Here is a 57,873-nt window from a genome sequence, read left to right as displayed (position 1 = left end):
ATTGGTTACTCACAATTCCCCTCTACACTACTATAAAGTTGATACTATTATAGTCGGTAGATACTACTAAATAGTCAGTACTGTAGAGTCGGTAGATGCTACTGTAGAGTCGGTAGATACAACTACAGTCAGTACATACTACTGTAGACTCAGTGATACTACTGTAGTGGGTACAAATGGAGAGAGAGAGGCTTCTCTGGAGGCTACACGTTTATTATAAGAACATCAACACCCTAACACAGTGGTTCTTTACCTGGGTTCGATTGTACCCCAGGGGTTCGGTGAGTCAGTCTCAGGGGTTCGGCGGAGGTTAAGACACACACCCGACTCATATTATTCGTGATGACACGTCCGGCTTGGCCATCATTGGCTGCAAGTGATCACGCTACATCGCTTGGCCTATCTGTGCTGCAGGGAATTTGGTGCCCTCGGTAGCTTGTGACTGTCGTGATGATACGTCGTGTGATTTTTTTCTTAATATTTTAATCCCTTCATACTATGTCGAGCAAAAAAAGAAAGTGGTCGGACGAATATGTACAATATGGATTCACATGTATAAGGGAACGTGATGGGAGTCAGCGTTTTAACTGCATGATTTGCAATGCCAAGTTGAGCAATTCTAGTCTAGCACCGGCAAAACTAAGGGAACACTTCCTTAAGCTGCATGGAGATGGGGAATACAAGAACACAACGCTCGCTGAATTCAAGTTGAAGAGAGCCAGATTCGATGAAAAGGCTACTCTGCCTGTTCTCGGCTTTGTACCCATCAATAAACCGATCCTCACAGCATCGTACGAAGTTGCTTACCTGATTGCAAAGCAGGGCAAACCACACACCATTGGTGAAACACTCATAAAACCAGCTGTGTTGAAGATGGTGAATATCATGGTAGGAAAAAAAACGGCTGAAGTTAAGTTATCCCAAATTCCTCTTTCAAATGATACCATCAGCGACAGAATAGAGGACATGAGCAAAGACATCTTGGCGCAAGTAGTTGCAGATCTGATTTCAAGCCCGGCAAAATTCAGCCTGCAACTCGACGAGACCACAGACGTTTCCAATCTAAGCCAGCTTGCTGTATTCGTGCGCTATGTGAAAGACGACGTGATAAAGGAATATTTTTTTTTTATTTTGTAAGCCTCTTACAACAACAACTAAGGTAGCCGATGTGAAAAAAACTTGTGGATGACTTCTTCAAAGACAACAATCTTTAGTGGGATATGGTTTCTGCAGTTAGTTCGGACGGATCTCCAGTCATGCTGGGAAGAAAGTCTGGTTTTGGTGCGCTAGTGAAAGCCAATGCACCACACATCATTGTTATGCATTGTATTCTGCACAGGCATGCGTCGCAACAAAAACCTTGCCTCCAAAACTGACAGAAGTATTAAAAATTGTAGTGGAATGCGTGAACTATGTGCGAAATAGTGCTCTGAGGCACCGCATCTTCAGTGAGCTGTGTAAAGAAATGGGCTCTGAATTCGAGGTACTTCTGTACCATTCTAACGTGTGGTGGTTATCCCGGGGACAGGTGCTGAATCGTGTTTTTGCCATGCGTGTGGAATTAGCCCTGTTTTTGCAAGAGCACCAACATTGTCATGCAGATTGCTTCAAAAATTCTGAGCTCATTCTCATTTTAGCGTACATGACTGATATCTTCGCAGCTTTCAATCAACTCAATCAGCAGATGCAGGGCGGTGGAGTCAACATCATTGAAGCGGAAGAAAACCTGAAGGCTTTTCAAAAAAGCGACCGTTATGGAAATGACGAACAGAGAACGATAACTTCGCAAACTTTCCCCTGCTGGACGACTATGTAAGTAAGATCGAAGATGTATCTGGAATCGGAGACATTTATGTACCCAATCTTAATTTAGGAGCTTTCGTGACTGCAGGAATTATTCTTTGGTTCTTTTCGGTTAAGTCACGTATAAAAATAAAATAATAAATTAAAATAACATATTACGACGTTTCGATTGCAACACAAGCAATCATCATCAGGCATAAAAGAAATAGCAACAAAAATCTAACTAGAAAACTATAGACAGACATACAAGCAGACAGACATCACAACGGCACACAGAGAGAGGACATAAATCGGCACAGAGAGAGGGGTCGTTTCTGTGACGGTCCCTTAAATATAGAGAGGGGGGGGCGGAGAGAGGGAGGGGGCAGAGAAAATTAGCATATCAATGAGTGTACGGCAACGTACTGCTGTTGCAAGTAAGATGACAATGTGGAACGGGCACGCAAGCTTGAAAATTAGGAGACACGCACACGAAAATTAAATAACCTAGAAAAATATCGAAATGTGATGTAATACAACACAGAGAGTCGGTTAACACACATTTAACGCATAGCCTGGTTGATTACGTGTTTCAAAATTTGCTTAAAATTCTAACTTAGCAAATTTTGAACAATATAATAAACGTACACCACTTGGTCAAGCCACTGCTAGATGAAGGCCTAACCACGCCATGTCAGTCATTGAGCTTGTTTTGACCATATTTCACTCCGGTCATTGTGGGTGTGCTGAAGATTGGTAATGCTTTTTTTAAATAGGCTTTTGTGCATGCAATTATCGCAACACCCTTAAAAATTCAATGAACATCCCTAACTGGACATGTGTGCATGGTGGCAATGGCTGCCTGTGACCATGTTTACGATTCAACTGGAGTCCCCCCCCCACTCCCAGCACACTTTCCAGTTTTTCAATTAATTGTGATAGATTTACAGTCATTATTTCATTATCTTTATTTCATTTTGACCATCTCTATTTTAATTCATACAGTTATTTTTTGGCTACTTTACTTTCTCCTCAATGCAACATTGCAAAAATGCAAGTAGAGTTTTAATTAGGCTTGGCCAAGACACATCGTGGCTAAAAGGGATAATAGCAAGTGGACATAACTTGGGATGGAATGTCAACCGATGGAGAAAACACGTGTGAGAAAATAACCACCACAGAGATGAAGCAATGAGATCATCTCATGCGCATGAGCTGGGTGGATCACAAGATCATGAGGGATGGTGACAATATCGGGGAAAATATTGGGGAACCTTTTCTCCCAGCAGTAGATTGAGCATGGCTGATGATGATGATGAACATTAGCATGTAATGTACATGCATTGTAAATAATCTAATCTCACGTGACTTGTTTATTTCTCAGGAGCATAATCAATTTCAGTTGATGAATTTATTTTACGTGCCTACTCAACGCTTTGGGTAGTTGCTACATTTGTGGGTAAGACACGAGGTTGCCATTTCTTAATTTGAAAAAAATAGGTTTGGCATTTCTTATTTATAAATTATTCTGACATGATACATACATCGTGAGTGTGAAAAAGGATAATTGGCAGTATTTTATTATTATACAGCTATTATTGACAGTATTTGAATCTTATACAGGGAGGAACAACAGGTTCCACACTGCCCACCAAGGATTATTTGGCTGTCTGTCGTGCATATTTGTCTGTCGTGCACTCTGCGCAGTTCAGTGACTGTGACTGTCTTGGCATATTGAAGTTTGCTTGACTGCAAAAGTTTTCTGGCGCGATCGCCGACGTTCAGTGCAACCATCGGCGGTGTGGAGAAAGTGGGGATGTTCGCAACCATCGGCGACGTCTGGCCACAGTACGGCGGCGGGCGCACAATAAAGGACGAGATGCCCGAAGAGCGTGCTGCCCGACTGGAGCGCGCGTGCGTCTCGATGGCTGCCCGACGTGCCGCGCCCCAGACGCCCGAAGAGCGTGCTGCCCGACTGGAGCGCGCGCGCGTCTCGAAGGCCGAGAAGCGACGCGTCAGCGTCGATACTGAGGATGCCATGCTGGCGTCTCTGGCCGAGACCGCTCTCGCTGAGCAGGACCCTAGTGAGGAGACCGTCAGGTTCCTGGCGAAGTCGCAAAATTTCGCAAAGGATCCGCGTCTGGCGCTGCTGTATTTCCACCTGTGCACAAACCATCCCGACGCCTTTGTTTTCAATGATGAGAGCCTGCATGGGCCTAACGGACCCGCGGTCTGCGAGCGGATCCTGCGAGCCATTGGCGGCGCGGTAGGCCACGACGACGCTGTGCACTGTCAGCGCAGTGCGGCTGCCCGTGACCCCGGCACGGGGCGCATCGCGGCGTGCGCGTCATGCAATGAGTTTCTCTTTGAGGCCAATAAGACCATCGTCGACGCCGGCCCCGTCGAACAGCTTCCCAATGTGTTCCGCCTCACCAATGAGCAAGTCGCCGAGCAGTGCACCCTGCTAGAGCATCTCGTTGAACGGGACGTCTCCGTGCTGCGCGTGAACGACGTCCGGTACCATCTCAATCCGGATCTCGTGCCCGACATCAACAACGTCGTCCTGTGCTCGACCTGTGCGAAAAATCCGGCCGATCACGACTCCAGCCTCTACAACGGGCACGACTGTGGTCGGCGGGGGTCATTGCCCAAAGTGAACAGCACGACGCTCAACGCGATTTTACCCGCCCGAGCCTTCAATATTGACATCTTGATAAGGGCCAGCCACTCAACGGGGAACGCCATTTGTTTCATGCAAGACGGTCCTGTCGAGGTGGCCAACGTGCTGCCCCGGGTTTCCCCGGTGCAACGCCCGCAGGTGACCTTTCTCGGGCCGCGCGACGCCTGGCGGAAGGCGCAGGCTCGTCTCCGCGACATGTACAACATCGACATCACCGGAGCGTACCAGTGGCTCGAGTTCTGGACCGGGGTCAAACATCCGCGATTCGACGGCATTACCATTGACAATTCCTCCGAAATGCGCCGACGCCTGGACGAGGAGGGTGCCGCCATCGAGAACGATGCCATCTGCAATGACGATGTTGACGTCGCTGCAATGAATGCGCACGTGGACGATGACGACGTCAACAACGACGTGCCAGAGTCGCCGGCCAGCAACGCGGGCTGTGACCTTGTTCACGCGGCGGTCTTGCCCAAACAATCTCTCCTCAGTGGCGGCGTCAACCTGGCACTGCAGGCGCTGAACTACATCATTCACCCCGACGACAAGAATGCCGGAGATCATGTTCCCCCTCCTATCACGGTGGTTTCACGCGGCGAAGACCCAATCGTCGAGTGGGACGAGAACAACGTTCTCATGTCGGCGGTTTTCGCGTCTTTGTTCCTTCTGGGCAAGGGATTGTCCAAGGGCACGTTGCGGCCAAATATACATTCGACGAAATGGCGAATGGACATTGGCAAAAACGGCATGTGGCAACCACGCGTGGGACCACAGGCTCGCAAGCCACTCGTTCCACGCGGGAAACGGTCGCGGCCGGAGGAGCCAGCTCCGACGCCGCAAGAGTCTGCTGTGGCGGTGAAGCGGCGACCAAGCCCACCTCCGCTCGGCGTCACTCCACATTGTCCGCCCCCTGTCTCGGTCGAACACGTTGTCTTCGTTCCGGGGTACGGAAGGCTGTTCCCGAACGACTTCCGCTGCTTACAACCTGGCCAGTGGTTGAACGACAACATCATCAACCTGTTCGGGCAGTTCTACTGCCTGCCATGAGCGGCATATGTCCACCTGTTTAACACGTTCCTGTACACAAAGTTCTTGGCGGGCCATCTCGACGACTTGAATTGCGTCTTCGATGGCGTGTCTTCCAGGCCGGTGTGGATCATACCGATCCACGACCAGTCGCACTGGCAGATCTTGGTCATCGTCAACGCCACGTGCCCACCAAGGTCGACTGCCATGCTGTTAGACTCAATGGCTGCGTGCGGGCAGTCGCGCAACGCCAAAAACATCGCGGCCTTTGCCAGCATGGTGGTGGACCGGGTCGTGCGCGCCGAATCGGTGAGCACGCCGGTGGCGATCACCACCGTGGCAATCACCACGGTGCTTGTGCCGCAGCAATCGAATGGCTACGACTGCGGCGTCTACGCCCTGCTCAACATCATGCACCTGGTGCGCCATTACGACAACATTGTGGCCGTTCAAGGACCAGGTCAGGTGGATTGGCGCGCGTGGTACACGCAGGAGGCGGCGTCACAGCACAGGCGCGACCTGCTGCACCAGCTGCATGAACTTAAAGACCTACAGCAATAAATCAACAATCATCATCTGATGCAATAGTAACAGCTACAACTTCCAACACGACTACGGTATCCAACACGGATCGCACGAATGCGCTGTCCAACCAAGTTTCTACCTGCTCACTCCGAAGGAACGTGTTTGGTGTGGGGATATAAGCCAGAACGCAACGCAGAGAAGGGAGTCCTGTACGAGTTGGCGTCGTGGATGGAGCTGCAGCAACGGTGCCCAGGGAGTCACAGAGCAAGGGATAGTAGAGTAAAGCGTGGAGAGACAGTGTGAGTAAAGCGTAGAGAGAGTGTCAGTAGAGTAAAGCATGGAGAGACAGTGGTAGCGAGAACGCAGTGAGCAACCAGAGTAGCCATGCATCGGAAGTATGCAGAGTAGGAGAAACCGTAGAGACGACAAGCGTAGCGATAGTGACGTAGAGAGACGCAGAGCGACGCAGAGCGGAGTGAGGGCACGGAGAGACGCGGAGCGGACCGAGGTCACGCTGAGACGCAGAGCGGTGGCGCGGCGAAGGTGGACTCTAAGAGAAAAATAAAGAGAGAGAAAAACAACCTTTTGTACGAGTCCTACACACGGTTCATTTTGTGCACCAGTAAAACATATACCTATGTTTTGAATTTGAAAAAATCATATTCTATTTTTCCAATTAAGAGGAGTTCGGTGAATGCGCATATGAAACTGGTGGGGTTCAGTACCTCCTACAAGGTTAAGAACCACTGCCCTAACACAAAGGGGTAGCTTGCCCCTTCCACCACGTACCCTAAGGAGGTAGTCCCTCCGGGCTAACTAGCCCTAACACAACTGGAAGAGGCTGTCAAGACTGGACCCCAACTTGGGTCCGGGTCTTGTCTTCGGGGCTTCTCTTCAGGGTGACGGCTTCAGGTCTTCAAGTTAACAACAGCAACCGTACCCCTTCAAAAGTCCGGCTTATATAGTCAGTCCCGGGGCTTCCTCTCGACCCGAGCCACGCCTCCCTTCTCGATCCTTCGAGAAGCACCTGGAACTGGTCCTGGGGTCCCCCAGCCCCCTCTTTTGGGGCCCCTCCCCCGGTACCTCCGGCCACTAGCCCTCTGGGTTCATCTGGAGTGCCATGGCCCCCTGTCACCCCTGCGCCGCTCCAGGTGCTCTCGCCCCCTATCCGGGGCTGACAGTGCACACGGAGTGCCATGCCCGACAGCTGCCGAAGCGGCGTGTCTCATACTTCACACACAGGCCGACTTCACATGACATGCAGTGGCATCCCCCAATGCCACTACACTACTTTAGAGTCAATAGATAATACTGCAGAGTTGGTAGACACTACTGTAGAGTCGGTAGATATTAATGTAGAGTCAGTAGTGTAGTCAGTCGTTACTACTATAGAGTCTCCTGTACACCAGGCGAGGTAGTTAACATCTGATATCCACACTGCCCATAGACTCCATGTAGCAGGGATCGAACCCAGGACCTCCTGTACACCAGGAGAGGTAGTTAACATCTCATAGCCACACTGCCCATAGACTCCACGTAGCAGGGATTGGACCCACGACCTCCTGTACGCCAGGAGAGGTAGTTAACATCTCATAGCCACACTGCCCATAGACTCCACGTAGCAGGGATTGGACCCACGACCTCCTGTACACCAGGAGAGGTAGTTAACATCTCATAGCCACACTGCCCATAGACTCCACGTAGCAGGGATCGAACCCAGGACCTCCTGTACACCAGGAGAGGTAGTTAACATCTCATAGCCACACTGCCCATAGACTCCACGTAGCAGGGATCGAACCCAGGACCTCCTGTACACCAGGAGAGGTAGTTAACATCTCATAGCCACACTGCCCGTAGACTCCACGTAGCAGGGATTGGACCCACGACCTCCTGTACACCAGGAGAGGTAGTTAACATCTGATATCCACACTGCCCATAGACTCCACGTAGCAGGGATCGAATCCAGGACCTCCTGTACACCAGGAGAGGGAGACTATTCTTATCTTCACATCGTCCGGAATAATGATGTCACCCATTGTTTTAATATGGGGTGGTGGAGTGGCGGGTGAGATGGGAAGACTCTTCATCTCTCCCCATCTTCTGGAAGATCTCCCCATCCTACGGAAGATAAGAAGATAGTAATAATTTTATTGTTTACTTTAATTATTTTATTATTTCCCTTCTACGTGACTTTACCGAATGAACCAAGAATATGAATCCCTGCAGTCACGAAAGCTTTAAATCGAAAGATAGGAATAGTTTTCCGATCTTCCTATCTTCCTTTCTTCCGGAAGACCTTTCCATCTTACGGAATATAGGAAGAGTCTTCCGGAAGATTGGGAAGATGGGAAGACTCTTCTATCTTCCGGAAGAATGACGTCACCCATTGTGTTTACATGGCGGGAGGGGGGGGGGTGCCCCGGCCCCCCGCCAAATAAAAAAACACCAAAATCTTCCGGAAAGAAGCCGTCGACCAATGAGGAAGGCGTCCCTGGGCTGTCGGTGACGTCACGCTGCGACAGAGCTGCCCCCCGGGGGGGGGGAGAGGCGGCGGCTCCCTCCATTGCCGCACAGCGCAGCAGCAGCAGGAGGACGCTGTGAGGAGGCAGCGAGAATTTTCCACAATCCGCCGCCATCCTCCTTGCAGGAGCGCTCGCATCGCCACCCGGCACCCACCCGGCAGACACCGTCGACGCGTTGTCACGGCGCATCCGATGGCGGCGCAGATGGGGCGGCTGGCGAGCGCCGTGCTGGGCATCCTCCTCACGGTACGAGGAGGCTGAGGGGAGGCTCCGTTAGATCCATGATGGCCGCCCGTTCTGTATTGGGCTCCTTGACATGTCATCGTCCGCGGGAGGGGGGCGGTTGCGACTGTTAATTCGCTTATCTCGGGATCGCTTCGCGATGCGGTGCGTGCATTCGAAGCCGTCTTTTTTCCCCTTTTGAATGTTTTTTTGTTCGCTTCCCCCGCCGCCTACGTTGCAATGAACAATAAAATGAAAATGTGTGAGCAAAATATTAACATTGCTATTGCCATTGTAGTAATTGTTGCGAATGGTTGGTTGGCCGTGCATTCGGCTCGACAGGGGTAAATGCCACCTTTGTTGCGGTGTTAATAATGAAATCCGCAAAGACAGAATTTAATTGCTATTATAAATGCGCATTAAAGTCACTTGATACGCGTATCGATATCAAGATAAATATTTCTGCAAAATCAGAACAAAATCGAATAACATCACCGTTAAAGATCACGTTGCATATGAAATGCGTTGTGTTAATGTGTCGCGATTTAAATCTTATCGCAAGATGCGAATTAATATTTGTATTTATCATTGATTTAAAATAACCCATTACTATATTAAATATAATAACACGTTAATAATATATCACGCGTTCTGTTTAACGTTACATGTTGATATAGCTTTGTATTCGATAAGCGAATCAATAATATATGAATGCATGCAATATATTTAACAATGTATCACTTAATACCTCATTGTTTCATATCACGCTATATATGAATATATCACAATATACGTATTCATCTATAAATATGTCGCCATAGGTATCTATATATCACTGGTAATATAGTACTAAAATATGACGGTATGTATTGATATATTATTCAGAAAGCTATCAATATATCCCAATAAGATGTATCAATGCATCGTTGTCAAGATATCGCCGTTAAATACATGAAGTTATATATTAATATATCATTGTTAATCTACCATACTTAATCGATATATGTATCACTATTGATGCATGTCAGTATGTATTGCTGTTAAAATAATGTGTGCATTTTTACGCATTAATACATTGCACTAAGTATAACATTACTTACCTTTGTTGATGTATCACTGCATACACATGGGTATCTATTGATACGTGTCGTATGCACCAATATGTATCAGCAATACGTATGCATCGATATCAATATTTATCGATGTCTATGAATACAAAGACCAAAGATCCCCCGTGTAGCCTGTAGCAGGCTGTCGGGGCAAGTGCTGTTAGTAGCACTGTGGCACACACAGGGTGTGGGGGGCCAGGACCACGCCCGGCCGCCTTTGTCTCCCCAGTGGCGATGTTTACTACGCCACTTCCGCTACACCAGCTACTAGACACACACCAACAACAACCGCCATTCGCCACTAAGTGGCGGTGACGTCACCACGACGCTTGTGCCAGGCCATGTGCACCTTGAGGCCACGTGAAGTGTCAATCGCTCGCTGGCAGGAGCTCACTGGGCAGACCCAGGTGCCACAGGCCGACTGACTGAGATGACTGGCTGATGCACCACCTGTGCCCCCTACTGTGCCAACTTGCTGTGCTTTAGCGACCTGGTGCTCCGCTCGTTGTTGTGAGCCCCGCTCCTCCGCCCTCCGTTGTTGCTGGAGGGCGACTGCCTCCAACTGCCCAGTAGCGTCCTTCACGAGCCTCCTCCACAGAGGCCGATCTTGACACCGCTGGTACCAGTCATCGGCAAGTCCACTCGGCTCCACGTCCTCCTGTACCACATCACTCCATCTCTTCTCTAGCCCGTGCCGCGCCCGTTTAGCCTCCTTGATCTGGTCGAACAATAGCTGTTTAGGCATGCGGTGGCTGAGCATGCGGGCTACATGACCCAGCCAACGCAGCCTTGCCTGCCGGAGGAACTCACCGATGGGATTTTGCCCAGATCTTTCAAGGATTTGTGAGCTCCTCACACAATCCAGCCTGGGTAAACCCAGGATGGATCATAGGCAGGCCAGCCTGGATGTTTCTAACCGGCAAAGATGTTCCATTAGAGAAGTCTATGTTTCACAAGCGTAGAGAAGGGAGGGCACGACTGTGCCCGAGAAGACCTGAAGCTTCGTGTGGAGCGACAGACCCGGTAGCTTCCACACAGCATTACACAGCCGATGAAAATATATTTCTGCTCGACTGATTCGGAGTGAGACCTCTGCTGTTAAACCGGAGCCGGTCATGAGCACACTGCCCAGGTATGGGAAACTCTCTACTCTCCACAACTGCCCCATCACCGATTGGGAGTTGTGGGGGTGGAGTGTCTAATGATACTAAGTACCCAGGCAGGTGCTTAGTTTTGGTGGGGCTGATGGAAAGACCCCACCTCTTAGTGGCAAGCTGCAGGTTCAGCAGCAGCGCCTCCAACGCCTCTTCTGAGTGAGCAGCAATTACCAGATCATCGGCATACATAACGTGGTTGAGCAATGGAGAGCCATCCCTCGACCGCACCCAGGCATCGATCAGCATCACATTGTATCTATACCAGATGAAAATTCCTCCGGTACAGCCATGGAAGACTTGATGAACTACGTGGTCAAAATAGATGTTAAATAACGTGGGAGCCAGACGATATCCTTGTCACACCCGAAGGTTAACAGGGAATGGCTCCTGACTCCTAGCTTTACTATTATTAAGGTTCTTAATGATTGTGAGCAGAGAGTCAGAGACTCAAAAAAGCACGAAGAACAATCCAGAGCCCAGGCCTACTGATGGTATCATAGGCCTTGACCAGGTCAATAAAGCAGAGCTGTAGGTCTTGTTGGGATTCCCTACACCTCTGCTGTAGCAGACGGACAAAAAAAATGGCATCTGTGTAGGGGACCGCCCTTTCCCGAAACCACATTGGGGCTCCGCAAGCTTCTCCTCAGCGTGCCTGGCAAGGCGATGTTGAATAATCCTTGCCAGGATCTTTCCCGGCCTCACACTGAGGACGGAGATGCCCCTGTAGTTGCCACAGTTTGTGCGGTTCCCCGTTCTTGAAGAGGGGACCATCAGGGAATCATTCCAATCCTGCCACCCACACACAGACAGACACGCAAGACAAAGACATGCACACAGATCTCTCCATCTCTCTTGCCAGGTGCAGGATTAGGATTCCACCGTCTAAGCTCCATGACCCCCCAGGCATCAGGGATTAGGGACACAGCGGAAATGATGGATTAAGTGTGTGAGTGAGTGGCTGTGAGAGTCTGACAGTGTTTGAGGGTGTGAGTGTCTGTGTGTGAGGGTGAGAGTGTGAGTCTGGCTCCCTGTGATGAGTCTACGGGTCTCTGTGATGAGCCTGCATGGCGAGTATGGGTCTGTCTGGTGAGTATGGGTCTCTGTGTTGTGAGTCTATGGGTCTCTGCATGATGGGTTTATGAGTCACTGTGTGTTGAGTCTATGGGTGTCTGTGATGAGTCTATGGGTCTCTGTGTGGTGAGTCGATGGTTCTCAAGTGAGTCTATGGGTCTGTGTAGTGAGCCTATGGGTCTATGTATGATGAGTCTATGGGTCTATGTGTGATGAGTCTATTGGTAGCTGCGTGGTGGGTCTATTGGTCTCTGTGTGATGAATCTATGAGTCTCTGTGTGATGAGTCTATGGGTCTCTGTGTAGTGCGTCTACGGGGTATTTGTGTATAAATTTCCACAGTGACCTTGCTTGTGTGCATTGTCCTTGTATTGGTTGCATTTTGGCATTGCCCTCTGGTCCACCACAATCGTGATGCACGGATTTTTTTTACTCTGGGTCCTCCGGCTTTTCCCCCGCCCACATTTAGAATCGACAAGCAGTTGATAGATTATTTTGCGCGTGCTACAAGTGTCCGCGTTATGACCATCGATAATGATAAGCCACTTCTGTTTAGCGGCCATCACAGGCGCGATGGCCAGGTGCGCTTCTGAAAATGTTATTTTTCTTAGTCGTCAACCTCCGTGGGCTTTGCCTTGGTCAGGGTTGGTGATCATTTGGTTTTCAGAGTAGATGTTCGATTATCCCGGCTAATGACAGGGTTAAAATCGCGGATCTCCACGCCACAAAACCGCTATTGCCGGGGTATAAAAACACGTTTAAGTTTCCCTGTCGAACGCACAGAGTCGGTAAATTAAAACTCGCGAATGAATGATCGCGTAAGTCGCTCGAAGTGATGGCGCACGCTTGTGGTGATCATTACTCTGTCGATTCAGAACTAATAACTTGACGATTGAGCGATGGAAGATGCTCCTGCTCGGTGATAATAATACAAATAAAACCTTCCTGGCTCATGCCCCGCAGAAGACTTGGCCCACTGAGTGGATAATAGCTGAGCCACAGCCAATCAGACATCAATCAAACTCCGCCACCCACTTTTGTAAAGCTATGGTAACTCCTGTACTGTAGAGGCTATCGCTTGGACATCAGATTAACTGGAGCAATACATTGGTTCGTTTTAAGCACTGGGTGTGACTTGTAGTAACACATTGACAAGGGATGACAATGTTGTCTAACTGTTTTTAGATTACTAATGTGGCCTTTTAAGGTTAAAAACACCACTAGTTATTCATTTCATGTAAAAATCTCAGGCGCCGCGGTTAATCTGTAAGTCGGCTCAATGGCACGCGAATTATCGAGAACACCAAATAAATATTGAATACTCGCAGATACAACTGTCATCAGTAGCAGAATAAACGTGCCAACAAGGACACTCAAAAAAATTACAATTTGTTATTTTCTTTGATCCTATCTACGTGACTTTACCGAAAGATCCAAGAATGTGAATTCCTGCGGTCACGAAATCTTTTAGTCAAGATTTTACAGTCAATTTTGATAATGTTGAAGTTCTGTGCAAAACTAGTTACTACTGGCCAAGACTAATTAGAGAATCTATCGAAATTGAAAGGAATAAAAATGTTTTAACCGTTCGGATAGCTACCGACTTACTGCTGCGTGGAAGCGAATCATCAAATAATACGTTGTTTAAATGCATGCCTATACAAGCCACCATGCTTCAATAGGGATTACCGTTGGTACGGCTATTTTAATACACACAATGGACAGGAAGGACAAGATCAATGGCCCTGCATAATGCGCATGCATCATGTATGTTGGCTCAAGAGTGCAGAATTGTGGTCACCACATTTACGCCTCTATATCAGAAATGAAACAGTAAGGCATCTCCACATAAAAGGAGCCGAGAGTGGGGGGGAGCTCAGGGCTCCATCGTCACTAAACGTCTCCGCTCGATAATGCGCTGTGAAGGGCAGCAGTTGGCTGTCTGAGTCGGCGCCGTCGGTGTTGTTACAGCCAGTGTCGTGTGTACAGGCCGAGGCTGTGAGCTACTGTGGAGAGAGCGTGTGCTAATGTAGCGTCAACGATTCAGAGCCAGAGTTTATAAGAGGCACAGGCACTTTCTTTATTACCAACTTCCACTGTCTCGTTAGTATGACTATACTAATGTCTCTGTATACGCATGCATAGCTCTCTCTCTGCATTAACGGCTCCGATTCGCTTGGTTGGCTACGTGCAGTTTGTATCTATGTACGGTTAACTTCTTTGACACCATACGTAGCCAACCGTGCTGTATGTACGTTGAACTTCTTTCGCACCGTAATGTAGCCAACCGTGCTAATGTGTGTGTGTGTTGAACTTCTTCCGCACAGTACGTAGCTGACCATGCTAAATATCCAAGCATATTTGCATTCGATATACCCATATACAACTTTCTTTGTATCTTTGCATTACTATATCTCAATAAACACAGCGCTCTCGACTGTCTATGTATCTGTATCCCCATCTCTTTTATCTGTGTACGAATTTGACTTTATACCTCAGTGCATATCTCTCCCCCCTCCCTCCCCACCTCTCTTTCCCCTTCCTACCCCCTCCCTCCCCCCTCTCCCCCCTCCCTACCCCCTCCTTCCCCCCTCCCTCCCTCTCCCCGTGTAGGCTACTGCCTGCCACTCGGCCACGCTGAGCTTGGCCGAGCCCCAGGTGGCGATGTTCTGCGGCAAGCTGAACATGCACCTGGGCCTGGACACTGGGCGCTGGCAGCCTGACCCCAGCGGGGTCACCAGCTGCCTGGCTACCAGACAGGACATACTCGCTTACTGCCAGCAGGTGAGACACTCACCTACTCACCCAGCCACTCACCCAGCCACTCGCCCACTCACTTACTCACCCGGCCACTCGCCTAGCCGCTCACCTAGCCACTCACCCACTCACCTACTCACCCAGCCACTCAGCCACTCACCTAGCCACTCGCTCACCTAGCCGCTCACCTAGCCACTCACCTAGCCACTCACCTAGCCACTCACCTAGCCGCTCACCTAGCCACTCACCTAGCCGCTCGCTCACCTAGCCACTCACCTAGCCACTCACCTAGCCACTCACCTAGCCACTCACCTAGCCACTCACCTAGCCACTCACCTAGCCATGCTCACCTAGCCACTCACTAGCACTCCACTAGCCACTTCAGCTACTAGCCTCACCTAGCACTCACCTAGCCACTCATCTAGCCACTCACCTAGCAAATCACCTAGGCCCACTCACCTAGCCACTCACCTAGCCACTCACCTACGCCTCACCTAGCCACTCACCTAGCCACTCAGCTACTCGCTCACCTAGCCACTCACCTACCACTATCGCTCACCTAGCCGCTCACCTAGCCGCTCACCTAGCCGCTCACCTAGCCGCTCACCTAGCCACTCACCTAGCGCACTCACTTAGCCACTCACCTAGCCACTCACCTACCGCTCACCTAGCCGCTGCACCTAGCCACTCACCTAGCCAGCTCACGCCTAGCCGCTCACCTAGCCGCTCACCTAGCCGCTCACCTAGCCGCTCACCTAGCCGCTCACCTAGCCGCTCACCTAGCCGCTCACCTAGCCGCTCACCTAGCCGCTCACCTAGCCGCTCACCTAGCCGCTCACCTAGCCGCTCACCTAGCCGCTCACCTAGCCGCTCACCTAGCCGCTCACCTAGCCGCTCAGCTACTCGCTCACCTAGCCGCTCACCTAGCCGCTCACCGAGCCGCTCACCTAGCCGCTCACCTAGCCGCTCACCTAGCCGCTCACCTAGCCGCTCACCTAGCCGCTCACCTAGCCACTCACCTAGCCACTCAGCTACTCGCTCACCCAGCCACTCACCTAACCACTCACTCACCCACTCACCCGGCCACTCGCCTAGCCGCTCACCTAGCCACTCACCCACTCACCTACTCACCCAGCCACTCAGCCACTCACCTAGCCACTCACCTAGCCACTCGCTCACCTAGCCGCTCACCTAGCCACTCACCTAGCCACTCACCTAGCCACTCACCTAGCCACTCACCTAGCCGCTCACCTAGCCACTCACCTAGCCGCTCACCTAGCCACTCACCTAGCCACTCACCTAGCCACTCACCTAGCCACTCACCTAGCCACTCGCTCACCTAGCCACTCACCTAGCCACTCACCTAGCCACTCATCTAGCCACTCACCTAGCCACTCAGCTACTCGCTCACCTAGCCACTCACCTAGCCACTCACCTAGCCACTCACCTAGCCACTCACCTAGCCACTCACCTAGCCACTCACCTAGCCACTCAGCTACTCGCTCACCTAGCCACTCACCTAGCCACTCGCTCACCTAGCCACTCACCTAGCCGCTCACCTAGCCGCTCACCTAGCCGCTCACCTAGCCACTCACCTAGCCACTCACCTAGCCACTCACCTAGCCGCTCACCTAGCCGCTCACCTAGCCGCTCACCTAGCCGCTCACCTAGCCGCTCACCTAGCCGCTCACCTAGCCGCTCAGCTACTCGCTCACCTAGCCGCTCACCTAGCCGCTCACCGAGCCGCTCACCTAGCCGCTCACCTAGCCGCTCACCTAGCCGCTCACCTAGCCGCTCACCTAGCCGCTCACCTAGCCGCTCACCTACCGCCACTCACCTAGCCACTCAGCTACTCGCTCACCCAGCCACTCACCTAACCACTCACTCACCCACTCACCCGGCCACTCGCCTAGCCGCTCACCTAGCCACTCACCCACTCACCTACTCACCCAGCCACTCAGCCACTCACCTAGCCACTCACCTAGCCACTCGCTCACCTAGCCGCTCACCTAGCCACTCACCTAGCCACTCACCTAGCCACTCACCTAGCCACTCACCTAGCCGCTCACCTAGCCACTCACCTAGCCGCTCGCTCACCTAGCCACTCACCTAGCCACTCACCTAGCCACTCACCTAGCCACTCACCTAGCCACTCGCTCACCTAGCCACTCACCTAGCCACTCACCTAGCCACTCATCTAGCCACTCACCTAGCCACTCAGCTACTCGCTCACCTAGCCACTCACCTAGCCACTCACCTAGCCACTCACCTAGCCACTCACCTAGCCACTCACCTAGCCACTCACCTAGCCACTCACCTAGCCACTCAGCTACTCGCTCACCTAGCCACTCACCTAGCCACTCGCTCACCTAGCCACTCACCTAGCCGCTCACCTAGCCGCTCACCTAGCCGCTCACCTAGCCACTCACCTAGCCACTCACATAGCCACTCACCTAGCCACTCACCTAGCCGCTCACCTAGCCGCTCACCTAGCCGCTCACCTAGCCACTCACCTAGCCGCTCACCTAGCCGCTCACCTAGCCGCTCACCTAGCCGCTCACCTAGCCGCTCACCTAGCCGCTCACCTAGCCACTCACCTAGCCGCTCACCTAGCCGCTCACCTAGCCGCTCACCGAGCCGCTCACCTAGCCGCTCACCTAGCCGCTCACCTAGCCGCTCACCTAGCCGCTCACCTAGCCGCTCACCTAGCCACTCACCTAGCCACTCAGCTACTCGCTCACCCAGCCACTCACCCAGCCACTCACTCACCCACTCACCCGGCCACTCGCCTAGCCGCTCACCTAGCCATTCACCCACTCACCTACTCACCTGGCCACTCGCCTAGCCGCTCACCTAGCCACTCACCCACTCACCTACTCACCCAGCCACTCACCTAGCCACTCACCTAGCCACTCACCTAGCCACTCGCTCACCTAGCCACTCACCCAGCCACTCACCTAGCCACTCACCCAGCCACTCACCTAGCCACTCACCTAGCCGCTCACCTAGCCACTCACCTAGCCACTCACCTAGCCACTCGCTCACCTAGCCACTCACCCAGCCACTCACCTAGCCACTCACCTAGCCACTCACCTAGCCACTCACCTAGCCGCTCACCTAGCCACTCACCCAGCCACTCACCTAGCCACTCACCCAGCCACTCACCCAGCCACTCACCTAGCCACTCGCCTAGCCGCTCACCTAGCCACTCACCCACTCACCTACTCACCCAGCCACTCAGCCACTCACCTAGCCACTCGCTCACCTAGCCGCTCACCTAGCCACTCACCTAGCCACTCACCTAGCCACTCACCTAGCCGCTCACCTAGCCACTCACCTAGCCGCTCGCTCACCTAGCCACTCACCTAGCCACTCACCTAGCCACTCACCTAGCCACTCACCTAGCCACTCACCTAGCCACTCACCTAGCCACTCACCTAGCCACTCACCTAGCCACTCGCTCACCTAGCCACTCACCTAGCCACTCACCTAGCCACTCACCTTGCCACTCAGCTACTCGCTCACCTAGCCACTCACCTAGCCACTCGCTCACCTAGCCACTCACCTAGCCACTCACCTAGCCACTCACCTAGCCACTCACCTAGCCACTCACCTAGCCACTCAGCTACTCGCTCACCTAGCCACTCACCTAGCCACTCGCTCACCTAGCCGCTCACCTAGCCGCTCACCTAGCCGCTCACCTAGCCGCTCACCTAGCCGCTCACCTAGCCACTCACCTAGCCACTCACTTAGCCACTCACCTAGCCACTCACCTAGCCGCTCACCTAGCCGCTCACCTAGCCACTCACCTAGCCACTCACTAGCCACTCACCTAGCCACTCACCTAGCCAGCTCACCTAGCCGCTCACCTAGCCGCTCACCTAGCCGCTCACCTAGCCGCTCACCTAGCCGCTCACCTAGCCGCTCACCTAGCCGCTCACCTAGCCGCTCACCTAGCCGCTCACCTAGCCGCTCACCTAGCCGCTCACCTAGCCGCTCACCTAGCCGCTCACCTAGCCGCTCACCTAGCCGCTCACCTAGCCGCTCACCTAGCCGCTCAGCTACTCGCTCACCTAGCCGCTCACCTAGCCGCTCACCGAGCCGCTCACCTAGCCGCTCACCTAGCCGCTCACCTAGCCGCTCACCTAGCCGCTCACCTAGCCGCTCACCTAGCCACTCAGCTACTCGCTCACCCAGCCACTCACCTAGCCACTCACTCACCCGCTCACACCGGCCACTCGCCTAGCCGCTCACCTAGCCACTCACCCACTCACCTACTCACCCAGCCACTCAGCCACTCACCTAGCCACTCACCTAGCCACTCGCTCACCTAGCCGCTCACCTAGCCACTCACCTAGCCACTCACCTAGCCACTCACCTAGCCACTCACCTAGCCACTCACCTAGCCGCTCACCTAGCCACTCACCTAGCCGCTCGCTCACCTAGCCACTCACCTAGCCACTCACCTAGCCACTCACCTAGCCACTCACCTAGCCACTCGCTCACCTAGCCACTCACCTAGCCACTCACCTAGCCACTCATCTAGCCACTCACCTAGCCACTCAGCTACTCGCTCACCTAGCCACTCACCTAGCCACTCACCTAGCCACTCACCTAGCCACTCACCTAGCCACTCACCTAGCCACTCACCTAGCCAATCACCTAGCCACTCAGCTACTCGCTCACCTAGCCACTCACCTAGCCACTCGCTCACCTAGCCACTCACCTAGCCGCTCACCTAGCCGCTCACCTAGCCGCTCACCTAGCCACTCACCTAGCCACTCACCTAGCCACTCACCTAGCCACTCACCTAGCCACTCACCTAGCCGCTCACCTAGCCGCTCACCTAGCCGCTCACCTAGCCGCTCACCTAGCCGCTCACCTAGCCACTCACCTAGCCACTCACCTAGCCGCTCACCTAGCCGCTCACCGAGCCGCTCACCGAGCCGCTCACCTAGCCGCTCACCTAGCCGCTCACCTAGCCGCTCACCTAGCCGCTCACCTAGCCACTCACCTAGCCACTCAGCTACTCGCTCACCCAGCCACTACCCAGCCACTCACTCACCCACTCACCCGGCCACTCGCCTAGCCGCTCACCTAGCCATTCACCCACTCACCTACTCACCTGGCCACTCGCCTAGCCGCTCACCTAGCCACTCACCCACTCACCCACTCACCTACTCACCCAGCCACTCACCTAGCCACTCACCTAGCCACTCACCTAGCCACTCGCTCACCTAGCCACTCACCCAGCCACTCACCTAGCCACTCACCCAGCCACTCACCTAGCCACTCACCTAGCCGCTCACCTCGCCACTCACCTAGCCACTCACCTAGCCACTCGCTCACCTAGCCACTCACCCAGCCACTCACCTAGCCACTCACCTAGCCACTCACCTAGCCACTCACCTAGCCGCTCACCTAGCCACTCACCCAGCCACTCACCTAGCCACTCACCCAGCCACTCACCCAGCCGCTCACCTAGCCGCTCACCTAGCCGCTCACCTAGCCGCTCACCTAGCCGCTCACCTAGCCGCTCACCTAGCCGCTCACCTAGCCACTCACCTAGCCACTCAGCTAGCCACTCGCTCACCTAGCCGCTCACCTAGCCGCTCACCTAGCCGCTCACCTAGCCACTCACCTAGCCACTCACCTAGCCACTCACCTAGCCACTCGCTCACCTAGCCACTCACCTAGCCACTCACCTAGCCACTCACCTAGCCACTCGCTCACCTAGCTGCTCACCTAGCCGCTCACCTAGCCACTCACCTAGCCACTCACTCACCCAGCCACTCACCTAGCCACTCACCCAGCCACTCACCTAGCCGCTCGCCTAGCCGCTCACCTAGCCGCTCACCTAGCCACTCACCTAGCCGCTCACCTAGCCACTCACCTAGCCACTCACCTAGCCGCTCACCTAGCCACTCACCTAGCCACTCACCTAGCCGCTCGCTCACCTAGCTGCTCACCTAGCCGCTCACCTAGCCACTCACCTAGCCGCTCACCTAGCCACTCACCTAGCCACTCGCTCACCTAGCCACTCACCTAGCCACTCACCTAGCCACTCGCTCACCTAGCCACTCACCTAGCCACTCACCTAGCCACTCACCTAGCCACTCATCTAGCCACTCGCTCACCTAGCCGCTCACCTAGCCACTCACCTAGTCACTCACCTAGCCACTCACCTAGCCACTTGCTCACCTAGCCGCTCACCTAGCCGCTCACCTAGCCGCTCACCTAGCCGCTCACCTAGCCGCTCACCTAGCCGCTCACCTAGCCACTCACCTAGCCACTCACCTAGCCACTCACCTAGCCACTCACCTAGCCACTCACCTAGCCACTCACCTAGCCATTCACCTAGCCACTCACCTAGCCACTCACCTAGCCACTCACCTAGCCACTCACCTAGCCACTCACCTAGCCGCTCACCTAGCCGCTCACCTAGCCGCTCACCTAGCCGCTCACCTAGCCGCTCACCTAGCCGCTCACCTAGCCACTCGCCTAGCCACTCGCCTAGCCACTCGCCTAGCCGCTCGCCTAGCCGCTCGCCTAGCCGCTCACCTAGCCACTCACCTAGCCACTCACCTAGCCACTCACCTAGCCACTCATCTAGCCACTCACCTAGCCACTCACCTAGCCACTCACCTAGCCACTCACCTAGCTGCTCACCTAGCCGCTCACCTAGCCACTCACCTAGCCACTCACCTAGCCACTCGCTCACCTAGCCACTCACCTAGCCACTCACCTAGCCACTCACCTAGCCACTCACCTAGCCACTCGCCTAGCCGCTCACCTAGCCACTCACCTAGCCACTCACCTAGCCACTCACCTAGCCACTCACCTAGCCACTCACCTAGCCGCTCACCTAGCTGCTCACCTAGCCGCTCACCTAGCCACTCACCTAGCCGCTCACCTAGCCACTCACCTAGCCACTCGCTTACCTAGCCACTCACCTAGCCACTCACCTAGCCACTCGCTCACCTAGCCACTCACCTAGCCACTCACCTAGCCACTCACCTAGCCGCTCACCTAGCCGCTCACCTAGCCGCTCACCTAGCCGCTCACCTAGCCGCTCACCTAGCCGCTCACCTAGCCGCTCACCTAGCCACTCGCCTAGCCACTCGCCTAGCCACTCACCTAGCCACTCACCTAGCCACTCACCTAGCCGCTCACCTAGCCACTCACCTAGCCACTCACCTAGCCACTCACCTAGCCACTCACCTAGCCACTCGCTCACCTAGCCGCTCACCTAGCCGCTCACCTAGCCACTCACCTAGCCACTCACCTAGCCGCTCACCTAGCCACTCACCTAGCCGCTCACCTAGCCACTCACCTAGCCGCTCACCTAGCCACTCACCTAGCCACTCACCTAGCCCCTCACCTAGCCGCTCACCTAGCCACTCACCTAGCCACTCACCTAGCCGCTCACCTAGCCGCTCACCTAGCCACTCACCTAGCCACTCACCTAGCCACTCACCTAGCCACTCACCTAGCCACTCGCCTAGCCGCTCACCTAGCCACTCACCTAGCCACTCACCTAGCCACTCACCTAGCCACTCACCTAGCCACTCACCTAGCCACTCACCTAGCCACTCATCTAGCCACTCACCTAGCCACTCACCTAGCCACTCACTTAGCCACTCACCTAGCCACTCACCTAGCCACTCACCTAGCCACTCGCTCACCTAGCCACTCACCTAGCCACTCGCCTAGCCACTCGCCTAGCCACTCGCCTAGCTACTCGCTCACCTAGCCACTCACCTAGCCACTCACCTAGCCGCTCGCCTAGCCGCTCACCTAGCCACTCACCTAGCCACTCACCTAGCCGCTCACCTAGCCGCTCACCTAGCCGCTCACCTAGCCGCTCACCTAGCCGCTCACCTAGCCGCTCACCTAGCCGCTCACCTAGCCGCTCACCTAGCCGCTCACCTAGCCACTCACCTAGCCACTCACCTAGCCGCTCACCTAGCCGCTCACCTAGCCGCTCACCTAGCCGCTCACCTAGCCGCTCACCTAGCCGCTCACCTAGCCGCTCACCTAGCCGCTCACCTAGCCGCTCACCTAGCCACTCACCTAGCCACTCACCTAGCCACTCGCTCACCTAGCCGCTCACCTAGCCGCTCACCTAGCCGCTCACCTAGCCACTCACCTAGCCACTCACCTAGCCACTCACCTAGCCACTCACCTAGCCACTCACCTAGCCACTCACCTAGCCACTCACCTAGCCACTCACCTAGCCACTCACCCACTCACCTAGCCACTCACCTAGCTGCTCACCTAGCCCCTCACCCAATCATCCACCCACTTTCCCTCCCAGGTGTATCCGGAGCTCCAGGTGCGAAATGTGGTGGAGGGGAACTCCCCGGTGACTATCGGAGGCTGGTGCCGGAGAGACAGAGCCCACGGGAAGAGGAGCGGAGCAGGAGAGAGGGGAGGAGAGAGGGGAGACTCTGCCAGCACGGGGCAGTGCAGGGGTCACCCTCACGTCGTGGTGCCGTACCGCTGCCTAGGTAAGAGACACTAGGAGGGAGAGAGGGACACATACAGGGAGAGAGACACGGGGAGAGACACGAGGAAAGAGAGAGAAAGGGACACATACACGGGGAGAGACACGGGAAGAGAGAGAGAAAGGGACACATACAGAGAGAGAGACACGGGGAGAGAGACACGGGGAGAGCGAGAGAAAGGGACACATACAGGGAGAGAGACGCGGGGGGAGTGACGCACCTAGCCTGACACAAGCGCCGTGGTGACATCATGCCGGTTGTTGTGTGACTGTGGCACTGTGTCACTTTGTGTGACTCACTGTGTGTCACTTTGTGTGACTGTGTAACTTTTTCACTGCGTGTCACTGTGTCACCGTGTGTGTGTGTGACTGTGTCACTGTGTGTGTGTGTGACTGTGTCACTGTGTGTGTCACCGTGTGTGTGTGACTATGTCACTGTGTGTGTCACCGTGTGTGTGACTGTATCACCGTGTGTCACCGTGTGTCACCGTGTGTGTGTGACTGTGTCACCCTGTGTGTGACTGTCACTGTGTTACCGTGTGTGACTCACTGTGTGTGTCACCCTGTGTGTAACTGTGTCACTGTGTGTGTGACTGTCACTGTGTGTCACCCTGTGTGTGACTGTGTCACCGTGTGTGTAACTGTGTCACTGTGTGTGTCACCCTGTGTGTGACTGTGTCACTGTGTGTCACCGTGTGTGTGACTGTATCACCATGTGTCACCGTGTGTGTGACTGTCACTGTGTGTGTCACTGTGTGTGTGACTGTCACTGTGTGTCACCGTGTGTGTGACTGTCACTGTGCGTGTCACCGTGTGTGTGACTGTCACTGTGCGTGTCACCGTGTGTGTGACTGTCACTGTGCGTGTCACCGTGTGTGTGACTGTCACCGTGTGTGTGACTGTCACTGTGCGTGTCACCGTGTGTGTGACTGTCACTGTGCGTGTCACCGTGTGTGTGACTGTCACTGTGCGTGTCACTGTGTGTGTGACTGTCACCGTGTGTGTGACTGTCACTGTGCGTGTCACCGTGTGTGTGACTGTCACTGTGCGTGTCACCGTGTGTGTGACTGTCACCGTGTGTGTGACTGTATCACCGTGTGTCACTGTGTATCACCCTGTGCGTGACTGTGTCACCGTGTGTGTGTGACTGTGGCACCCTGTGTGTGACTATCACTGTGTGTCACCGTGTGTGACTGTCACTGTGTGTGTCACCCTGTGTGTGACTGTGTCACTGTTTGTGTCACCCTGTGTGTGACTGTGTCATTGTTTGTGTCACCCTGTGTGTGACTGTGTCACTGTTTGTGTCACCCTGTGTGTGACTGTGTCACTGTTTGTGTCACCCTGTGTGTGACTGTGTCACTGTTTGTGTCACCCTGTGTGTGACTGTGTCACTGTTTGTGTCACCGTGTGTGTGACTGTGTCACTGTGTGTCACCGTGTGTGACTGTGTCACTGTGTGTCACCGTGTGTGTGACTGTATCACCGTGTGTCACCGTGCGTGTGACTGTCACTGTGTGTGTCACCGTGTGTGTGACTGTGTCACTGTGTGTGTCACTGTGTGTGTGACTGTCACTGTGTCTCACCGTGTGTGTGACTGTCACTGTGTCACCGTGTGTGTGACTGTCACTATGCGCGTCACCGTGTGTGTGACTGTCACCGTGCGTGTCACCGTGTGTGTGACTGTCACCGTGTGTGTGACTATCACTGTGTGTCACTGTGTGTCACCCTGTGCGTGACTGTGTCACCGTGTGTGTGTGACTGTGTCACCCTGTGTGTGACTGTCACTGTGTGTCACCGTGTGTGACTGTCACTGTGTGTGTCACCCTGTGTGTGTGTGTCACCCTGTGTGACTGTGTCACTGTTTGTGTCACCCTGTGTGTGACTGTGTCACTGTTTGTGTCACCGTGTGTGTGTGACTGTCACCCTGTGTGACTGTGTCACTGTGTGTGTGTGACTGTGTCACTGTGTGTCACCCTGTGTGTGACTGTGTCACCATGTGTGTGACTGTGTCACTGTGTGTCACCCTGTGTGTGACTGTGTCACTGTGTCACCGTGTGTGTGACTGTGTCACTGTGTGACCGTGTGTGTGACTGTATCACCGTGTGTCAGCGTGTGTGTGACTGTCACTGTGTGTGTCACCGTGTGTGTGACTGTGTCACCGTGTGTGTGATTCTCACTGTGTGTGTCACCGTGTGTGGGACTGTATCACCGTGTGTGTGATTCTCACTGTGTGTGTCACCGTGTGTGTGACTGTGTCACTGTGTGCGTGACTGTCACTGTGTCACCGTGTGTGTGACTGTCACTCTGTGTCACCGTGTGTGTGACTGTCACTGTGTGTGTCACCGTGTGTGTGACTGTCACTGTGTGTGTCATCGTGTGTGTGACTGTCACTGTGTGTGTCATCATGTGTGTGACTGTCACTGTGTGTGACTGTGTCACTGTGTGTCACTGCATGTGTCACTGTGTGTGTCACTGTGTGTGTCACTGTGTGTGTCACTGTGGGGAGCGGTAGTGCAGCGGTTAGCGCGCTGCGCTATGAACCTGGCGACCCGGGTTCGATTCCCGCTCACGGCCAACACCGCCAGTGACGATTATCTGAACCGGTCCTGGGCCTCCCCTAGGTCGACTCAGCCTGAAATGAGTACCCGGTGCGGTGTGTAAACATCGCCACTGGGGAGACAAAGGCGGTCGGGCGTGGTGCTGGCCACCCACCCCCTCGTGTACCGTTCCAGCCTTCATAGGTGCTCGCTAACAGCACTTGCCTGTTAAGGCTATACGGGGGATCTTTGTCACTGTGTGTAACTGTGTGTGACTGTGTGTCACTGCACAGTCGGAGAGTTCAAGAGTGACGCCCTCCTCGTACCAGAGAAGTGCCACTTCCTGCACAAGGAGAAGATGGAGGAGTGTGAGACTCATCTGCACTGGCACAGCACTGCCAAGGAGGTGTGTGTCAGTGCTTGTGTTACTCTGTGTGCCACTGGGAGTGAGTGGCTCAACACTGCCCATAGACTCAACACTGCACCATAGACTTAACACTGCCCATAGACTTAACACTGCCCATAGACTCAACACTGCAACATAGTCTCAACACTGCACCATAGACTCAGCACTAGACCATAGACTCAACACTGCCCCAATGGACTCAACACTGCACCATAGACTCAACACTGCCCATAGACTCAACACTGCACCATAGACTCAACACTGCCCATAGACTCAACACTGCCCATAGACTCAACACTGCCCATAGACTCAACACTGCACCATAGACTCAACACTGCACCATAGACTCAGCACTGCACCATAGACTCAGCACTAGACCATAGACTCAACACTACCCCAATGGACTCAACACTGCCCATAGACTCAACACTGCCCATAGACTCAACACTGCACAATAGATTCAACACTGCACCATAGACTCAACACTGCACCATAGACTCAACACTGCACCATAGACTCAACACTGCCCCAATGGACTCAACACTGCACCATAGACTCAACACTGCCCATAGACTCAACACTGCCCATAGACTCAACACTGCACCATAGACTCAACACTGCACCATAGACTCAGCACTGCACCATAGACTCAACACTGCCCATAGACTCAACACTGCACCAATGGACTCAACACTGCACCATAGACTCAGCACTGCACCATAGACTCAGCACTAGACCATAGACTTAACACTGCCCCATAGACTCAACACTGCACCATGGACTCAACACTGCACCATAGACTCAACACTGCACCATAGACTCAACACTGCCCCAATGGACTCAACACTGCACCATAGACTCAACACTGCACCATAGACTCAACACTGCCCATAGACTCAACACTGCACCATAGACTCAACACTGCACCATAGACTCAACACTGCACCATAGACTCAACACTGCCCATAGACTCAACACTGCACCAATGGACTCAACACTGCACCATAGACTCAACACTGCCCATAGACTCAACACTGCACAATAGATTCAACACTGCACAATAGATTCAACACTGCACCATAGACTCAACACTGCACCGTAGACTCAACACTGCACCATAGACTCAACACTGCCCCAATGGACTCAACACTGCCCATAGACTCAACACTGCCCATAGACTCAACACTACCCATAGACTCAACACTGCACCATAGACTCAACACTGCACCATAGACTCAACACTGCACCATAGACTCAACACTGCACCATAGCGTTAGCACTGCCCATATCTTTCTGTATATCTCTGTTTCTGTCTATCTCTGTATATCTCTGTTTCTGTCTCTCTCTGTGTCTCTCCGTCTCTCTGTCTCTCTCTGTATATCGCTCTGTCTCTCTCTGTAAGTCTCTGTCTCTCTCTGTATATCGCTCTGTCTGTCTCTGTCTCTCTCTGTATGTCTCCACCTCTCTCCGTGTCACCCCCATGTAGGCGTGCGAGGCTCAGCACTCCAGTCTGCTCAACTTCGGCATGCTGCTGCCCTGCGCCATCGACCGTTTCCGTGGTGTGGAGTTCGTCTGCTGCCCTCTGGATCCCCAGCGAGCTGCCCATGAGGGGCAGCAGCAGCAGCCAGAAGGGCAGCAGCAGGAGGAAGAGGAGCAGGAGGATAGGAATCTCAACGTCGGATTCACCTCTCAGGAGCTACGGCCCATCGATCCGGTGTACGACTGGTGGGAGGGCGGCCATGGCACGGACAGCAACTACCAGGCTGGGTGAGTGAGAGACATAGCAACTACCAGGCTGGGTGAGTGAGAGACATAGCAACTACCAGGCTGGGTGAGTGAGAGACATAGACATCAACTACCAGGCTGGGTGGGTGTGAGTTGTGTGGCACAGACAGCAACTACCAGGCTGGGTGGGTGTGAGTTGTGACACACAGATAACAACTACCAGGCGGGGTGGGTGTGAGTTGTGTGGCACAGACAGCAACTACCAGGTGGGGTGGGTGTGAGTTGTGACACACAGATAACAACTATCAGGCTGGGTGGGTGTGAGTTGTGTGGCACAGATAACAACTATCAGGCTTGGTGGGTGTGAGTTGTGACACACAGATAACAACTATCAGGCGGGGTGGGTGTGAGTTGTGAGGCACAGATAACAACTATCAGGCTGGGTGGGTGTGAGTTGTGTGGCACAGATAACAACTATCAGGCTAGGTGGGTGTGAGTTGTGTGGCACAGATAACAACTACCAGGCTAAGTGGGTGTGAGTTGTGACACACAGATAACAACTACCAGGCTAAGTGGGTGTGAGTTGTGTGGCACAGATAACAACTATCAGGCTGGGTGGGTGTGAGTTGTGACACAGATAACAACTATCAGGCGGGGTGGGTGTGAGTTGTGAGGCACAGATAACAACTATCAGGCGGGGTGGGTGTGAGTTGTGACACACAGATAACAACTACCAGGCTAAGTGGGTGTGAGTTGTGAGGTGACATAGATAACAACTATCAGGCTGGGCGGGTGAGTGTGGGTGTATGCCCGGCTCTCTTGCTCACTTCTCCTCACCCGTCGTAGTGAGGAGCTCGCCGTGGACGACTCTCCACCTCCTCCTGCCCTCGCCAATGGCGACGGCGACGCTGGCGACGATGATGGCGACGAAGATGCCGGTGACGGTGATGATGATGAGGAGGAGGGGGGCGATGATGGCGACAATGACGATGGCGACGATGGTGACGACGATGGCAATGATGGCGACGACGATGGCGACGACGATGGCGGCGACGATGGCGGCAACGATGGCGACGACGATGGCAACGATGGCGACGATGATGATGAGGTGGAGGATGGAGTCACCGTCACCACGACCACTGAGTGGGGTGAGAGGGAGGGAGGGAGGGGAGGGAGGGGAGGGAGGGAGGGAGGGAGGGAGGGAGGGGAGGGAGGGAGGGAGGGGGAGGAGGGAGGGGAGGGAGGGGAGGGAGGGGAGGGAGGGAGGGAGGGGAGGAGGGGAGGAGGGAGGGAGGGAGGGAGGGGGAGGGAGGGAGGGGAGGGAGGGAGGGGAGGGAGGGAGGGGAGGGAGGGAGGGAGGGAGGGAGGGGAGGGAGGGAGGGGAGGGAGGGAGGGAGGGAGGGGAGGGAGGGAGGGAGGGGAGGGAGGAGGGAGGGAGGGAGGGAGGGAGGGGAGGGAGGGGAGGGAGGGAGACCTCCACAGCCGTGCTCACTCCACTGCTGGATGGACACAGATAATAAAACAGAGACACCTCTACTCAGTGTAGCCTTCTGCATTCTAGAGGCTATACGGGGGAGCTTCGTGTGTGTTGTGTCTCTCTCTGGCTGTGTCAGTGTGTGTGTCTGTATGGCTGTGTGTCTATATGGCTGTGTGGCTGTGTGTGTCTGTGTATGTCTGTGTATGTTTGTGTGTGGCTGTGTGTGGCTGTGTGTCTGTGTGGTTGTGTGACTGTGTTTGTTTGTATGGCTGTGTGTCTGTGTGTTTATATGGCTGTGTATGTCTGTGTGGCTGTGTGTGTCTCTATGTGTGTGTCTGTGTGGCTGTGTGTGTGTGGCTGTGTGTCTGTGTGTGTCTGTATGGCTGTGTGTCTGTGTGTGTCTGTGTGTGTCTGGGGAGAGGCCTCTCCCCTTATGGCGTCTGCGACCACCACAGTGGCTAAACGGGGGCTCTGGACGGGTGCGAGGGGCTGGTAACCCCTCCACTCTCAATTCATTACCACTAAACTACGAATGAAACATAAATTTGTAACATATAAGCTTGTGCCAGAGGCCCCGGGGTGACAGGCTTCTATGACGTCTCCTGGCCAAACCCCAATTGGTTGAATGTTCGAACGCTCACTGCGGAGGAGAGGCTGCCACATGAGGGGTGTACAGTCCTCCACTCGGAGCAGGAGACTGCCAAACAACAGGGTGTGGCTCTTCTTCTGAACAAAAGAATGAAGGGGGCGTGGGAGCGTGGCGGTGAGGTGTGGGAAGTTGTAAGCCCCAGGATACTTTGGGTTCGCCTTCCCATCAACCGGAGGCGAGGAGTGGTGGTCGTGGGTTACTTATGCCCCCACCGAAGACGAACATCCGTGGAGGGATGCAGGCAAAGCCGATGAGTCGGATGCCTTCTATGACCTCCTGTCACAGGTGCTGGCTAAAGTGGCCACTCGGGACAGAGTCATCTTGTTGGGTGACTTCAATGCCCGAGTTGGTCATGATGCTGGCACCTGGTCTGGAGTGATTGGAAGGCATGGGCCAGATCAGCTCAATAACAACGGTAGGAGGCTGCTAGATTTGTGTGCAACCCATGGGCTTGTAATTACCAACACACTCTTCCGGCATTGGCGCATCCACACAACATCATGGATGCATGCCGGGATGCCGGGTCCAAGCAAGAACATCTGCTGGACTACATAGTGAAGGACCAGCGGATGCGAGCCCATGTCCTTGACACCAGGACCTACTGTGGAGCTGATCTGCCCTCTGACCATCGACTAGTCATCTGTAAGATGCGCCTGCCATTCTTCCACTCCGGTGGTGGGTGTACACCCAGGACCCAATTCCAACCAAAAGTGGCCTGGTCTCAGTTAGCTGATGAAAGTTGCAAGCGAGAATTTCATCATCGCTTGCAGCTGGGGTTGGCATCGTCCCCCACTCCACCTGATGTCGAGGGTAAATGGGCGAGGTTTAAGACTGTGACTCAGCTGCAATGGCTGCTTTGGGTACGCGGTCCAGACCTCCCCAGAAACCCTGGCTGACAGAGGAGGTGTTCAGGTTAATTGATAAAAAGCGACAGGCCCACTCTCATCGCCTACAGCATCCCACGTCAGAGAATGAGGAGGTTTACCGCAGCCTTCGCTCGGAGGTTCGGAGAGCCGTAAGGCGCTGCAAGGATGGGTGGTGGTCGGGGGTTGCTGAAGAGATGGAGTCTGCCTCAGTGGCCCGCTATCACAAATCACTATTTAACTCCATCAAAAAAGTAACCTGCAGCGCCACACCTATTACCATCATTAGGGGAAAAAAACGGTTATCCAATCTCCGACCCCCAGGAACAGGTTTTCAGATTTGCTGAGCATTTCTGTGAAGTCCTGGGGGAGGGAAAATCTCTCAGCCAGGAAAACATAATGGCACAAAGTGGGGATAACCCTGCTGAGGCTGCGGTGCCTCAAATATTGGAAGATGTCACCCCCTGTGAGTGGCTGGCTGAGGTGCCAGCTGTTGAGGAAGTACTGAAGGCGATCCGGAGTCTGAGACCAGGAAAGGCACCGGGCAAAGATGATCTCCCAAGCGAAATGCTGAGGGAGGGTAGCGTTTGTGCACAGACTGCCCTATATGACATCATAACAACAGTCTGGACCGCTGGACGGGTACCGCAGGATTGGAAGGATGCCCTGGTGGTCCCCCTCTTTAAGAAGGGGGACCGCACAGACTGTAACAACTACAGGGGCATCTCACTCCTCAGTGTGCCAGGAAAGGTCCTGGCAAGGATTATTCAACATCGCCTTGCTAGGCACGCTGAGGAGAGGCTTGCGGAGCCCCAATGCGGTTTCAGGAAAGGGCGGTCCTGCACAGATGCCATATTTTCTGTCCATCTGCTACAGCAGAGGTGTAGGGAATTCCAAAAAGATCTACATCTCTGCTTTATTGACCTGGTCAAGGCCTATGATACCATCAGTAGGCCTGGGCTCTGGGTTGTTCTTCGTGCTTTCGGAGTCCCTGACCCTCTGCTCACGATCATTAAGGACCTTCATGATGGTGAGCGGGCCCGGGTAAAACTACGTGGCCGGGAGTCGGAGCCTGTCCCTGTACACCTTGGGGTGCGACAGGGATGTCCTCTGGCTCCCACATTATTTAACATCTATTTCGACTGCGTAGTTCGTGAAGCCTTCAATAGCTGTACCGGGGGAATTTCCATTTGGTACAGATATAATGGGAGGCTGATGGACGCCCGGGTGCGATCAAGGGATGGCTCCCTATTGGTCAACCACGTTATGTATGCCAATGATTTGGTAATAGCTGCTCATTCAGAAGAGGAGTTGGAGACGCTGCTGCTGAGACTGGAGCGTGCCACTAAGAGGTGGGGCCTTACCATCAGCCCCACCAAAACTAAGCACCTGCCTGGGTATTTTGTACCATTGGACACTCCAACCCCACAACTCCCAATCGGTGATGGGGCAGTTGTGGAGAGAGTGGAAAGTTTCCCATACCTGGGCAGTGTGCTTATGACCGGCTCCAGTTTATCAGCAGAGGTCTCACTCCGAATCAGTCGAGCGGCAATATCTTTTCATCGGTTACGTAACGCTGTGTGGAAGCTACCTGGTCTGTCGCTCCGCACGAAGCTTCAGGTCTTCTCGGCCACGGTCATTCCCTCCCTTCTCTACGCTTGCGAAACGTGGACCCCCCTAATGGAGCATCTTCGCCGGTTGGAAACATTTAGGCTGGCCTGCCTACGATCCATCCTGGGTTTAACCAGGCTGGATTGTATGAGGAGCTCACAAATCCTTGAAAGATCTGGGCAAAGTCCCATCGGTGAGTTCCTCCGGCAGGCAAGGCTGCGTTGGCTGGGTCATGTAGCCCGCATGCCCAGCCACCGCATGCCTAAACAGCGTTTGCTCGGCCGAATCGAGGGGGTTAAATGGGCGCAGCACGGGCTGGAGAAGAGATGGAGTGATGTGGTACAGGAGGACGTGGAGCTGAGTGGACTTGCCGATGACCGGTACCAGCGGTGTCAAGATCGGCTTCCGTGGAGGAGGAAGCTCGTGAAGGACGCTGCTGCTACTGGGCAGTGCCAGGCTAAGTGCACTGTGAGGCTACTGACATCCACCGCCACTTAATGGCGAATGGCGGTTGTTGTTGTTGTGGATACTTGAAGAGAAAAAATATAAATATTGGGGCAGGAGGCACGGGGGTGTAGAGTAGTGCCCCGGTTGTGCATCATTTGGAATATTGGAAAATTCGGCAAGGCCAGAGCCCCGCCTGTGTCGTATAAATAAGGTTACTGTTTGTAGAAATTGTTCAAGCGGCTTCCAAATATTATCACACAAACCATGAACCTCCCCCTCTCCCCCTCCCTCTCTCCCCCTCTCCCCCTCTCTCCCTCCTTCCCTCTCCCCCTCCCTCTCTATCTCCCCCTCTCTCCTTCTCAACCCCCTCTTTCTCCTCCCTCCCTCTCGCTCTCTCCCCGCAGCTGCCAGTTCCATCTCCCCATCTCCCACGACCACCTCCTCCGCCCCCCGCTCCTCCTCTCCTCCGGCCGTGGAGGGGGGGGAGCAGGGAGAGATATTGGGGGGGGGCGAGGAAAAAGAGGAGGAGGAGGTGAAGGAGGAGGAGGTGAAGGAGGAGGAGGAGGAGGAGGTGGAGGAGGTGGCCGGGGGGGAGCATCGTAGATTCCTCGCCGCCAAGGAAGCTCTTGAGCGGAGTCACAGGGAGGAGATGGGGCTGGCGATGAGAGCGTGGGAGCAGCGTGGGAGCAGCCCCGGGGAGAGAGGGGGCCTCATCCAGGTGGGGGGGAGCGTGGGGGGGGGGAGCGTGGGGGGAGAGAGGGGGACTCATCGAGCGTGGGGGAGTGTGTGGGGGGAGCATGTGGGGGGGGGGGCGAGTGTGTGGGGGGATGCATGTGGGGGGGGGCGAGTGTGGGGGGGGAGTGTGGGGGGGGGTTCTCTGCTGTGGAGTGAATGGTGTTGACACATTAACCAGTTGACCCATTGACCCGTCTACCTGTTGACACATTGAATCTTTGATCTATTAATCTTTGATCCGTTGCCCGACTGACACATTGACCCGTCTACCTGACCCATCAGGGGTGTTGAGTCGGCTCCGCGGCGACCGCACTGGCATGTTGGGCGCGTTGAGTCGCCTAGCCAGCTGTGCCGGGTTGCTACAGGTCAAGTCAACAGTGGCACCTTGACAGGGCAATGGGGTCACATCCAGTCGATCCGTCAAGCCGTTGCCTGGTGACTGGTTGACTGGTTGAGTGGTTGGTTGAGTGGTTGACTGGTTGAGTGGTTGACTGGTTGTTGTTGTTGCCGTTGTTAAGCGGTTCCAGCTGGAGGTGTCCCGCATGGACCGTGCGTACGCCCAGCGCAGGCAGCTGCTGCTGCAGGGCCATGCGCGGCGCGCCCAGCAGGCGCTGAGCGACCGCCGCAGGGCGGCACTGGAGGAGCTGCTGGGCACGGTGCAGGGGGATCACGAGACGCGGGTAGCCACCACCACCTACTAGTAGTACTACTAGTATTACTACCACACAGATCCCCATAGACTCACCACACAGAGACCCATAGACTCACCACACGGAGACCCATAATTTCACCACACAGATACCTATCGACTCACCACACAGAGACCCATAGACTCACCACACAGAGACCTATAGACTCATCACACAGAGACCCATAGACTCACCACACAGATACCCATAGACTCACCACACAGAGACCTATAGACTCACCACACAGATACCCATAGACTCACCACACAGAGACCTATAGACTCATCACACAGAGACCCATAGACTCATTACACAGAGACCCATAGACTCGCACACAGAGACCCATAGACTCACCACACAGAGATCCACAGACTCACCACACAGAGATCTACAGACTCATCACACAGAGACCTATAGACTCATCGCACAGAGACCCACAGACTCACCACACAGAGATCCACAGACTCATCACACAGAGACCTATAGACTCCTCACACAGAGACCACAGACTCACCACACAGATATCCATGGACTCACCACACAGAGACCCATAGACGTTGTCCGTGTGTCTCAACGTGTATTTGTGTGTGTGTGTGTCTCACCATGTGTCTCTGTGTGTGTGTGTCACCGTGTGTGTGTGTGTCACGTGTGTGTGTGTGTCACGTGTGTGTGTGTCACCGTGTGTGTCACGGTGTGTGTCACTGTGTGTGTGTGTCACCGTGTGTGTGTGTCACCGTGTGTGTTTGTCACTGTGTGTGTCACCGTGTGTGTGTGTCACCGTGTGTGTGTCCCCGTGTGTGTCACCGTGTGTCACCGTGTGTGTGTGTCACCGTGTGTGTGTCACGGTGTTTGTGTGTGTGTCACTGTGTGTGTGTGTCACTGTGTGTGTGTGTCACCGTGTGTGTGTGTGTCACCGTGTGGTGTGTGTGTCACCGAGTGTGTGTGTCACCGAGTGTGTGTGTGTCACCGAGTGTGTGTGTCACCGTGTGTGTGTCACCGTGTGTGTGTGTGTCACCGTGTGTGTCACCGTGTGTGTGTCACCGTGTGTGTCATCGTGTGTGTGTGTGTCACCGTGTGTGTGTGTGTCACCGTGTGTGTGTGTGTCACCGTGTGTGTCATTGTGTGTGTGTCACCGTGTGTGTGTGTGTCACCGTGTGTGTGTGTGTCACCGTGTGTGTGTGTGTCACCGTGTGTGTGTGTGTCACCGTGTGTGTGTGTCACCGTGTGTGTGTGTGTCACCGTGTGTGTGTGTGTCACCGTGTGTGTAGCCACACCGCGTGGTGCAGGCTCTCCGGCACTACCTGAAAGCCGAGTCCAAAGACCGCACGCACAGCCCTGAGGCACCTCCAGCACACGGCCAGCGTCGACCCCGCAAGGGCACAGGCCATGAAGGCCCAGGTGGGAGATTGGTGGGGGGAGAGGGGGGAGGGGGCTGGGGGGGAGAGGGGGGAGGGGGCTGGGGGGAGGGGAAGGAGAGGGGAGGGAGGGGAAGGGGGGGGGGTGCAGGGTTGGCGACTTCCTCCAAACTTTGAGGCACAAAAAAATGCCTCTCCCCAATCTCTCTCTATACTCTCCCCAAACTCTCCCTAATCTCTCTCCAATTTCTCTCCAATTTCTCTCTAAACTCTCTCTAATCTCTCTCTAATTCCTCTCTAATCTCTCCGCCCAGGTGGATGCTCACCTGTTGGCTATCGACGAACGAATCAACCAGACCCTGGCGCTGCTGCTGGGACGCCTCCCACCACTCTCCTCCGACATGCAGCGCCAGATCGGTAGTAACACAGCAGTAGTAGTAGTAGCACAGTAGTAGTAGTAACACAGCAGTAGTAGTAGTAACGTAGTCGTAGTAACACAGTAGTAGTAGTAACACAGCAGTAGTAGTAGTAACACAGTAGTAGTCGTAACGTAGTAGTAGTAACACAGTAGTAGTCGTAACACAGCAGTAGTAGTAGTAACATAGTCGTAGTAACACAGTAGTAGTAGTAACACAGTAGTAGTAGTAACACAGTAGTAGTAGTAACACAGTAGTAGTAGTAACACAGCAGTAGTAGTAGTAACACAGCAGTAGTAGTAGTAACACAGTAGTAGTCGTAACGTAGTAGTAGTAACACAGTAGTAGTAGTCGTAACGTAGTAGTAGTAACACAGTAGTAGTAGTAACACAGTAGTAGTAGTAACACAGTAGTAGTAACACAGTAGTAGTAGTAACAGTAGTAGTAGTAACACAGTAGTAGTAGTCGTAACGTAGTAGTAGTAACACAGTAGTAGTAGTAACACAGCAGTAGTAGTAGTAACACAGTAGTAGTAGTAACACAGTAGTAGTAGTAACAGTAGTAGTAGTAACACAGTAGTAGTAGTCGTAACATAGCAGTAGTAACACAGTAGTAGTAGTAACACAGTAGTAGTAGTAACACAGTAGTAGTAGTAACACAGTAGTAGTAGTAACACAGTAGTAGTAGTAACAGTAGTAGTAGTAGTCGTAACATAGTAGTAGTAACACAGTAGTAGTAGTAACACAGCAGTAGTAGTAGTAACACAGTAGTAGTAACAGTAGTAGTAGTAACACAGTAGTAGTAGTCGTAACGTAGTAGTAGTAACACAGTAGTAGTAGTAACACAGTAGTAGTAGTAACACAGTAGTAACAAAGTAGTAGTAGTAACACAGCAGTAGTAGTAACACAGTAGTAGTAGTAACACAGTAGTAGTAGTAACAGCAGTAGTAGTAGTAACACAGTAGTAGTAACACAGTAGTAGTAACACAGTAGTAGTAGTAACACAGCAGTAGTAGTAACACAGTAGTAGTAGTAACAATAGTAGTAGTAACACAGTAGTAGTAGTAACACAGTAGTAGTGACACAGCAGTAGTAGTAGTAACACAGCAGTAGTAGTAGTAACATAGCAGTAGTAGTAACACAGCAGTAGTAGTAACAGTAGTAGTAGTAACACAGTAGTAGTAGTAACACAGTAGTAGTAGTAACACAGTAGTAGTAGTAACACAGCAGTAGTAGTAACACAGTAGTAGTAGTAGTAACACAGCAGTAGTAGTAGTAACACAGCAGTAGTAGTAGTAACACAGTAGTAGTAGTAACACAGCAGTAGTAGTAGTAACACAGCAGTAGTAGTAACACAGTAGTAGTAGTAGTAACAGTAGTAGTAGTAGTAACAGTAGTAGTAACACAGTAGTAGTAGTAACACAGTAGTAGTAGTAACACAGCAGTAGTAGTAACACAGCAGTAGTAGTAACACAGCAGTAGTAGTAACACAGCAGTAGTAGTAACACAGTAGTAGTAGTAACACAGTAGTAGTAGTAACACAGTAGTAGTAACACAGCAGTAGTAGTAACACAGCAGTAGTAGTGTAGAGGTGTAATTGTGCATGGCCACGGAGGTAGAGGTGTAATTGTGCATGGCCACGGATGGCTAACAAACACAATGGGCGGGGTTAGGGCCGTACACAGGGGAGGTGCTCGCACCGACGTCCGCACCTGCATCCCCCACGGGCCCCTCCCGGGGGCCGAGTCCTATAAAGGGTGGTGAGCCGGAGGGCTCGAGGTCGAGATCAGCTTTAACCAGCGAAGACGGAAGACCAGCTAGAATAGGCCCCAGAGCTCCCCTGGCTCGCTGTCCTTGTAAGGGCCGGCCAGGGCAAGCCGGTGGCGTGGCCCCGAGAGCCCAGACTGACGAGCCGGTCTGGAGACTCAGGGTGCCGGGATCCCAGCTTGACCAGGGCTGGGATAGGTAGCCTCCCCTAGCTCCGTAGTAGAGGACTTGGGCGTAGGTTAGCGGGGTTAGATGTTGTGTATCCCTGTAGACAAGTGAAGGGGACGATACCCCCTTAAGTACTGCGTGTACCCGTTACTGTGCACAAGTTGGTGTAATAAATAAGTGTGCCTCCGACCCTGTCGTCAAGCCTCCTAAATACTTACTACATCTGGTGTCAGAAGTAAAACGTTCAACGATGGACACACGAGGGACGACACGTACCAGGGAGTCGGAGATAGAAGACGCCACGGCCGAATCACCACCAGAGATGGCCGGGGTCGGATCGGAGCAGCCGGGGCCGAGTACGCCCGCGCTGCTACGACAGGAAGGGGGGGATGCGTCGGCCGAGGGACTCCGGCTGGCTCACTCCCGCCTGGCGGAACTGCTCTACGCCGCGGCCGCCGCGTTGGAGGAGATCACGCGGCTGGGGGCTGGAGGGGCTGCGCGGGACGACGACAGCAGCCGACGCGCGGCGACGTTTCCCGCCACCCCGACGCGGCTCGCGGTTAAATTTCCCGCCATCACTACAGTGCGAGCAGAGGGCGGGGCCGGCCCGCGTCAGGTGACTGCTGAGGGCCAAGCACAAGCCGTGACATCATCAACACCGGCCAGCGCGTCAACAACGGAGCGACCGGCGATGCCATGCTCGCAGCCCGCCCACACTGTAACATCTGCTGGGGACGACGGAGCGCGATCCGCAGCCACGGACGTCGCGTTACAGCAGCGTCTGCCGCCTCTCAAAGAATTCGTGGGCGCGGACGGAGACTGGGGCGGCTTCAGGAGACGGTTCATCGCTCATCAGGAGATGGCGAACTGGACGGACGCCGAAGCACTACGCGCGCTGCCGGCGATGCTGGACAACGACGCCCTGGCTACTCTCACCTCGGCGCCTAAGGAAAAGCGCGCCACGCTGCACTTGGCGTTGCAGCTGCTGTCAGCTGTCTATGGTCCGCCTTCGGACTGCAGGCAGCTATTCCACGATCGCCATCGGGGCGCCAACGAATCGCCCCTGGCCTTCCGGACGGCTCTCCTGGCCATGGCAAAGGCAGCTTTCCCGCGGATGGACGAGGAGGGAGTGGACGCCATGGTGGCTGAAAAGCTGCTACTACTCGCTGATGAGCTGAACGTCACCGTCTTGGCTCAAGACGGCGCAGAGATGTCGTCCTTGCTGGTCGCGCGCCACATCCACGGGGGCTTGCGGTCCCTGCGTCGCAAGGCCGCCAAGGGGGTGACCAGCCATGCCATGGCGGCCACCACCCTCCCACCGGAGGAGGTCTGCGGGGTGGAGCGGCGGGGGGAATGGAGATCGGCGGCACCACAGGCTCGGACCGGACCGAGCCGCCAGGAGCAGCCCAGGCCATCTGGGGCGCTCACACGGTGCTACAACTGTGGCCTTCAAGGCCACGTTGCGTCAGGGTGCCGGGCTCCCCGTCAGCGCGGGGCGACACCTCGCCAGGACGCCGCGCCATCCCCACCCAAGCTCCAGCAGAGAAATACGGCGAGTCGTGACACCTCACACGTTTGGCCCGTGCACACATCCGACACACACTCGCGCGCTAAAACGGACAGGGTTCAAAAATCGACGGCCGTTGCGTCGGATTGTTCTGAAATGCGGCGAGCGCTCCAACCGGGTCAGTGGTCGGCGCTCGCCCATCGTGTCGTTGCAGCGTCGGCGGGATCGTCGGTCGTGGTCGGTCACATTGATGGGGTAGAGGTGCGGATTTTAATTGACACGGGCATCGGCGACCATTATCTCTGATTTGATTTATAACATCCTTCCCGTTCAAAGTCGTCCCTTGCTCCCCGTTGACGTGCCATGCTATGCCGCTAACGGGGGCTCGCTGGGCATTATTGGGCAAATCCGCGCCAAAATTTGCATTGGAGACAGTAAATTATCCGGGCCTGTTTTGGTTTCCTCCTCACTCGCGGTTCCGTGCCTGTTGGGGACGGATTTCTTGGCCAAAATGCCCATTCGTATCTTGATTGACCAGGGGTGCATCGAGCTCCCGTCGGGCCGACGTGTTACATTTTTGTCTTTGCCCACCACGGGGCGTCGGGCATTTGCCACCGTGCAGGCGCTCGTGACAAAAACTGTGCGCGTACCCCCGGGGGCTCAGATGCTCGTCCCTCTTAGGTTGCGTCGGCCGTTTGCGGAAGGGGTTGCGGATTCGGGGGAGTCTTGTTGGGACCATCTCGGGCCGGGGTCAATGGACCCGATTTGCTAGCGGCTCAGACCATAGTGAAAGGGGATGGGGACCCCTTCATTGCAGTCCTTAATGTCGGATCGCGAACGGCCGTGGTTCCTCAAGGGACCGTGCTTGCACACGCAACGCCGGTACCCTATGAGGAACCACTCGTGGGTCAGGTAAGCACCGATCCTCCGTCGCGACCGCATTCGGACTGTGATGATGGATGGCTGGATGCGCTTTGCGCGGGATCAGTGGACCTGTCCGACTCGCAGCGTGCGCAGCTGCGAGTTCTCCTGAACGAATTTGCCGACGTTTTTAGTCAACACAAATTTGATATTGGGTGTACTAAATTGCTGCGACACCATATTGACACAGGTGACAGCGCGCCAATCCGCCAAAATTCCTTTCGGTTGAGTCCCGCCGAAAAGGATCATGTCAAATCGGCTGTTGATGACATGCTAGCCGCCGATATCATTTCCCCTTCCAACAGCCCGTGGGGCGCGCCGATCGTTTTGGTGAAAAAACACGACGGCTCACTGCGGTTTTGTGTCGACTTTCGGCGATTGAACAAAATTTCTGTGGCAGATGCGTACCCGCTTCCTCGAATGGATGAGTCGCTCGATGCCTTGGCGGGGGCGCGATTCTTTTCCACCCTCGATTTACTTTCTGGATTCTGGCAGCTTCCTCTGGATGACGAATCCAAACCTAAGACGGCTTTCCGTACACCGCAAGGCCTCTTCCAATTTAACCGCTTGCCGATGGGCTTACATTCCGCGCCAGCAACTTTTCAGGGGTTAATGGAACTGGTCTTGGCAGGCTTGCAATGGGATTCGTGTTTGATTTACTTGGACGACGTCATCGTCTTTAGCAAATCGTTCGATGAACACCTCCAGAGATTGCGTGCTGTTTTTCTCAAAATGCGGGCTGCCAATTTAAAATTTAAACCGCAGAAGTGCCATTTGCTCGGCGAATCGGTGCGGTATTTGGGTCACATTGTGGGGCGCTCGGGGATATCCACTGATCCCGCCAAAACGGAATGCGTCAGCTCCTGGCCAACTCCCACCTCGGTGGGAGAGGTCAGGAGTTTCATTGGCTTCGCGTCGTACTACCGACGGTTTGTGGCTGACTTCGCTACGATCGCGAAACCATTGCACGCCTTGACGTCCAAGGGGGTCAGGTTTCATTGGGGCCGGAGGAAGAGGCTGCTTTTCGCGCCCTCCGGAATGCCCTGGTGGGGGCTCCACCGTTAAATTACCCCGATTTCTCACAACCCTTCTTGCTCGATACAGACGCAAGTAACACGGGCATTGGGGGCGTGCTGTCCCAGCTCATCGGGGCGTAGAGCATGTGGTGGCTTACGGTAGTCGAGTACTGTCTCCGGCGGAACAACGGTACTGCGTTACCCGTCGGGAATTATTGGCAATTGTTTATTTCATTCAGCAGTACCGCCCGTATCTGTACGGTCGGCGTTTCACCGTCCGTACAGATCATGCCGCTCTACAGTACGCCCTGCGGGTTCAACAACCATCGGGGCAGTTGTCCCGATGGTTGGAGATTCTCCAGGACTACGACTTTGTCACCACATATCGTAAGGGCGTCCGCCACACGAACGCTGACGCCCTGTCACGGTTGCCACCCACTTCGGAGTGTGCCTGCCTCTTGGGTTCGGGGCGTTGTAGGCCCCCGAACGTGGCCACCGATTCGGTCTTCGTGGCCGCCGCCGATGCGCCTTCGGCTTCGGGTCCTATCGAGCAAGAAGGGAGGGATTCGTTGCTGGGGTTGTCGGTTGCGGAATGGGGACGCCTGCAAATGGAGGACACCTCCCTCCTCGCTCTGCGCCGTCGCACCGGGGGGGTTGGTCAGGGGGTGGCGAACGTTGACTCGTGGGGGTTGTTCCAGGGGCTTTTAATGCACTGGGACGGAAAATCCCGCCGCCAACGGCTTGTAGTGCCTGCAGCATTGAGGGGTAAGGTGGTATGGGCTGCGCATGAGCGGCTCCTGCACTTGGGGGTTCACAACACCTTTGCCATGCTCCAGCTCGATTTCTTCTGGCCGGGCATGGCAAAGGACGTGGGGGATCTCTTGGTCATGCACGCAATGCGCGCAGCGGAAGCCACCAGCGAGGGGGTCCAACCCTCCGCTGCAGTCCCATAAAGGTTTCCCGGGTTAACGAGCTCGTTGCTCTGGATATTCTCGGCCCATTTCCCGCTACACCCAGGGGAAATAGGTATTTATTGACGGGGGTCGAATACTTCACGAGATGGCCTATGGCCTGGCCCCTGGCCAACCAGTCGGCTGCAGCCATCGCGGAGGCCTTTGTCCAGGGCTATGTCCTCGACAAGGGTGCTCCGGAACGGCTGCTGACTGACCAGGTAAGAATTTTTCGGGGAAACTCCTCCGCGAGGTGTGCGATCTCTTGGGTACAGAGAAAATTCGGACCTCCCCGTATCACCCGCAAACTGACGGGATGGTGGAACGGCTGCATCGGACTGTCACGTCCATGCTGTCCCAGCAGGTATCGGAATCCCAGACAGATTGGGACCTTCGCATTCCCGGTGTGTTACAAGCCTACAGGATGGCTCCCCACGCGGCCACCGGATTTTCCCCTTTCTTTTTAATGTATGGCCGCGAGGCTAACCCCCCTGTGACGACCCAGCTGAAGCTCTCGGCGCCTCAGGCGAAGTCTACCTTGTCCGAACACGTTAAATTTAACATCAGCAAATTATCTGAGGCGCGGGAAGCGGCCGTGCAAAATTCTGAACTCCGCCAGAAGGCGAACGAGAGGCTTCGGCTGGGGCGGGTACATGTGTTCAAATGGAAACCAGGGGACAGGGCATGGTTGCACTGTCCCCAGGTGCCGCTGGCAACCTCGTCAAAGTTGGTACGGCCGTGGCGGGGGCCAGTGGAGGTCGTACAGGTCTTGCGGCCGCAATGTGTTCGCGTCAAATGGGGGAGGCGTCGGTGGTACGTGCACCCCTCAAGGTTGAAACAGTTCATTGCGCCGCCCCGTGGTTCACACACACACACGCATGGCCAAACGTGTGAGGGGTCCGCCGACTCCCCGACGTCGCTGCTCTCGCCTAACCTCACATCAACTGTTCCATCTCCAGGTGCAACAGGAGTGACGGGTCCACGCCCGCCAACCCCTCCCGGAGGGGTCGGGGGTCACTCGCCAGCGACGCCAGACTCTCTTGCACCTGGACCATCAACAACCGCTACTGAGCGTGCCAGGGCGGGCCCTTGTGACGGGCCCGCCGTGAGAACGCGCGCCAAAATGCGCAGACTATTGTGAGGTCGGCCGTTGGGGGGCCCTTGCGGACAGTGGGGGGGAGGCGTCCGGAGTGCGTGTATATATGTTGGTTTTGGGGAATGGGGTATTTATTCGGGGGGGTGCGTCGGGTTATTTTTTTTCTCTTCCTGTTGTTGTTCTTGTTATGGTTCTCATTGTTCTTGTTAAAATTACGCGAGGCACACACACGCTTTTCGGGAGGGATGCACCTTTATTCTGATATTTTTTTTGCAGCCAGGGACGGCTGCGAGCTGTACAGGGGGGGGGGGGTGATGTAGAGGTGTAATTGTGCATGGCCACGGAGGTAGAGGTGTAATTGTGCATGGCCACGGATGGCTAACAAACACAATGGGCGGGGTTAGGGCCATACACAGGGGAGGTGCTCGCACCGACGTCCGCACCTGCATCCCCCACGGGCCCCTCCCGGGGGCCGAGTCCTATAAAGGGTGGTGAGCCGGAGGGCTCAAGGTCGAGATCAGCTTTAACCAGTGAAGACGGAAGACCAGCTAGAATAGGCCCCAGAGCTCCCCTGGCTCGCTGTCCTTTTAAGGGCCGACCAGGGCAAGCCGGTGGCGTGGCCCCGAGAGCCCAGACTGACGAGCCGGTCTGGAGACTCAGGGTGCCGGGATCCCAGCTTGACCAGGGCTGGGATAGGTAGCCTCCCCTAGCTCCGTAGTGGAGGACTTGGGCGTAGGTTAGCGGGGTTAGATGTTGTGTATCCCTGTAGACAAGTGAAGGGGACGATACCCCCTTAAGTACTGCGTGTACCCGTTACTGTGCACAAGTTGGTGTAATAAATAAGTGTGCCTCCGACCCTGTCGTCAAGCCTCCTAAATACTTACTACAGTAGTAACACGGTAGTAGTAGTAACACAGCAGTAGTAGTAACACAGTAGTAGTAGTAACACAGTAGTAGTAGTAACACAGTAGTAGTAGTAACACAGCAGTAGTAACACGGTAGTAGTAGTAGTGACACAACGACCACCACAACGCTTGTGCCAGGCTAGGTGCACGAGGAGGAGGTCACATGACAGACCCCTCAGGTGCCATGGGTTACATTTCTGTGCCAGGCGAGATGCTGATTCACCACATGTGCCCCCTACTGTGCCAACTCACTTCGATTTATCTACCCAGTGCTCCACCTCATCCACCTCCTCACCACCACCTCCCCCTCTCTTCCCCCCCCCCCCTCTCTCCCCACAGCCGCCGCTCTCTCCCCACTGCACGAGACCCAACAACAGCAGCAGCAGCGACACAAACAGCACAAACAGCACAAACAACAACAACAACAACAGCAGCAGGCAGAGATCCCCCTGCCTGCCGGTCGCCGTGGCTACGGGAGGGACGCCCTGCCTCTACCTCCCTCTCCTCCCTCCGCCTCTCCCTCCCCCTCCTTCTCCCTGCTCCCCCTGGCCGCCTCCACCTCTGGCCCCCCTCCTCCCCCTCCTCCTCCTCCTCCACCTCCTCCCCCACCTCCTGCTCAAGCAGCGCCCACTCTGCTGCCCACCTCGTCACGGATCGGACAACCCGTGGCTCCAACTCGCTACGCAGGTACGGGATGGAATCACGGAGGGTTCGTGTGGCTGGGTTCACGGTGGTCGTGTGGCTGGGGTCACTGTGGCCGTGTGGCCGTGTTCACGGTGGCCGTGTGGCTGGTATCACGGTGGCCGTGTGGCTGGGTTCCAGATGGCCGTCTGGCCGGGTTCAAGATGGTCGTGTGGCCGGGGTCACGGTGGTCGTGTGGCCGGGGTCACGGTGGTCGTGTGGCCGGGGTCACTGTGGTCGTGTGGCCGGGTTCACGGTGGCCGTGTCTCTGAGTTCATGGTGGTCGTGTGGCCGTGTTCACGGTGGCCGTGTGGCCGGGTTCAAGATGGCTGTGTGGCCGGGTTCACGGTGGCCGTGTGGCCGGGTTCAAGATGGTCGTGTGGCCGGGGTCACGGTGGTCGTGTGGCCGGGGTCACGGTGGTCGTGTGGCTGGGTTCACGGTGGCTGTGTGGCTGGGTTCACGGTGGTCGTGTGGCCGGGGTCACGGTGGTCGTGTGGCCGTGTTCACGGTGGCCATGTGGCCGGGTTCAAGATGGTCGTGTGGCCGGGGTCACGGTGGTCGTGTGGCCGGGTTCACGGTGGCCGTGTCTCTGGGTTCACGGTGGCCGTGTGGCCGTGTTCACGGTGGCCGTGTTCACGGTGGCCGTGTGGCCGGGTTCACGATGGCCATGTGGCCGTGTTCACGGTGGTCGTGTGGCCGTGTTCACGGTGGTCGTGTGGCCGTGTTCACGGTGGTCGTGTGGCCGTGTTCACGGTGGTCGTGTGGCCGTGTTCACGGTGGTCGTGTGGCCGGGTTCAAGGTGGTCGTGTGGCCGGGTTCACGGTGGCCGTGTTCACGGTGGCCGTGTGGCCGTGTTCACGGTGGTCGTGTGGCCGGGTTCAAGGTGGTCGTGTGGCCGGGTTCAAGGTGGTCGTGTGGCCGGGGTCACGGTGGCCGTGTCTCTGGGATCATGGTGGTCGTGTGGCCGTGTTCACGGTGGCCGTGTCTCTGGGTTCACGGTGGCCGTGTCTCTGGGTTCATGGTGGTCGTGTGGCCGTGTTCACGGTGGCCGTGTGGCCGGGTTCACGGTGGCCGTGTGGCCGTGTTCACGGTGGCCGTGTGGCCGGGTTCACGGTGGTCGTGTGGCCGGGTTCAAGGTGGACGTGTGGCCGGGTTCAAGGTGGACGTGTGGCCGGGTTCAAGGTGGTCGTGTGGCCGGGTTCACGGTGGCCGTGTGGCCGTGTTCATGGTGGCCATGTGGCCGTGTTCACGGTGGCCGTGTGGCCGGGTTCAAGGTGGTCGTGTGGCCGTGTTCACGGTGGTCGTGTGGCCGGGGTCACGGTGGTCATGTGGCCGGGGTCACGGTGGTTGTGTGGCCGGGGTCACGGTGGTCGTGTGGCCGTGTTCACGGTGGTCGTGTGGCCGGGGTCACGGTGGCTGTGTGGCCGGGTTCAAGATGGCCGTGTGGCCGGGGTCACGGTGGTCGTGTGGCCGGGTTCATGGTGGCCGTGTGGCCGGATTCAGACTCTGCCTTCTCGACAGATCTGTTCTCCACCTGAAGACGGCTGCTTGCGTTGTGGCCGAAACGTCGTGAGAATTATTTTATAATGTTTTCTTTTTATTATTTTATTATTTTCCTTCTACGTGACTTTACCGAAAGAACCAAGAAGAGGGTTCAAGGTGGTCGTGTGGCCGGGTTCACGGTGGCTGTGTGGCCGGGGTCACGGTGGTCGTGTGGCCGGGGTCACGGTGGTCGTGTGGCCGGGGTCACGGTGGTCGTGTGGTCGGGGTCACGGTGGTCGTGTGGCCGGGGTCACGGTGGTCGTGTGGCCGGGTTCACGGTGGCCGTGTGGCCGGGTTCACGGTGGCCGTGTGGCCGGGGTCACGGTGGTCGTGTGGCCGGGTTCACGGTGCACGTGTGGCCGGGTTCACGGTGGCCGTGTGGCCGGGTTCACGGTGGCCGTGTGGCCGGGTTCACGGTAGCCGTGTGGCTGGGTTCACGGTGGCTGTGTCATTCTTTCTCTGTGTAGGGAGCCAGAAGTCATCGAAATACAACCCTGGCCACAGGACCATTCCAGATAAATCCAGCTACACACATGGTGAGTCTGTGGGTCTCTGTGTGGTGAGTCTATGGGTGTCAGTGTGGTGAGTCTATATGTCTCTGTGGTGAGTCGGTGGGTCTGATGAGGGGGTGGGTGGGTGAGTCCAGGCCTCGTGGAGGAGGAGGAGGTGGATGACCAGGAGGAGGAGGAGTACCTGGAGATCCTCACCAACGAGATTCTGGTCAAGGCTCCCCCTCTGGGCTCCAAGGGGACTCAACAGGACTCGGCTGTCTACCAACTCCCGCAGAAGATGGTGAGGTCATCGTCGTCGTTGGCATCATCCTCCGATAATATCGGCATCGGCTGATAGCGGCAGCTGTTATGAGACAGGGAACCGGTTCCCATATGAATTCTATGGGCCATGTTAAGAGATAGTGAATCTGAGAATCCAACTCCCCCTCCCCCGTAGATGCGTGGTGGGCGTCAGCACGGTGGCGAGGGCGGCGGTGAGGATGACGACGACGATGGTGAGGAGGATGAGGGGGAGGGGCTGGTGAACCGCGGGGCCCTGGTGGGACTCCTGGCCGGGGCTTCGATCGTCGCGGCCGCCATCGTCCTGTCGCTGGCCGTGCTGCGGCGCAAGCAGCAGCAGCAACAGCACGCCAGCATCAGCCACGGCGTCGTAGAGGTGAGTGGGTGAGTGTGTGGGTGGGTGAATGGGTGGGTGGGTGTGGGTGAGTGGGTGAGTGTGGGTGGGTGTGTGGGTGGGTGTGTGGGTTGGTGGGTGGGTGAGTAACTGGGTGGGTAGATGAGTGGGTGGATGAGTGTGAGTGGAGTGAGTGGATGGATGAGTGAATGGGTGGGTGGGTGTGTTGATGGGTGGGTGGGTGTGTTGATGGGTGGGTGTGTTGGTGGGTGGGTGTGTTGATGGGTGGGTGGCTGTGTTGATGGGTGTGTGGGTGTGTGGGTGGGTGAGCAGCACACCAGAATCAGCCACGGTGTTATGGAGCAGCAGATGGTGAGGAAGTGTTGAGGAGGAGGTGGTGAGGAAGAGCACTGGGCAGCTAAAACAAAGCCAGTTTGCATAGGGGGCACATGTGGTGAATCTGCACCTAGCCTGGCACAGCAATGCAGCCCATGGCACCTGCTGGGTCTGTCCCATGACCTCCTCGTGCACCTAGCCTGGCACAGCCATGCAACTCATGGCACCTGCTGGGTCTGCCCCGTGACCTCCTGGTGCACCTAGCCTGGCACAGCAGTGCAACCCATGGCACCTCTTGGGTCTGTCCTGTGACCTCCTCCTGGTGCACCTAGCCTGGCACAGCAGTGCAACTCATGGCACCTGCTAGGTCTGTCCCATGACCTCCTGGTGCACCTAGCTTGGCACGGGCGCCGTGGCGACGTCATTGTCACTTAGTGGCGAATAGCGGCAGTTGTTAATGGGGAGTGGCGGGGCAGCGGTTAGCACCGTGGTGCCTTAATAAATTAATTGTTACACTGCTGCTCGTTAACAGCACTTGCCCCAGTGGCCTGGGGCAACTTTGTTTGAGGGGTTGTGATGATGATGGTGGTTGTGTTGGTGACGGTGGTGGTGGCGATGGTGACTGTGGTGATGTTGGTGGTGATGATAGTGGTGGTGACGGTGGTGACTAATGATGGTGATGATGGTCATGGTGGTGATGGTGATGGTGGTGATGATGTTGATGATGATGTTGGTAGTGGTGGTAGTGGTGGTGACGGTGATGATTATGGTGATGATGACTATGGTGATGATGATTAGGGTGATGATGATTATGGTGATGATGGTGACGATGGTGGGGATGGTATTGACGGTGGTGATGATGGTCATGGTGGTGATGGTGGTGATGCTGCAGGTTGATGCTGCTCTAAGCCCAGAAGAGCGCCATCTGAACAAGATGCAGCAGAATGGATACGAGAATCCAACGTACAAGTACTTCGAGCAGATGCACATCTAGTGCTGAGGTTACACTACAGTATACCCTACACTACTATACACTACACTACCAAACACTACGCTACTCTACACTACACTAAACAACTACCCTACGATACACTATGCTACGATACACTCCTCTACCGTACAGTACTATGCACAACTATACACTACACTATTATACACTACACTATATGCTGCACTACACTACTATACATGACTATACACTACTATACACTGCACCATACACTAAACTATACACTACCACTACACTAGACACTACTATACACTACACTAAACTATACACAACACTAAACTATACACGACACTATACAGCACTACTTTACACTACACTATACACTACTACGCACTACACTACCACACACTACTCTACTATACACTACACTACTATACACTACACTAATATACACTACACTACTATACACCACACTACAATATACACTACACTACAATATACACTACACACCACACTAAACACTACACACAATATTCACTCCATACTACACTGCGCTAGACATTCCCCACTATAGATACGCCCCCCGCACACCCCACTCTATATAAATATAAACTCTGTCCACATCGCCCTCTCTCTCGCTGGGTGTCACATCCACGGTTTTAGTGGTCCACGGTGAGAGCCTCCACACAGTGGTGAGGTGGTGAGTCTACACACAGTGGTGAGAGTCGAAACAATGGTGTCTGCACACTAATCTCTCCTGGCTAGATGAATAGTGAATCTCAGTGGGGTGGCTCTCCCCTGGCTAGATGAATAGTGAATCTCAGTGGGGTCTCTCTCTCCTGGCTAGATGAATAGTGAATCTCAGTGGGATGGCTCTCCCCTGGCTAGATGAATAGTGAATCTCAGTGGGGTCACTCTCCCCTGGCTAGATGAATAGTGAATCTCAGTGGGGTCTCTCTCTCCTGGCTAGATGAATAGTGAATCTCAGTGGGTGGCTCTCCCCTGGCTAGATGAATAGTGAATCTCAGTGGGGTGGCTCTCTCCTGGCTAGATGAATAGTGAATCTCAGTGGGGTGGCTCTCTCCTGGCTAGATGAATAGTGAATCTCAGTGGGGTCTCTTTCCCCTGGCTAGATGAATAGTGAATCTCAGTGGGGTCTCTCTCCCCTAGCTAGATGAATAGTGAATCTCAGTGGGGTCTCTCTCCCCTGGCTAGATGAATAGTGAATCTCAGTGGGGTCACTCTCCCCTGGCTAGATGAATAGTGAATCTCAGTGGGGTCTCTCTCTTGGCTAGATGAATAGTGAATCTCAGTGGGGTCACTCTCCCCTGGCTAGATGAATAGAGAATCTCTGTGGGGTCACTCTCCCCTGGCTAGATGAATAGTGAATCTCAGTGGGGTCTCTCTCTCCTGGCTAGATGAATAGTGAATCTCAGTGGGGTCACTCTCCCCTGGCTAGATGAATATTGAATCTCAGTGGGGTGGCTCTCCCCTGGCTAGATGAATAGTGAATCTCAGTGGGGTGGCTCTCCCCTGGCTAGATGAATAGTGAATCTCAGTGGGGTCTCTCTCCCCTGGCTAGATGAATAGTGAATCTCAGTGGGGTCACTCTCTCCTGGCTAGATGAATAGTGAATCTCAGTGGGGTCTCTCTCCCCTGGCTAGATGAATAGTGAATCTCAGTGGGGTCACTCTCCCCTGGCTAGATGAATAGTGAATCTCAGTGGGGTCTCTCTCCCCTGGCTAGATGAATAGTGAATCTCAGTGGGGTGGCTCTCCCCTGGCTAGATGAATAGTGAATCTCAGTGGGGTGGCTCTCCCCTGGCTAGATGAATAGTGAATCTCAGTGGGGTCTCTCTCCCCTGGCTAGATGAATAGTGAATCTCAGTGGGGTCACTCTCCCCTGGCTAGATGAATAGTGAATCTCAGTGGGGTCACTCTCCCCTGGCTAGATGAATAGTGAATCTCAGTGGGGTCTCTCTCTTGGCTAGATGAATAGTGAATCTCAGTGGGGTCACTCTCCCCTGGCTAGATGAATAGTGAATCTCTGTGGGGTCACTCTCCCCTGGCTAGATGAATAGTGAATCTCAGTGGGGTCTCTCTCTCCTGGCTAGATGAATAGTGAATCTCAGTGGGGTCTCTCTCCCCTGGCTAGATGAATAGTGAATCTCAGTGGGGTCACTCTCCCCTGGCTAGATGAATATTGAATCTCAGTGGGGTGGCTCTCCCCTGGCTAGATGAATAGTGAATCTCAGTGGGGTCTCTCACTCCTGGCTAGATGAATAGTGAATCTCAGTGGGGTGGCTCTCCCCTGGCTAGATGAATAGTGAATCTCAGTGGGGTCACTCTCCCTGGCTAGATGAATAGTGAATCTCAGTGGGGTCACTCACTCCTGGCTAGATGAATAGTGAATCTCAGTGGGGTCTCTCACTCCTGGCTAGATGAATAGTGAATCTCAGTGGGGTGGCTCTCCCCTGGCTAGATGAATAGTGAATCTCAGTGGGGTCACTCTCCCCTGGCTAGATGAATAGTGAATCTCAGTGGGGTGGCTCTCCCCTGGCTAGATGAATAGTGAATTAATAGTTAATGACACTGCTTTATTTATTTGCGTTGTTCACTGCTCTGTCGGTGTCACTAACTGCCCTGCGCACTCTAGCCGTCCGTGTGGTTTTTTATATATAAACAAATGAGGCGAGAAAAAGAATGATACGCACACGCGTGTTCACGGGCACACGCGTGTTCACGGGCACACGTACACATACACCCGCACACGCGTACGAGTGTGTGTGTACATGTGGTGTACGTGTGTGTGTACCTATGCTATCACCTGTGTATACGTGCTGTTAACTTGTAACCATGATGTTAGACGTTGTCGTTAGGTGATGGTCATGATGATGATGATGATTGCGCTGATCGTAATGGTGATTTTGATGATGATTATGGTTATGACGGGAAGAGATTGCATCCTGAGAGTGGTCAGATGGTCTCTAGAGCCCGCGTCTGTAGACCATGACTCTCTAGACTGCGAGTCTCTAGACCATGACTTTCTCGACCCCGGGTCTTTTAGACCAGGGGTGGGGAACCTTTTTTTCTGCCAAGGGCCATTTGGATATTTATAACATCATAGAAAATTATCAACTTAAAAATTTGCCTGTTATGTTTGGTCAAATATTTAATTAACTCGCCCCTAATGTGATGGCTGGAACTGCTTCTCTTTGGCGAGGCGTGTGATGTTAGCTGGTATTGATGATGTTACTACTCGCAACTGCTTTTCCAGGTTTGCTCCGAGATTTATTGAATTTTGAGTCCCGCCTGTGGTTGCCTTGGCAGGGTCAGATTAAATGATTTTGCGGGCCTCATACGGCCCGCGGGCCGGACGTTCCCCACCCCTGCTCTAGACCATGACTCGACCCCTGGGTCTGTAGACCCCCGGGTGCGTGGTGTGTGCTGGGTGTGTGTGTGTATTGAGTTTAGTACTCGAGTGAGTATTCTGCATATACTGCATGTAATTAGCGCTACTGGTTGGTAAAAGAGGTTGCGAGATTAGGATTGGAGGTAGAGGAGGAATTGGAGGATGAGGTGGAGGAATAATAGGAGGTGGAGGAATAGGAGGAGGTGGTGGAGGAATAGGAGGTTCGAGTAGAGTCTTCGTCGTTGAAACCTCACCGAGTCCCCTTCACAACCACGACACCTAAGGGGGGGGGGGGAGGAGGGGGGGATGGCGGGTCTGTATGGGATGATGAAGTAGAGGGATCTGTAGGTGATGAGGTAGATGGGGTGGTGAGGTAGTTGTGAGGTCGAAGGGGTGGTGAGGTAGTGGTGAGTTAGAGAGTGGTAAGATAGTGGAGAGGTAGACGGGGTGGTGAGGTAGATGGAGTGGTGAGGTAGATGGAGTGGTGAGGTAGATGGAGTGGTGAGGTAGTGATGAGGTAGACGGAGTGGTGAGTTAGAGAGTGGTAAGATAGTGGTGAGTTAGATGGGGTGGTGAGGTAGACGGAGTGGTGAGGTAGTGGTGAGGTAGAGAGTGGTAAGATAGTGGTGAGGTAGTGATGAGGTAGACGGAGTGGTGAGGTAGAGAGTGGTAAGATAGTGGTGAGGTAGACGGGGTGGTGAGGTAGACGGGGTGGTGAGGTAGACGGGGTAGTGAGGTAGACGGAGTGGTGAGGTAGACGGAGTGGTGAGGTAGACGGGGTGGTGAGGTAGACGGGGTGGTGATGTAGACGGAGTGGTGAGGTAGACGGAGTGGTGAGGTAGACGGAGTGGTGAGGTAGAGAGTGATGAGGTAGTGGTGAGGTAGAGAGTGGTAAGATAGTGGTGAGGTAGACGGAGTGGTGAGGTAGACGGGGTGGTGAGGTAGACGGAGTGGTGAGGTAGAGAGTGGTAAGATAGTGGTGAGGTAGACGGGGTGGTGAGGTAGACGGAGTGGTGAGGTAGACGGAGTGGTGAGGTAGAGAGTGGTAAGATAGTGGTGAGGTAGACGGAGTGGTGAGGTAGACGGAGTGGTGAGGTAGACGGAGTGGTGAGATTTAACGATGATTCTGTGCAGCCCCCGCTAGTCCCCTCGCTAGGTTTTAGATGGAACTCTGTGACCACGAGAGCTCGCTATTTAAAATAAAATTAAGACTTACAAACGTTCACGGACGTCGCGATGTGGACCAATAAAGGATCCAGACTCTGGTGGACATCTGTGGTGGTGGTGAGTCCTTCTTTACGCTTATGAAACATGGACCCCTCTGGTGGAACATTGACGCTGGTTTGAAACATTCAGGCTGGCCCTGCCTACGATCCATCTCCTGGGTGTTAACCTGACACATTCCCATCGGTAAGCTGCTCCGGCAGGCGAGGCTGCATAGGCTGGGTCATGTAGCCTGCACATGCCCAGCCACTGCATGCCCAAGCAGCTTTTGTTTGGCCCGCATAGAGGGAGATGAATGGGCATGACACAGGCTGGAGAAGAGACGTAGCTGATGCGGTACGGGAGGATGTGGAGCTGAGTGTACTTGTCGATGACCGGCGCCAACGGTGTCAAGATCGGCCTTTGGAGGAGGCTCGTGAAGGACGCTGCTGCTACTGGGTAGCTGGAGGAAGTTCCCCTGCAGCAACAACGGAGGGCAGAGGAGCGACAACAGCAAGTGGAGCACTGGGTAGCTAAAATACAGCAAGTTGGCACAGTAGGGGGGTACGTGTGATGGTGCATCTGCCAGTCATCTCAGTCAGCCAACCCATGGCACCTGCTGAGCATATCCCAAGACCTCATGTCGGCGAGCCTTCGACACTTCACGTGGCCTCAAAGTGCATCTGGTGCAGGCACCATGTTGACATCACCGTAACTTAGTGGGGAATGGCTGTTGTTGGTATTGGTGGTTGAGAGGGCAGATGGGTCGCCACCTTGCCATGGGGGAGTCCCAGAAAACAACTTCCGACCTCCCCTGTGGTTCAGGACGATAACGCTGTGGTCGATGCGAGCATTGCCATTGAACCGGCCAATTCCATTCGGCTTTTCCTCTTGTGGCGCTTGTAGCCACCGCAGCGGCCATGAGGGGTGAACAGTCTTCTACTCAGGGCAGGAGACTGCTAAACAACAGGGAGTGGCTCTTCTGAACAAAATTATGAAGGGAGCTTGGCAGTGGGTTGTGGGAAGGTGTAAGCCCCGGCTACTCTGTGGGCTTGCCTTCCCATCAACCAGAGGTGAGGAGTGGTGGTCGTGGTTACTTACACCCCCACCAAAGATGAACATCAGTGGAAGGATGCAAGCAAGGCCGATGAGTCGGATGCCTTCTTTGATCACCAGTCACAGGTGTGAGCTAAAGTGGCCCCTTGGGATACAGTCATTGTGTTGGGTGACTTTAATGCCCAAGTTGGTCATGATGCTGGCACCTGGTCTGGAGTGATTGGAAGGCATGGGCCAGATCAGCTCAATAGCAACGGTAGGGGGCTGCAAGACTTTTGTGCAGCCCATGGGCTTGTAATTACTAACACGCTGTTCCGGCATCAGCGCATTCACACAACATCATGGATGCACGCTGGGTCCAAGCAAGAACATCTGCTGGACTATATAGTGATGGAACAGCAGATGCGGGCCCATGTCCTTGGTACCAGGACCTACGGTGGAGCGGATCTGCTTGTCATCTGTAAGATGCGCCTGGCATTTTTCTACTCCGGTGGTGGGTGAATATCCAGGACCCTATTCAAACCAACAGTGGCTTGGTTTCAGCTGTCTGATGAAAGTTGCAAGCATGACTTTCATAATCGCAGCTGGGGTTGGCATTGTCCCCCAATTCTGATGTCGAGGGGAAATGGGAGAGGCTTAGGACTGTGGCTCATGCAGCTGCAATGACTGCTTTGGGTACACGGTCCAGACCTCCGCAGAGACCCTGGCTGACAGAGGAGGTGTTCAGGATGGCTGAGAAGAAGTGACAGGCCCACTCATCGGCTACAGCATCCCACATCGGAGAATGAGGCGGCTTACCGCAGCCTTCACTCGGAGGTTCGGAGAGCCGTGCGGCACTGCAAGGATGTGTGGTAGTCACGGGTTGCTGAGGAGATGGAGTCTACTTCAGTAGCCCGCGATCACAAATCACGATAACCCCATAAAAAATTACTTGCAGCGCCACACCTATCACCATTCGAGGAAAGAAAGGTGATCCGATCTCTGACTTCCACGAAGGTCTTGGGGGAGGGAGCTTATTGGAGGGGAAATCCCTCGACCTGGAAACATGGGCAAAGTGGGGATGACCCTGCTGAGGCTGTGGTGCCTCAAATACTGTAAGAAGTCACCCCCTGTGAGTGTCTGGCTGAAGTGCCAGACACTCAGGTGATCCAGAGTCTGAGACCAGGATAAGCGCCAGGCAGAGATGATCTCCCAAGCGAAATGCTGAGAGAGGGTGGCGTTTGTGCAGACTGTCCTACATGACATAACAGTCTGGACCACTGGACGGGTTCCACGTGCTTGGAAGGATGCCCTGGTGATCTTCCTCTTTGTTCAGCCGGTGGCACGGACTAGAGAAGACATGAAGTGATGTGGTACAAGAGGATGTGGAGCTGAGTGGACTTGCCGGTACCAGCAGTGTCAAGATCGGCCTCTGTGGAGGAGGCTCGTGAAGGACGCTGCTGCTCCTGAGCAGTGCCAGGCTAGGTGCACTGTGAGGCTCCTGGGCAGTTGGAGCCAGTCTCCCTCCAACAACAACGGAAGGCGGAGGAGCGACGCTTACAACAACGAGTGGATAAAGCACAGAAAGTTGGCACAGTGGGGGGTACAGGTGGTGCATCGACCAGTCATCTCAAGTCAGTCAACCCATGACACCTGCTGTGTTTGTCCCGTGACCTTCTGCTGGCGGGCGTTCGACACTTCACGTGGCCTCGACGTGCACCTAGCTTGGTACAAGTGTTGTGGTGACGTCACCGCCACTTCGTGGCAAATGGCGGATGTCCCAGATCCACAACCAACGTCTACAATTCGCCACCACTCCTCACCACCACTCCACCACGACTCCTCACCGCTCCATCACAACCAGTGTGTTCATAACGGTGAGTCAAGGTAAGTTGCCTAAGCCACACCGAACCTGGTTCAGGATTATTTACGGGTTCACTGCATAAAGCCAAACGAAGACAACCTCGCGGAGATCCCAAAGCGGCAGGAGAATCGCCCAAAGCCGTGCCGCGTGTCCAGCGCAGCCTCCCTCGCCACTGGAGACGATGATGAAATATTCACAGCGATAACCTGAACTGAATGTGAATACACTGTATGTTAAGGATTAGTGAGTGAGTGAGAGTGAGAGAGAGTGTGTCAGAGTTAGTGAGAGTGTGTGAGAGTGAGAGTGCGTGAGAGTGAGAGTGTCAGAGTGAGTGAGTGTCAGAGTGAGTGAGAGTGTGTGAGTGAGAGTGTGTCAGAGTGCATGAGAGTGAGTGAGTGTGTGTCGGAGTGAGTGAGAGTGAGTGAGTGTGTCAGTGAGTGAGAGTGAGTCAAGAGTGAGTGAGAGTGTGTGAGTGAGTCAGAGTGAGTGAGAGTGAGTGAGAGTGTGTCAGAGTGAGTGAGAGTGAGAGTGTGTCAGAGTGAGTGAGAGTGTGCCAGAGTGAGTGAGTGCGTGGAGAGTGTGTCAGAGTGCGTCAGAGTGCGTGAGAGTGAGTGAGTGAGAGTATGTGTGAGTGAGTGAGAGTGAGTGAGAGTATGTGTGAGTGAGTGAGAGTGTCAGAGTGAGTGAGTGTCAGAGTGAGTGAGTGTCAGAGTGAGTGAGAGTCAGAGTGAGTGTGTCAGAGTGAGTTAGAGTGCGTGAGAGTGAGTGAGAGTGCATTAGAGTGTGAGAGAGTGTCAGAGGGTGTCAGAGGGTGTCAGAGTGAGTGAGAGTGAGTCAAGAGTGAGTGAGAGTGTCAGAGTGAGTGAGAGTGCGTGAGAGTGTCAGAGTGAGTGAGAGTGCGTGAGAGTGTCAGAGTGAGTGAGAGTGAGTGAGTGTGTGTCAGAGTGAGTGAGTGAGAGTGTCAGTGCATGAGACTGAGTGAGTCAGAGTGAGTGAGAGTGCGTGTGAGTGAGTCAGAGTGAGTCAGAGTGTCAAAGTGCGTGAGAGTGAGAGTGTGTCAGAGTGAGTGAGAGTGTCAGAGAGAGTGAGAGTCAGTCAGAGTGAGTGTGTCAGAGTTAGTGAGAGTGCGTGA

General features: G+C 54.5%; 1 protein-coding gene across 1 annotated transcript; it reads left to right on the top strand.

The window, feature by feature from the left end:
• The first annotated feature begins 8,539 nt into the window (after positions 1-8,539).
• On the top strand, positions 8,540-53,909 carry LOC133340128 (amyloid-beta A4 protein-like). Its single transcript, XM_061548183.1, is given in 16 exon segments — positions 8,540-8,781; positions 14,707-14,877; positions 23,168-23,360; positions 26,186-26,298; positions 27,785-28,065; positions 28,870-29,171; positions 33,475-33,788; positions 34,324-34,485; positions 35,763-35,828; positions 35,830-35,892; positions 36,164-36,266; positions 44,934-45,281; positions 47,286-47,354; positions 47,465-47,610; positions 47,767-47,985; positions 49,172-53,909. Coding segments are annotated over 16 exon segments (2,706 nt in total). The 5' UTR covers positions 8,540-8,727; the 3' UTR covers positions 49,274-53,909.
• The last annotated feature ends 3,964 nt before the right edge of the window (positions 53,910-57,873 follow it).

Source organism: Lethenteron reissneri, unplaced genomic scaffold (assembly GCF_015708825.2).
Source record: "Lethenteron reissneri isolate LAM-NWPU_2019-01 unplaced genomic scaffold, ASM1570882v1 scaffold_78, whole genome shotgun sequence".
NCBI classification, from domain to species: Eukaryota; Metazoa; Chordata; class Hyperoartia; order Petromyzontiformes; family Petromyzontidae; genus Lethenteron; species Lethenteron reissneri.
The sequence above is the reverse complement of the archived record's forward strand: the minus strand, read 5'-3'. Positions and strand labels throughout refer to the sequence as shown.